This window comes from Miscanthus floridulus, chromosome 2 (genome assembly GCF_019320115.1).
Source record: "Miscanthus floridulus cultivar M001 chromosome 2, ASM1932011v1, whole genome shotgun sequence".
Classification (NCBI taxonomy): domain Eukaryota; kingdom Viridiplantae; phylum Streptophyta; class Magnoliopsida; order Poales; family Poaceae; genus Miscanthus; species Miscanthus floridulus.
Genome location: NC_089581.1, coordinates 154,471,136 through 154,543,224, shown reverse-complemented (window position 1 = coordinate 154,543,224; position 72,089 = coordinate 154,471,136). Strand labels below are relative to the sequence as shown.

At 43.9% G+C, this 72,089-nt stretch overlaps 1 protein-coding gene, 1 long non-coding RNA gene and 1 pseudogene across 3 annotated transcripts; all 3 read right to left on the bottom strand.

Annotated features, from left to right (window-relative positions):
- Positions 1–19,172: 19,172 nt before the first annotated feature.
- Positions 19,173–22,612, bottom strand: LOC136540187 (tropinone reductase homolog At5g06060-like). 2 transcript variants are annotated; one of them, XM_066532193.1, is made up of 6 exons: positions 22,512–22,608; positions 22,304–22,466; positions 22,005–22,212; positions 19,990–20,206; positions 19,777–19,883; positions 19,173–19,521 (listed from the first exon to the last, which is right to left on the bottom strand). In XM_066532193.1, exons 2-6 carry the CDS (start codon positions 22,402–22,404, stop codon positions 19,333–19,335), a joined length of 822 nt encoding a protein of 273 aa, XP_066388290.1. In that variant the 5' UTR covers positions 22,405–22,466; positions 22,512–22,608; the 3' UTR covers positions 19,173–19,332. The 2 variants fall into 2 exon arrangements, with proteins under 2 accessions (XP_066388290.1, XP_066388289.1); XM_066532192.1 differs by having other exon boundaries at positions 22,304–22,612.
- Positions 22,613–24,607: 1,995 nt separating this feature from the next.
- Positions 24,608–45,193, bottom strand: LOC136540186 (proline-rich receptor-like protein kinase PERK15; annotated as a pseudogene).
- A 12,248-nt stretch (positions 45,194–57,441) lies between these two features.
- On the bottom strand, positions 57,442–59,793 carry LOC136540185 (uncharacterized). The gene is made up of 3 exons (XR_010779896.1): positions 59,143–59,793; positions 58,174–58,349; positions 57,442–57,684 (listed from the first exon to the last, which is right to left on the bottom strand). It is a non-coding gene; the product is annotated as an uncharacterized lncRNA (long non-coding RNA).
- Between the last annotated feature and the right edge of the window lie 12,296 nt (positions 59,794–72,089).

Genomic DNA, 72,089 nt, shown 5'->3' with positions numbered 1-72,089 from the left:
CTATGAGAACATATATCTAGAGACGATGAGCCAGGGCTTCACACCCAGTTACTCTGATGCCGAGCTAGAGGACATCGAGAAGGAGATGGCCCCTCTAGCACAGGACTTATCTACCAAGATGGAGGATGAGATCATCCTCCCGAAAAAATAGTTAGTTTGGCCAAATAGTGACCTTTTAATAAATGGACAAATTTTAATTTCGGCTATGGTTGGACAATCTTTTGGTCATTCGTCCTTTTTTATAAAAAGGTTAATGTGTTCTGACCCTTTGCATGGTTAAGACTATAAAGCTTGGGATGTGGGCGAAACAACTCTGATCATGCTGGTGAGCAAAAATGCCATAGCCGCTGGAGCATAGGTTTCTTGCAGTCCGACCAATTTTACTCAGGGTTGGTTTCCGTGGCCCTTACTTTGATATCTTAACATAAGAGAGAGTCAGGTGCAGAGAATGTCTCTGAGTGGATATACTCTTACCATTGCCAAGGTCGGGTGTCACTAAAGATAGAGGGAACGATAGCGAAATTGATAAGAGAGAACATTTTTGTATTTCAGAAACATCATTCTTAAGCATATGCATTGGCTAGGTGTAAAAGCGACATAGCTAATTGGTGTTTCATGCGTTGGCATAGAATTTCCATCAATGATCTTGAGCTTGTAGGTGCCTGGTCGGAGCACCTCTACGACGGTGTACGGTCCCTCCCACGGCAGGGAGAGCTTGTGATGGTTTTTGTTGCTTTAGACGAGGCAGAGTACTAGGGCTGCAACCCCGTACTAGACCCCGCACCCAACGGCTATGGTACCGGCACAGTGCCTGCTGGTACTTGGCTGAGTGAAGAAGGGCAACATCGCATGCATCATCGAGCTGATCCATGGCATCCTCAAGGGATGCCTTGGTTCCCTGCTCGTTGTATGCCCTGACCCTCGGCACCCCATAGTTGAGGTCGGTTAGGAGGATAGCCATGAAACCATAGACCATGAAGAAGGGTGTGAAGCTAATGGCCCGACTAGGGGTCATCCTCAAGCTCTAGAGGACCACGGGGAGCTCCATGACCCAACGCCCGCCAAACTTGTTCAATCGGTTGAAAATCCTAGGCTTGAGACCCTGTAAGACCATGCCGTTTGCATGCTCGACCTACCTATTCATGCGAGGGTGCACCATGGCAGCCCAATCAATGCGGATGTGGAACTCATCGCATAATCAAAGGAACTTCTTTCCAATGAACTATGTGTTGTTGTCTGTGATAATAGAGTTTAGGACTCCAAAGCGATGGATGATGTCGAGGAAGAATAACATGGCCTGCTCGGACTTGATCACGGAGATTAGCCGAGCCTCTATCCACTTTGTAAACTTATCTACGGCGACAAGCAAGTGCGTGTAGCCCCCGTGCGCTCTATTGAGAGGTCCGACCATATCGAGCCCCTAGACTGTGAACAACCATGTGATAGGGATCGTTTGGAGTGCTTGGGTGGCAGGTGGGTCTGCCGAACATAATATTGATACCCTTCGTAGGTGCACACAATCTGCTCAGTGTCGACCACTGTGGTCGGCCAGTAGAAGCCCTATCGGAAAGCGTTTCTAACCAGGGTTCTAGATGCGGCATGATGTTCGTAGACCCCACCATGAATGTCCCTCAGTAGTTGCCTCCCTTGTTCGACGGGAATGTAGCGCTGAAGGATCCTAGTGTGGCTTCGCTTGTAGAGCTCCTCCTAAACAATGATGAAAGACTTGGCTTGGCATGCTAAAAGTCCAATCAAGTCCTAATTGTGGGTTTTAGTGATAATGACCATGCAATTAGAGAACTAATGAGATTTATCGAGATGACAAGTAAGGAATTTATATTCGAGGATGCTACATAAAACAGAGGAGCCCCCAATTACAAATGTAGATGGCTTCAAACTCAAAGAAGGTTTAAATTCTTTTATATTTTGAATTTGAGTATAGGAAAAGTCATACTACAAAGGGGGACACAATGCTTAAGCTAATATATGCTACCAAGTGCTCAAACAACCACATGCATCCTCAGATTTATCTAAGATAGTCTACACTTCACTATTACCCTTGCTGTCTTGCATGGTGCAGCACTGCTGCACTTGAAGAGGGCACTGCCACACTTGAGTCATGACACAAGGAACTTAGCGCCCACGCTGACTTCTTCGGATTGCTCAACACATATTAAAAGGTCTCACTCGACCCTAAGGTCGTGGGATCCGTCTCACCCGACCCCTTGGGTGCGGGGTCCGTCTTGCCCAACCCCAAAGTCATGGGTTTTATCTCACCCAACCTCGAGGCCACGAGCTCTGTCTCGCCTGACCCCTTAGGTGCGGTGACCGTTGGGGGCTGAGGGGTATATATACCTTTACCCTTCCTCCCTAATGGCTATCTGCCTCTTCTTCCTTACTACAGCATGCTCAAAATAGAGCAAAAGCTCTTTCTATCCCTCCATTGTTGACCTCAATCTCCAAGCAAATTCATTGATTTCTCCATCAATCCTTGAGGGAAAAGGGTCCAAAACTCGATTAAAGAGCAGCTCCATTGATTCCCCCAACTCTAAAGAGCACTTGGTTCATGTTTTAGCCAGTGGTTGTGTTTGTTACTCTTGGAGCTTGGCTCCTAGCTGGCTAGAGCGTCACCCGTAGAGCTTGTCAACTTGTGTGGTAGCCCTAGGAGGTTTGTAACCATCTCTTGAAGTTAGTAAACTCACCCCTCATCTCAAGAGTTGTCTCTTGATTTGAGAATGAGAAAGGGTTAGAAAGCCCTAAGCCTTAGTGGCTAACCTCAACAACGTAGAGGTAGGCAAGGCTTGGTGGCGAGCCAAACCACAAGATAAATCATTGTGTCACTTGTGCTTGATTTATATTACTTGCATAATATATTATGGTTGAGGTGATTTCTAGGGTTTCTAGTCAATCTACTTGTGTGTGATATTCCTACCACTTCTAGCTCTAGATCAGTGATTGTCATACCTACAGTAAGCTAGGAAATTTCTCTGATCTAAGTTTTTGTTCATAGATTTTGAACTGTGATTCGAAGTTGTCTGCAGATGCGGTAGTGCCGCTATTCTAGCCCGGCAGTGCCATAGTCCAACAGTGCCACTCTCTAGAGCGGCAGTGTCGCTGGGTGAATATGATAAAAGTTTGAGTGTTTGTTTTGATAGGCCTATTCACCCCTTTCTAGGCCAACCAGAGATCCTACACGTGTGATCCGCCTCTACGTACACAAGAAGTTGAAGAAAACTTCATATGAGCTTCTAATCGGTAACAAGCCTAAGGTGTCTTACTTTATAGTGTTTAGGTGCAAATGTTTCATACTTAACAAGAAACCCAAAACCTCTAAGTTTGCACCTAAAGTTAATGAAGATTTTCTTCTTGGTTATGGATCAAATGTGCATACCTACCGTGTCTTCAACAAAACCTCCGGGAGAGTTAAGATTGCGGTAGATGTGACATTTAATGAATCTAATGGCTCTCAAGTAGAGCAAGTTGATTCAAGTGTTCTAGGAAAGGAGGATCCACCATGTGAAGCAATCAAGCAATTGGCTATTGGTGATATCAGACCACAAGAAGAAGAAGTCATTTAAGTGGAGGTTTCTCAAGTTGCTGCTGCACCTATTTCCGCTAACGTACCTGATGCTACACTACAGCAAACACCTGTTGCAACTCCAGAGTGTGGTAGTGCAGCACTTGAGGGTGGCAGTGCCACACCTACACAGTCAATAGCAGCTAATTCGACTCCAGCTCGTGGACAAAACCTACAACCCATATTTGAGCAAGATGATGATAAAGATCTAAAAGATAAACAAGAGGCCATTGAGCATCCAAGGCTAAGGTAAACAATACAATGGGATCATCCCAATGATAACATCCTTGGGAGTCTTCAAAAAGGGGTAATAACTCATTCACATTTAGCAAACTTTTGTCAATATTACTCGTTTGTTTCCTTTTTGGAGCCTCTTAAGGTAGAACAAGCACTTGGAGACCCAGATTAGGTGATGGCCATGCAAGAAGAGCTCAATAACTTTGAAAGAAACCAAGTGTGGACTTTGGAGGAACAACCCAATACCAATGTCATTGGCACCAAGTGGGTCTTCCGCAGCAAGCAAGATGAGAATGGAGTGGTGACAAGGAACAATACAAGATTGGTTGCTCAAGGTTTCACTCAAGTAGAGGGCTTGGACTTTGAAGAAACATATGCACCGGTGGTAAGACTTGAAGCAATTCGAATGCTTCTACCCTATGCCGCTCATCACAACTTCAAGCTATATCAAATGGATGTGAAGAGTGCATTTCTCAACGGCCCTATTCAAGAACTTGTCTATGTTGAGCAACCACCGGGCTTTGAAGATCACAAGTTTTCCAACCATGTCTACAAACTTCAAAAGGCGCTCTATGGGCTTAAGCAAGCACCAAGAGCATGGTATGAATGCCTTAAGGAATTCTTGCTTAAATAAGGCTTTAAAATAGGCAAAGCCAATCCTAACCTTTTCACTCACAAAGTTAGCAAAGATATATTTGTGTGCCAAATATATGTCGATGACATAATATTTGGTAGTACTAATCATTCTTTTTGTGAGAAATTTAGTAGGATCATGACCAAGAGATTTGAGATGTCCATGATGGGTGAATTGAAGTTCTTCCTTGGATTTCAAATCAAGCAAGTGAAGGATAGAACTTTCATTAACCAAACGAAGTACACCCATGATATGCTCAAGAAGTTTGACATGGTGATTACCAAGCCTATCAAAACTCCCATGCCAACCAATGGACATCTAGATCTCAATGATGAAGAGAAAGTCATGGATACTAAGGTATATCACTCTATGATTGGCTCTCTACTTTATTTGTGCATATCTAGGCCTGATATTATGCTTAGTGTGTGCATGTGTGCTAGATTTTAAGCTAATCCGAAAGAGTGTCATGTAGTGGCCGTTAAGAGAATCTTGAGATATTTAGTACACACTCCTAACCTTGGCTTGTGGTATCCTAAGGGCTCTAGGTTTGATCTACTTGGGTATTCGGATTCCGATTATGCCGGTTGTAAAGTAGATCGAAAAAGCACTTCGGGGACATGTCAATTCTTTAGACGGTCCCTAGTGTCTTGGAGTTCTAAAAAGCAAAATTGTGTAGCCCTTTCCACCGTCGAGGCCGAGTATGTTGCAGCCGGTGCATGTTGTGCTCAACTACTTTGGATGAGGCAAACCCTTCAAGATTTTGGATGTCACTTCACTAAAATCCCACTCTTGTGTGACAACAAAAGTGCCATAAAGTTAGCCAACAACCCCATAAGCCACTCAAAAACTAAGAACATAGACATCCGCCATCATTTCTTGAGAGACCACGAACCAAAGGAGATATCGAAATTCATCATGTGAGCACTGAAAAACAACTAGCAGATATCTTCACTAAGCCTCTTGATGAGTCAAGGTTTTGTGCTTTGCGTAGTGAGCTAAATATTCTTAATTCTCATAACATGGTTTGAACTATAGCACACCTTGATTGATGAACTAGCATGGATAGGTGAAATGAATTAGAAAAGTTCAAATATTGTGCTTAAAATGTTTATCATAAGAAACAAGTACATTATGATCATTGTTTGTATTGATTATTTCTTGCTGATTATAGTGCGCTTGAGATATGTGTCCATATCCTATATATATAGAGAAGTATTTAGTTAGTAGCTAAATTTGCTGTACTGGGGAGTACGACAGTACCACGCCTGCCCTACGGTAGTGCCACACTGCGGCAGTGCCGCGTGTGGACTGCGGCAGTGCCACACTTTAAATTTCAACTAGAAATTCAGCCCATATCAGCTGTTACCATGGTGTCCATCTTTTCTACCTATTTTACCTAGCCCCAGGTAACCCTCTCCTCTCCTATCTCCCAGCCATCGTCTCTCTTCTCATCCACACGCACACAGGCGACGCTATCGCTCTGTCTAGCTACGCTACCACCTCCGGCATTATTGTGGCCTGCTGCTGTTCTTCTACGTCATCATCATCAGTAGACCTGGCTCATGGATGGACCCAATTCATCTCTTTTCTCCTCAATCCATGAAAACTAAGATGGCCTCCAGAGGTGATGATGACCAGATGGGGGAAGAGGAAGATGACAGAGCCTCGGGATAAGCAAATGCCTCATCGTGGTCATGGTAGGACTACAGGGGGCAACAGCAGTGCAGTAGGCAGAGATGTTGCTAGAGATAGGGGGAGGAGAGATCAGATAATCCATGATGAGGAGAACTTGGAGAGGCTGGCCACACTATTCCTTTAGGTGCTTACCCAGATACTCCACCTCATCTTGAGGAGTTTGACAGGAGCTACATCAGAAAGTATTCTGAGGATGTAGTCATGAGGCGTCCTATTGATACACGTGCTCATCCCGTGCTCAACTATGCAGGAAAGATGAAGATTGTGGAGGAAGCACATGAGAACAATCCCCATGAGCAGCCAAAGGATTTAGAGATAGACTATAGGTTTTGGAATGAGTTTCATTCCAACTTCTATGCATCCGTGAACTTCAACTCCAAGAAATCCAAAGTTGTCAACATGCAGTATGTTGATTGGGAGGAGATGAAGGCAAAGAATGAGGCAGAATTCAATAAGGTTATCAAGGCTTGTGAGTTGTTTGGCCTCACTGATATTATGAGTTTCAGATATAATTGGAATGAGAAACTGCTAGCCTAGTTCCATGCCGCTTTCTTCTATAGTATCTACACAGATGAGATTCACTGGATGACTGAGGGATGGCATTATAGAGTTGATTTTGTGACTTTCAGCCGGATCCTTGGTTTTGGAGAGGAGGAGCGGGGCTTCACTTATATTCATGATGAGGCTAGAGCTGAGATATGTGATATTACCTATATGTGGATTGACAGAAGAAGTGTAGATGGGAAAGTCAGTGGCCTAAAGAGCTATTATTACATTTTGAATAATTTGATCAGGCACACTATCAATCCCAAGGATGAGCAACCTCTGATCTTAATGGCTATGTCAGGAATGTGCTTGCTAGATTTGTTCCTAGAGGTGACAGATTTAATGTCCCTCGCTTCATGTGGTGTGAGCGGAGGAACGCCATAGAGGATGGGAGAAAGGGGATACCATATGCCCCATATCTCATGTTTATGATTGAGAGGGTCACTGGCCACATATTTGAGAAAGATGGTCTTCACACCGTCTACAAAATTGAGAAGACCTGAGAGACAGGTGCTAGCAGGGCAGTGAGATGCTCTCCATTAGTCGAGGACATGCCTGAGTCATCTCGATCTAGGCCTCCCAAGCAAAAGAAGATGGAAAAAATTGGGAAGTGGATCATGGCCATCTTCACCACATGCACCTATGCAGTGAGGACTGCATATCAGGACCAGTTGGAGAACCGTGAAGCCAACCAGGAGGCTAGAGAGTGTGTAGGACTGCCACCTCTTTCTCCAATTCAGTCACTGCTGAAGTTTGATGACCTCCCTAGCCTATCTAGCATAGATTCAGAGGAGGAGGAGGAGGAGGAGGAGGAGCAGCAGTAGCCAGAGCTTGATCCTCACACTAGTTTTAGGACCACCTTGCAGTCGATGAGGAGGAGCACCAGGCGTGAGTGCCAAACAAGACCAACCCATTCCACTCATGTCACGGGGTCTAGGTCCCCGTCCAAACTTGGACTCTAAGCCCCCACACTTGAGACCCGGTCTCAGTATGGTGCTTAGACCTCCACCTTTCCCCACCTCCAATCAGTCGGTCCGAAAAGAGCCAAAACCCATGATAAGAGCGTAACGAGCCTTACCGCTCCCATAAGCAAGTATGTTCTTAGGATAATAAGTCTGTGACCTGACTACTATCCACAACAACGGCCGGACCTCAATCGACACGGACTGGGAAAATAGTGTAACCAAGCTAAGCCCCGTGACCACAGGACATAACTCATCACACCCACCATAACCCATATAATATCCCTGCCCGGTCTCCATTTTCCTTTCATCATTTTTATCATGAGAGTAATTATAATAATCATCTATTGTGAGTAACGGTAAGTTACTCACACTACCGAAAACCTAAGCATAGCAGCTACTCGAACTTGCACTAGTAAGACTCATAGGACAGATATATCTATGCATGTGGTTTTTATAAAATTCCTATAACGTAAATGCACATCACATATATATACGCTGATTATAAAAAATAAGGGTTATGCACCGAGGCTTGCCTTAGGTAGGTGCGGTATCAGCTGAGTCAGTCATCGGTGGCGCCGGGACCTCCTCCTACATGAGAATCTCCTCCTCATGCTCCTCGACGATCTCCTCAAACTTATGATCATCGGCGGTCACTATCTCCGCCGACTCGTTCTCTACATGCATGCGATAATAATGATGCAACAATTCAGTATTTAGGCAACAACAACTCTTAAAATTAGAATACACATGTTAAGGTACTAAGCTAGCTCTAATGACCTAGGTACTAAGATAACTATCATCTTCCTCAAGCAAAGTGTTGGGTTCAACTAACAAACCCTTAGCTTGGCAATTTAAGGATATATCTTTATTTCTACTAGTGATTTAATGTATATTGACACAAGGAGCATTTAACTACCCTAATGCTTAGTCTATTCTAAGGCTACAAAAATTACAGTGAGCACATAATAATACAATAAAGCTACTATAAAAAATTCAGGACTAAAGCTATCACCAATTTACCACAAAAATTTCTACAATGATTAACTTAATAATATGAAGTGTTCTCAAATGATTTAATAGCTCCTAGTATTAACATGTATATGTATAAACTAATTATACCGGCAGATAGATCATAAGTTTAGGAAACTAACAAAATTTGTTTCACAATCTTTGGACACCTACACGATTTTATATTAATTGACAAAGATCAGCTCAGAAATTAAATTAGAAAACCATCACTAATTTCCTAGAAAAAGAAAAGCGAATATCCCACGCGGCCCGCTGGCGCGGCCCACACGAGGCTGGCCCACGGTGGGGGAGTCCCAAAAGAGGCCTCGCACTTCTCCCAAATCACAACTAAGTGCTAACACTATTTCTCTCTCTCTCAGACCTTCTCGCTTAACCCCCCGTCTTTTCCCAAATTCACCCGCGCGCACCCCCGGCAACTCAGTGCACGGCGACGCGGCGGACGGCAACACAGCATGGGCAGTCATAGCCAGACACGCATGACAGCATGTGTGCGTGCGCAGAGCAAGTAGGCATGGCGACGTCATGCCCCCGAGACATGGTGACCGCGCTCACCCGGTGCACTAGCCCAAAATCATGTCTTGCACGAATTTTAAAGCACCTATAAAAACTAAACGGTTGCTCTAGAACCTAAATCATCTTTACCATGCTCCAGAGAGGATATGAGGCTACCAACTCGAGCTAAAACACGACACCACCTCCAAACTCGATTTCACAAAATAAATCGCCAAACATTGCATTGCCTTGCTGTTTATAAACTTCAAAATATTCTAAGTCTTTGAGCTGAACTTGATTCCAAGTTGCCTTTCTAGGCGTTTAGAAATGTTGGCTAGAAATGTTATTTTTCCACGGCAAGTATTTCATTGTCATATACAAAGTTCATATTCCAAACTTTATTTAAGCACCACATATATGTTCTATAGCATTTTTGTTCAACAAAAATTAGTTTTGAACCCTGCTTGATACATACGAGTTATGGAATAACTTATCATTTAACATTTTTATTGATTATCTAAAGTTACAAAAATGTTATCTACACACTTTGTCACATGTATTATCACAAAAACATGATGCTCATGACATGGTTTAGTAATTTGTTTAGGGCATAACACCGAGGGTGTTACATGATGATGATAACCCCACATGGGCCCAGCATCTTGTGCTTTAGGTAGGTGTAGTTGGGGACGGCTATGAACTTCACGTATCATGGTCGTCCTAGGATGACATGGTAGGTCCCATGGAATCCAACTACCTCAAAGATGAGGGTCTTCATCCTTTAGTTGGTCGGATCCCCAAAGGTTACGGGCAGATCGATCTACCCGAGCGTTACGGCTTGCTTCCCTAGCACGATGCCGTGGAAAGGCGCTCTAGTCGATCGGACGTGTGATCGGTCGATGCCCATGGCATCAAGTGTCTTAGTATACATGACATTGAGGCCACTGCCTCCATACATCAGCACCTTGGTGAGGAGCTTCATGCCAATGATTGGGTCGACCATGAGCGGATACCTCCCCCGAATGTGTGATGCTATCCGGGTGGTTAGATCGGTCGAAGGTGATGGTGGACTCCGACCACTGGAGGAAAGATGGCGTGGCCGGTTTAGTCACGTAGACCTCGCGGCATGTGATCTTTTGGCGGCGCTTGGAGTCATAGGCCGCCATCCCACCAAAGATCATGAGGCAGCCGACTGGGGTCAGAAAGCCACCATCCCTCCCCTTGGCGTCGTCTACCGTCGGCTCAGGCTTCTTTCTTTGGTTCCCCTTGCCAGAGTCACCGGACAAGAACCGCTTCATGAGGGTGCAGTCCTTGTATAGGTGCTTAACGGGGAAGGCGTGGTTTGAGAATGACCCCTCGAGCAGCTTCTTGAAGTGGTCGAGAGCATTCTCGGTGGGCGCCTAGCCACCTTTCTACTCAGTAGCGGCCATGAGCGAGCCCCGTGCTGCTGCTTGTTTTCTTCTTGTTCGAGCGGTTAGAGGGGCCCTCGCTGGCGTGCTCGTTCCACCTCGCTTTTCCTTTGGAGCGATCAAAAATCGCTCCGACTGCCTCCTCGCCTGAGGCATGGCTGGTCGTGATGTCGAGGAGCTCCTTGGTGGTCCGAGGGCCCTTACATCCTAGCTTGTGGACCAGGGACTCGTAGGTGTTCCCGGACATGAAGGCTCCGATGATGTCAGCGTTGGCGACATCAGGCAACTCATTGCATTGCCTAGAGAAGCATTGGATATACTCACGGAGAGTCTCTCTAGACCTCTATTGATAATTTTTCAGATCCTAGGGGTCCCCAGGGCATGTGTACGTGCCCTAGAAGTTTCCCACAAAGATCTTCTTCAAGTCCACCCAACTTTGAATCTAGTTAGACAGAAGGTGCTCCAGCCATGTTCACGCCGAATTAGCCAGGAACAAGGGGAGGTTGCGGATAATGAAGTAATCAAAATCCACGCCGCCGGCTTAACAAGCAAGCCGGTAGTCCTTGAGCCACAAGCCAAGGCTTGCCTGCCCATAATACTTCGGGACGTTGTTCGGCGGACAATACCATGGCGGGAAAGCCGCATCGAGGATGTGCTGGCCAAAAGCCTGGGGCCCTAGTAGGTTGGGGCTCGGGCTATGGTCTTCACCATTGTCGTAGCATCCGCCGCAATGAGAATGATAGCCACGGCTGGCTTCATCTCTCTTGTCATGCCTTCCTCACCTACGGGTGTCCAAGGTGCTGCGTGCATCACGGTTGGGCCCGAGACGCTCATGCGCTAGGACCATGGCAAGTCCCCCACCGTCGCGCGGCATCTGGTAGATGGACATGTCTCGGCCATGTCGTCCTGAAGACACGCGCTGACTGGCATCGAGCTTGCGTCACCGAGACAACGAGCTTTCCACCTGTTGCACTGCTGCTCGCTCGAGCAGTGTGTGGATCTCACGGTGGGCCCAACGATCTTTAGGTGTCGTGGGCTCTAGGAGCCTTTGGAGTAGGGCCACCGTGACAGCTATGTTCTGACTTGCCCGAGAAAAATACGAGAGGCCTCCATCGTCCTCGACTATCCTCCGGTTTACATCGCGGGCGATGGCACGTGCACGGCCACCATCCCCACGATGCTCGATCTCGTGTTCGAGCTCCATGCGTTCCTGCTCTAGCTGGAGGCACGCATCTTCGAGCTCCCGACGTGATGCCCATAGTTGTTCCACCCGCATGCGGGAAAGGGCCTCCGTGTCTTCTTTGACTTCGTCGTCGAAGTTGTTCGGTGGGGTAACCCCTCCCTCATGGACGCTTTTGACACGTCCTTTGGGTGTACCTACCATAAAACATTCTCATGAGGAATGATGGCTCCTTCTACTAGAGTTAGAGTTAGAGATCAACTCTGAATCTCCTGCGAGAAGATCGTGGAAAGACTCCACGATGTTATTGGCCATTCCCATGAATTCGTCATCCGTGGGACACGGGCACATGCGCTGTACCATGAGGTGACCAATGGTCCTCGCGGCATTGCGCAGACCGAATAGAAAAGCTGTCGGGGCGTTTCGGGTGAGATATTCTAGGGAGAGCGGCTCCCCTCCGGCAAGCTACATCATGACGTTGGCGAGGGGGAAGGTGAGGCAGCGCACATCCTCCCAGGACGGTTGGGGTCCTAGGAAGGCATCGAGCTAAACCTCTAGCCTCCCTTAATCAAAGCTAAGGAGTTGGTCGCTCCTGGGGACATGGGCCTCCAATGTGCGTAGCTACAGCTTCTCGAGTGCCTCGACCATCGCTTCGAGGCTAGTGTAGCGAAGAAGTTGGACGGGGGCAGGTGCCCGCGCTAGCTCTCCCTTTGTGGTGATGATGAAGTCTAGGCTCTCGAAGTGCACGTGTGTGCCTAGGACCCAGCTAACGTCGTGGCAAGCCATCCATGGCTTGTTGTGGATGACGAGACGCGCAAAAGTGTCAGTGTTTTGAATCATCGGCTAGTAAATTTCTAGTTTGCGCGTCTGACCCAGACGGCTGTGCTCAGAGGACACAAGGATTTATACTGATTCGGGCGGAACGTCCCTACGTCCAATCTGCTGCTGCTCGTGTTACCGGCACTTGGTTTGTAGTATGGGTTACAAATAGGTGGGAGAGGGAGAAGGTCCAAGTCTCTGGTGAAAAGAGTGGGTCGGGTTGAGTTCCATGTCTACTGCCGAGCGCCTAAGCCTTTCGCCGCTCAGACATGTTAGATGTGTCTTGGAATTGCTCCCCTCCGTGGGGTGCCCTGCTTCCTCTTTTATAGATGAAGAGGAAGATGCAGGTTATATCGGAGAGAGAGAAAGAGAAAGAGACGAGGAGAGGAAGGCTTCCGGGATCGCAACGTCTTCCATCTCCTTCACATGGGTCCCACCGACCCTGTGGATGACGACGGGGATGGCTCCACGTCGCGGCCCTGTTCGTCACTGACGTCGTACGCGGGTGTCGTCAGCCGGTCGTGGCGCTTCATCCCGTCCTAGCGGACGGTATGGCTCGTTGATGTCTCCACCCGAGGCCGTACGGGGAGTAGGTAGTACAGCGTCGGCACGCCCGATGATATTGGCGACGTGCGTCCTCAAATGTGACCTGTTGTGGCCGCAGGTCACGTCAAGACGCGCCTACTCCCCTTCTGGCGTCATAAGTTTGACCCCGGACTCGTACTTTTTAGACCCGTGGACCGTGGTGATTGGGGGCGGTACGGACCTCCGTCGGACGAGGGGGAGCCCGCGCCCTCGGGGGTCGGGCGAGGCGGAGTCCGCGCCCTTAGGGTCGGATGAGACAGAGCCCGCGCTCTCGGGGTCGAACGAGGCGGAGTCTACGACCTCGGGGTCGGACGCGCCCTCGGGGTTGGGCGTGACGGGGCTCTCGCTCGAGCGGTCAGGCGAGACGGAGCCCGTGCCCTTGGGGTCGGGTGACCCGGATCTCGTATCCTTGAGGTTGGGCGAGATGGAGCCCGTGCCCTCGGGGCCGGGCGAGACCAAGATACGCTCTTGACCATTCGAGGGAGTTAGCGTTTGTGGCCATTAGCTTCCTTCTTCCGGGTATCCCTGATACTGATACCGGACAGTCATTATTCAAATTCGGATACCTTCCATCACAAGATTTTTATTAGTTTTGCGATAGAGGGAGTATTAAAGAGAGAAGTGATTATTCCAATCGTTTTTTTACTTTCCACGATAACCTCACGGCCTCCTCACCCCATGTGATTCGGACTTAACACACGTACTCATATGAGTTACAATAGTGTGCGTCTAATGAAGGTACAGAAATTCAATTCCAAGATATATTGGAACAGATAACACGATTTTCGTTTGATAAATCTCCAAGTTGCAAATCGTTCATGTGATCGCCTAATAAGATGTACATTCTGTTACAATACAAGAGCATGTTTGCATGTTAAAATTAATATGATAAGCTATAAAAAATAACTCGTAAATAGTTTCACCAGGTGTTTTGTTCCTCACGCCCCGCCCAAATCGAGAGCTTATACTGTTGCACTTATTAGGCTGAAGCCGGCCGATGAGCCATCTGGATACACGCATGCTAGGAGCTGTTTCAAGTTTATATATATATATATATATATATATATATATATATATATATATATATATATATATATATATATATATATATATATATATATATATATATATATATATAGAGTATATTAAGTAGCCAGCTAAAAAATAAGTTATTCTGTAGCCACCTCCATTTACGATAATTTTATATATTAATTTACGATAATATCAATACATATTTACGATAGTTGGGTTACTATAACACATGGGGATATTTACCATAACGTTATAGTAAACCACTTAGTAAGAAGTTACTATAATCTCGTAAATTAATATAGTAATTATCGTAACTCAAAGTGGCTACAGAATAAGTTATTTTATAGCCAGCTACAGGGTAGTAGTTCTAGCTGGTTACAAAATAATTTATTCTGTAGCCACTTTGAGTTACGATAATTACTATATATATATATATATATATATATATATATATATATATATATATATATATATATATATATATATATATATATATATATATAGAACTACTACTCTGTAGCTGGCTACAAAATAACTTATTCTGTAGCCACTTTGAGTTACGATAATTACTACGTTAATTTACAATATTATAGTAACTCATTACTAAGTGGTTTACTATAACGTTATGTTAAATATCTCCATGTATTATAGTAACCTAATTATCGTAAATATGTATTGATATTATCGTAAATTATTATATAAAATTATCGTAAATAGAGGAGACTACAGAATAACTTATTTTATAGCTGACTACTAAATATACTCTCCCTCTATATATATATATATATATATACACACGCGCGACGGCGTTCTTTGCCATATGTGGGTGTTGTACGGACACGGCGACCCGTCTGCGACAAACAGCGGTACGGCAGCGCTCGATCATCCCGCACAGTCCTATGAGCCTGTTTAGTTCTAAAAAGTTTTTCTAAAAAATGCTACAGTAATCATCACATCGAATCTTGCGATACGTGCATGAAGCATTAAATGTAGACGAAAAAAAATTAATTGTACAGTTTGGTTAGAAATCGCGAGACGAACGTTTTGAGCCTAATTAGTCCATGATTAAATACTAATTGTCAAATAAAAACGAAAATACTACAGTAGCCAAATTTCTAAATTTCAGCCAACTAAACACAGCCCGAACTACTTATGGGTGGGTAAGTGCACTGCACGTCTGCACTGTAAAGGATCCGATGGTGCGCGATCTGTCGAATGAGCGCTGTACTTTCGCTCCAGGTCACGGTTTCCATACGCACTGACCCGAGCCACGTTTCTGTACGCTAGCTAGCTGAAGGCTTGCTTGAGTCCGGACCTTCCTTGGAGAGCTCTTGCCCCGCTCTCGCCGGATGCAGGAGCACGCCAGCACGTCAGAGAGAGTTAGGTCGCGCCTCGCAGGTTCAATGGCTCGGCGCAGCGACGGATCCAGAAAATATTTCAGGAGAGCTGAACAACACTGTTATTCGATCTTAAGTCTTAGCTTCTCCTATACTATAGAATTTTATCTAAAAATTCATAAGGGCTCCACAAAAAATTCTACTCCTACGATATGAGCAGGGCTTGAGCCCTCCCCGCCCCACCGCTGTGTCCGCCTCTGGCTCGGCGCCTCGTGCAAATGGGCCTGGAGCAGCGTTGCAAGTTGCAACGCCAGCCAGCCATCTGCTCCGTTTCGCATGTTCTCGAGAAAAAAAAATGTGGTCCGTTTCGTCGGAGAGATATTTTCCTCGTGTGTGATTGGCCGCGATGCAAGCTTACACACGGCTATCAATCTTCACGCTTCTTGTCTGTATAATAATGCATTGTTTACTTGCCAAGGTTGAAATGAGCACCACCTAGCTGACACGGCGACTTGATAACTGGCTGACACGAGGCAGGGAGCCCTGTAGAGTAATGGACGGTACTTCCCCTGTCCCATATTATCTGTCGTTTTCGGTTTTCGTACCATAAGTTTGATTCGATTTGTAGAAAATACGTACAATATTTATATCTTTAAATAAATTTATTAAAAAACTAGATCCAAAGATCTTTCTAATGATACTAATTATGTATCATAAATATTAATATTTTTATAATATATATTTTATCAAAGTTGTTTCTCGGAAAACGAAAGCGACAGATAATTTAGAACGGAGGGAGTACTGAGATATTCTAGGTTGCCTTGTCCTGTCTCTATGGTAAGGTATGGGGTTTCAATCTGTTGGCATCACTCGTGTCGCCAACTTTTCTGCGCTAAGATCTGTGGGATCGGGTTCGTGAACTCTGCGGATCCTCATCAATCACCCGTTTGACGGGGCTGAAAAAATCAGACGAATATGACTAAGGCCTTGTTTAGATTGAAGAAAATTTCAACCCGATGAATAGTAGCACTTTTGTCTTATTTGGTAAATATTGTCCAATTGTGGATCAACTAAGTTCAAAAGATTCATCTCGTGATTTCCAACTAAACTGTGCAATTAGTTTTTTTTTACCTACATTTAATGCTCCATGCAAGTGGCTAAAAATTGATGTGATGGAGAGAGAGTGAAAAAACTTGGAATTTTGGGGTAATCTAAACAAGGCCTAATAGGTTGTTACGGTTGCCCTCCTAAATTTTAGTCGCTGTCCTATCAAATGTTTAACACATGTATAGAGTATTAAATATAGACTAATTACGAAACTAATTATATAGTTTGCGACTAATTTGCGAGACGAATCTTTTAATCCTAATTAGTCTATGATTTGACAATGTTTTGCTACAGTAAACATATGCTAATACTGGATTAATTAGTCTTAAAAATTCGTCTCGTGGAGTACTGACGAATTATGTAATTTATTTTTTTATTAGTATCCAAATACATCATGCAATATCCTTTTGATATACCTTCTAAATTTTAGTCACTCGATCCAAATACACCTGGTACGAGTGCCATTCCCTTCGTACAAGGAAAGTAAAACCCTTCGATAACGACGGGTCAAGATAGAACTCATCAGCAGACAGAACGAAAAACAGGCTGCATTGGTCGTAGAACCTCGACATTTTTGCTGTTGTGATCGTCAGGAGCCTCAGCATTTCACGTATTGAAACATGGCTCTCTCATAGGGACTCCCTCTCATAGCACCAATACGACAAAGATATCTTCAGATGCGTCTATGGAATCACGCGAGCAATCACAGAGAGCAGTCTCTTTTCTTTTTCATCTTTTCGCGTCGTACAAGGCGCCAAGCAAAGTGCCTGTTTAGGTCTCAAAATTTTGTAAAATTTTTCAAGATTTTCTGTCACATCGAATCTTTAGATACATGCATGAAGCATTAAATATAAATAAAAAATAAAACTAATTACACAGTTTAGATGAAATTCACAAGACGAATCTTTTAAACCTAATTAGACTATGATTGGACACTAATTATCAAATAACAATGAAAGTGTTACAGTACCGTTTCACAGAAAAATTCGCCAACTAAACAAGGGAGAAATGTTCATGCCGCAACTCGTTCCATCTGTCAGCGTCCGCGCACAACTGACAGCCGGCACACAGACCTGGCTGGCTTCTCTTGCTTCGGCAAGTTTTTTCACTTTCTCTTCATCAGATTAAATCTTTGATAAATATATGGAGTATTAAATATAGATAAAAAAATAACTAATTACACAGTTTAATTGTAAATTACGAGACGAATCTTTTGAGCCTAGTTAGACTATAATTAGATAATAATTGTCAAATACAAACAAAAGTGCTACAGTATCAAATACTGATTCCTAACCCCAGTCTAAACGAAGCCTTACTTTGGGACCACGACACGACACCGCGGGTGCCCGACGCGCGGCCGCTCGCCACGTAAAGCCGGCACGACGGCGACACCACGCAACGCAATAACGTATCGCGTCCCCGCCCTGATCGCGCGTCTCGGGACTCGGGATCCGCGCGGCAATCGCACGGAGGGAGGTGTCGCGGACTCGCGCGCCGGGGCCCGGGGTGCCGCGCGACGTGTTCGGCGGCCCGGGACGGGACCTCGCTGTCACGGAGATCGCGCTGCTGGGTCCTCGGATTCGCGCACAAGATTTTCTTTCTTTCCCTCGGTACTTCTCTCTCTCGCACAATGCTTTTTGACGAGCTTGGGCGTCAATTTGTGCCAATTCGCTTTCCCGGATGCGATCGGGGCGGACGGACAGTGGGGCGTGGGGGTAACCGCAGCATCTCGCCGTTCATGCTGTGTGGTCGGGCTCGGGCGGCACCATTTTGCAAGCTTCTGTTCAGAACCAGCTGTATCAGGCATGAGAAGCGTTAGGGTGCCAAGCGTTCGCCGCTGCGTTCAGGCTCCTCACCTGCCGTTGTTCTCAAGGGCTCCGGACTCCGGACAGCTCGTAAAGCTTGTTTCAGCTTATTCTCTCTCACAGAACACTATTGAATTAGCCTACAAAAGCGGTGACACTAAACGCTGAACGACAGCTGGAGACGAAATTAACTCGCAGAACAGGATGGTGTCTTCGCAGATTTGCAGAGTGCCAGCACTAATCATATGTAAACCAAAACATTCTGCACCTGGTTCCGGTAGAACTGTACATTTGACCACGATCGTGGATGGATAACGGAACACAACCAAGAATAATTTTCTAATATGTAGTATATAGTAGTGATGTGTAATTAAAAGGCGCAACGTGATTGGTAGATGATATAAGAGAAGACATTTAGTTAGACAAAATTTAATTTTGAAAAAAAAAACTGTCCATTAAAAATGTGGTTTCTATGTAATATCTACTCCAGAGTGCACCGCGTCAGGAAACAATCGGATAAGCGGACGGAAAACACAACAGCCCACAAACGAATTTGGCCCATGAGAAAATTGGCACGCGCATGTACCCTTGGTCAGAGGTCGACTACAGTTCGACCAGGTGGAGCGTAACACTTCCTGCAGCATTGCTAGAAAAAAAAATCGCGGATGAAATTAAACTGTCAAAACAAGCTGGCGTCATTGCAGAATTGCAGAACGCTGGTCAGATCTAAACACATCACATGGCTCTGACAGAATTATGTAAAGATGTAATGAACAATATCCAACATAAGCTCACCTTACATTTTATTGGCCTTTTCCCCCCAACTTCCAAGAACACCCGTTATTGCAGTTTCCTCACCACAAAGAAACATGGCAGTTTCCGCCTAGGGCTTGGTTGGGTAAAACCCATTCACAGTCATACCTCCATCAATGGCAATCGTCTGGCCGGTAATATAAGTGGAACCCGGCATGCAAAGAAAAGCAACTAGTGCCGATATTTCTTCAGGTTCTCCAACACGTCCAAGCGGAGTCCGACTCACAACTTGTTCCTCGAAATCCTTATTTGCCAAAAGCTGCACAAAAGAAAGCAGTAATAAGAGGAAAGGACGGTTTAGGGTTTCAATTTAGGAAATCCTCCCTCCATTTCAGATTGTAAGTCATTCTGGCTTTTCTAGACAATAGTTTTTACTATGTATATAGACATAATGTATATTCATGTGCATAGCAAAAGGTATGTATGTAGAAAAGCTACAACAACTTGTATTTTGGAATGGAGGGAGTATGATACAAACTTAATTCGTTAATATGAAACAATAGAAGATTCTTACTCTTTCCGTAAGTGAAGTGGTGATGTACCATGGAGCAACAGAGTTGGCTCTTATGTTGTCCTTTGCCCATTCACATGCTAAGTTCTTGGTTAGTTGGTTAATGGCACCTAAACAAGAATTTTAGCTGGTTATACATGCCACATGTCAACAACGCCTTGTATTCATATATGACCAAGAGATAGAAGGTTGTTTAGTATTGGGTACAACTGTTACCTTTAGTCATAGCATATATAGTTCCACTAAAGACGGCCACCGCTCCACAAACAGATGATATGAATATAATGCTGCCTGACCCAGATAATTTCAAAAGAGGATGTGCAATTTGGCACAAGTGATATGCAGATTCAAGATTAGTAGCCATCAAAAACGAGTATTCCTCTGCAGTAAATTCGGTAGTTGGTTTCCTTATGTTTGTTCCTACATTGTTTACCTAAAAGATCAAATGAAGAAATCCAGCATAAATCAACATGAAACAGATTCAGAAGCAAATTGCAGGGTTAACAAGTAACTTGTAGATAAAAATGTAGACACATTTTGCCATCAGTCAACATAGTTCCTGCCACCATTAAGAACTTCCAACCTCTCTGATCATGAATTCAACAATGTTCTGCACATGAACACAAAACAGAACATCTCCACTGGGAATTTCTTCATGGAGTTTGATATCCTTTTGTATTGATAAAGAAGTAAGGCGATCATTTCATGTCTTGGCATAATATTGCACTGCCAAGATGTAAAGATTAAATTGAAAAGAACCGCCTGTCCCAAAATTTCTAAAGTTTGTATCATTTGGGTTGGGTATCTAAACTTGTAAAGGGCATTTAAGAAACTTACCTATTTAAAAACATAATTTAATCAGCAACTAGAGATAACATGGCACTTTTCAATAATCTAAATGGCAATTTGATCATGTGATCATCATGTGAAATCTATAAAAACCTATTTTCCTATTATTTGATTGTGGTTCAGTCGTCCTCGGCCAAATTCTAGATGCGAATAGAGCCAATACCTAGACCTCTTTTCAGGAAAAAGAATACTAAACATCTTGTAGGCGCATGATCAACGTTGCGTAACTTGAATAGGGTCAAACTTACAGGACACTTATCTAATGAAATGATATGCAGGCATGCAGCTCCTGTGTGTCCAAGAAAAAAAGTTACAGGACACGCTAGCAACTCGCTAAATCGGATTGGACCTGCATAGCTGCATCCATTCACTTAAAAGGGACCCAAGGATTTTGTTCTTTTCAATAGAAAAGGGAGCCAAGGGTCAAGACTAACAGCTTCCTGCAAAACAGTTCATTTCAATACTCCAAAGTTGATGTGCACAAGCACCAAAATAAAACCTCCATTCTAGTACTTGTTTTTGACATAGACAGTCTTCAAAAAGAAATCCTATAAATCTTATTTGTAGGTACATGGTCAGTGTTGTTTAACTTGAATAGGATAAAAGTTAAATGACATCACTAATAGCCCATCAAATCAGGTTTGGAACTGCATCTATTCGCTTGAAAAAGCTTATAGGTGCAGGGACCCAAAAGGTTATCTTCAAAAGATAAAAAAGAAAAGAAAAAGGAGCCAATGGTCAAGACTATTGACTTCCTACAATGCACTTCACTCAACTCCAAATTTGGTGTGCACAAACTGCAAGAGCCTATTGCTGTTCATGTCATTGGTAATCAGTGTAGACAGTCTCCATTATACATCTGTGTCTAAAATAACTCTTATGAGGAATCCACTAGTATCATTACCATGTAAGTATGTGATAAATACTTGTTTGGTTAGATGAATCTGGTGCAAATGAATGTGAATTAGGGATTTAGGCTTTGAAGTCAATAGGAATTGAGGTGGGATGAGGAATGAGAAATCGATGGTCTAAGTCCCACTTTTGTAATCACACTGAGGGGCACCATTAATGCTCTTTATCTTTACAGTCAGATGGACACCATCTCAACCATTCATTGTGATTTGCTTTAGCATGGCATACAATAACACCTTCCCACCTCTTTGCCAAATCGATACTGGAACCGAACCCTAATCCTACCAGGAACTCGGCCCCCCTAAACTCAACATTTCTATTCCTAGGTCCTAACCGTTGCCAATTGCCGAATTGAGAAACATACTTTCAATTGTAGTGCGGTCAAAGTTTTATACAGGCTATAAATCCACATTAGACATCGTAAATAAATAGGAACAAAAGGACGGGAGCAAGTGATCTTTTTGACTCACGAGGATGTTGAGCTTGCCGCCGAAGCGGTCGGCGACCTCGCGGAGCAGCCGCTCCCGCTGGTCCCTCTCAGAGAGGTCGCAGACGGAGCCGGTAACGCGGAATCCCCTGGCCTCCCACTCCTTGATGCGCTCGCCGAGCTCCTCCGCCTTCCGGGAGCATGTGTGCACGGTCGCCCCCAGCGCCGCCAGCTCCTCCACTACCGCACGCCTACACGACACGAACGCGAGCTCGATTGAATCTCCGTAGCAGGTTTGGAAGTGCCGGAAGAAACTAGATAGGCGTTTGAGGAAAGCCGTACCCGATGCCGCGGGTGCCGCCGGTGACGAGGGCTGTCTTGCCGTGGAGTGCCCATCTCCCCGAGGACCCTATCGCCGTGCCCGAGGTCTCCGCAGCGGCCATCTTGCTCCCAGTCCAAGCGTGCTAGCCGGCGGATGGAGGTCCGAGGTGGGGGGCAGTCGGCGGCGGGTTGGGGTTGGCTGCGGGCCGGAACCGGCCAGTCGACGGCGCCGGAGTTGCCACACGCGGGCGGCGGCGTCGGGTGTCGCGGGCGCAACGTCGCGACCCCGCGCAACCGAGTTACAGGGCGAACAGAGGAGCACTATAGTCTTTTCTCGTGCCCTGAATAGTGAGAAGGAAATATTGGAAATAAGAAAGGTGAGGAAAAAAAGAAATATCTCGGATTGAAAGAATTCAGGTGGGTAGGGTTATATTTTCAAAAACATGTGAATTGAATGTCAAAGCTGGTGAGACGCATGAGCTGAGGTCAAATATTAAAATTTCTACTTGCCTCGACGTGGATTGTGGAACTGATTGACGGGGAACGTGAGAATACTGCTCCCTCTATTTAAAATCACAAGTCATTCTAATTTTCCTTTGAGAGAAGCCTCTCAAATTTAATCATAATTATAGAAAAAATACAAATATTTATGACGTCAAATAGATATTACTATAATACTATAAAAATATAAGTAATGAAGAAACCTAATGATATTTATTTAGTATCATAATTATTATTATTTTATTATATAAATTTAGTTAAGCTTGAGATGTTTTAACTCTCTAAGAACGTTGACGCCTACAACACGTACGCATACTCGCTCCTATGAACACACGTACACAAACGCTACCCCTATGAGCATCTCTAGAGGACTGAGCCGATAGCTCTCGAAATTCACGAAGTCACCACATGCGCCTCGCAGTCGATGTAGACGACGTCTGCGCCCACAACACGCATGCATACTCACTCCTATGAACACATATACACAAACCGTACCTCTATGAGTATCTCCAAAGGACTGAGCTGGTAGATGTCGAGACTCATCAAGTCACCACATGCGTCTCGCAGTCGATGGGGACATCGCCTACCACTGAAAGCATAGCATTGTTAAATTATAGAATAAATCTAGAAAAATACGGATACTCCTGCCTCAAAGACTTGAATCCAATTTGGCAGGTTCCACCATAAGAAACCCAATCAACCAATCTATAATAAGTTCACATGATAACTTAGAATTTGTAACTGAGGGAGTATCGAAAGATCCATACGTGAATTCAAATTAGCACAGAGCCATCATAGTTTAAGTAAAAAATAATTAAATGTATATTGATGTAACAGGTGTCATACAAAAAGAAAAAATCTATGGACGTGGATGAAAAACATAAAGAACAATATGATTGATAACCTTACCAAACCACATATGCACAAAGATTAAGAAATATGTTAACACAGAGAAAAACATGTAAATTAGTATAAGTCTTCCGTCCATCCTAAAACAACTAATGTTTTAGATTTGTTCTAACTCAAGGCATTTCAAGTTTGACTAAATTTATAGAAAATAGTATTGATATTTACGACACCAAATAGATATAATATAAAAATATATTTAATGAAAAAATGTAATACTCTACCAGTTCCAAATTATAAGATGTTTTGGTTTTTTTAGATACATAGCTTTTACTATGCACTAGAATATATACCATGTCTACATAGTAAAAGCAATCTTATAATTTAGAATGGAAAAAATATTAATTATTTGGTATCATAAACATTAGTACCTTTTTTAAATATTAATTTAGTCAAACTTAAAATAGTTTGACTTAGGATAAACATTAGTATTTTTTTTAATTATAGATATTAAACATTAATATTTAATGCTTATGACTCGTAAGATTGTAACCCGTGCAGAGCATGAGTTGATAGGCTAATATAAAGTAATTGGTAACTAAAGTCTGTTACAAGTTTATAATTAAACCAAGATAAAAAAATATCATATATAAATATCATGTTAGAATATGAACAAATTAGAGAGAGTGACGACAAGCAAGTATGATTGTCTATGTACTCCTAAATTTTCCATGAACTCCTGACGCATAGCACGGATTTATAGGCTAGTGAAAGGAAAAAAAAAGATTATATTCTGTGATTCTGCATGGTTATCCCTAGTTGAAAGTCCACTATTTGTTGGACAAAATCCCAGAATACATGAATTCGTGAAGGCACCTTTAATTTCCATGTAACAGGTTGAGCTCCTCTAAGTTCAACATTTGTCTTCCTAATTTTACATCATCATTCATCCGGGAAAGAATATCTTCACTTCAGACTTCACCACACGCTGCCCGTGCTCCAGTTTGGTTTGTCTCCCGGAGCCTGTTCGCTGTTGTAGTCGTTGCTAGTGTTCACCTGACTCCGCTGCGTTCTTCTTGGCCTCGGTCCAACGGATTCACCGGATTCCATGCTGGAGCTGTAAGAGTCTTCTACTGTTGCAATTTTGAAAACGCCACCTAGATCATCTGCTCGTGCTTCCCCCTGCAGGTATTTAAGGATCTGCGGAGCACATCAACATCATGTCAAATTTCTGAAGCAAACCACAAGAGTTGGAATTGAAACTCAGCGGCGCGTGGTCATAGAACGAACCTGAACCATGGATGGACGCTGCAGCGCTGATTGGCGCACAGCAGCTGCAGCGCACTCGACCATCCGCATCATTATGGATGGATCGTAATCACTTCCCAGTCGTGGATCGATAAGGCTTTGAAGGCTGCCATCCTCTGCAACCTGCTGAATCAAGGGTCTAGCCTGCAGAAGTAACCGCATATAAGAATGAGCTTTCAGGCTTTGACCTAAAAATACCATCTGATAACAGCAGTTGTTGTAAATTCAGGAACTTGTTTCTGATGGGCTGACCCAAACAACTAATGTGTCATCCATGTAGGAGTAGGACTGAGATGACTGAACCGGTAGCCTTCCAGTAATCAGCTCCAGGAGAACGACGCCAAAAGAGAAAACATCAGCTTTGTCAGTTAGTTTTCCACTAGATAAAAACTCTGGAGCTATGTACCTGCAGCAGGAAAGAAGTAAAGAGGGGTGGTTAGACGCTCATCCGCTGAAGAAGTTTATGTTGCAAACAAAGAGATAGAAATTTTCTTTAATGATGGTGCTGTAGAATGGCAACGATAGAAGGACTGACCCGAAAGTTCCCATTATTCTTGTGGAAACATGAGTGTGATCTCCTGGTTGATACTTTGCTAACCCAAAATCTGCAACCTGCAAAGAATTAGGACATACTAATAAACAAAGGTTTATGTCACTGCACATTGTTGAAGACCATCTATGCTTGATGAACTTAACAGCGTACTCCTAAAGTTCAATTAGAACCAATATTTTGTTCAAGTGCAGCATTAGGTTACACCAAAGGTTACACTTGAAATGCTGTGCACTCGGTTTAGAAAACACAGAACTCATAGCACAGCTGCTGTTTTGCATGGCATGTACTGCAATATTTTCTCCATATCGGTCAAAAATGATACCTTGGGCTCAAAATTATGATCAAGAAGAATGTTGGACGCCTTGACATCACGATGTATGATTTTAGGATAACCTGGCAATAAGTAGCTCGTCAGAGTTCAGTATTGCTCTTCTAGACGCGAAACTGAAGGCAACAAGAAATGTGCAGAAGTATATATTGACTAACAGTCGTCATGAAGATAGGCCAGGCCCCTTGCTGATCTCACAGCTATTTTCCATCTTTGATGCCAGTCAAGCGGTGGACCATTGTGCCCTATGTAAAGGCAATAACATTCATCGAACATGCAAACATACAGGACTGGAGGACCAAGAACTTCCAGTTACTTACCGTGCAAATGGGAGTCTAGTGTCTTATTGGGGACAAACTAGTAGACCAGCAACCTTTCGTCGGAGTAGATACAGTACCCGATCAGCGTGACAAGGTTCCGGTGGTGCACGCGGCTGATGATCTCGACCTCGCCCCGGAACTCGCGGTCTCCCTGCCGGCTCTCCGTCTTGAGCTTCTTGATCGCCACCTCGGCGCCGTCGAGCCTCCCCCTGTACACGCACCCGAAGCCGCCCTGCCCGATGATGTTGCCGGGGGCGAACCCGTCCGTCGCGGCGGCGAGCTGCTCGTACGAGTGCGAGCATCCGGTCGGCAGCTCGGTGACGATGTCCACGGAGTGCAGGCGGTTCTCGGATCGCGCGTCCGAGAACGTGCCGCTCGTCTGGGGAGGTGTGGGCCGCTGCTGCTGCGCGAAGTAGTGCTCGGACGGCGCTTGCTGACGTACTGGCCATGTCGGGCCATCTGAAACACCACGCGTACGCATGCACGCAAGTACTGAGCTGTTAGCGACTGTGTCCGACAAGGAGTATGCCTGAGCACCTTGTTGGCTTGTTCTACGTACCTTTGTGGTAAACCATCGGTGCTGGCAGTGGCAGCTGAGGTGGTCCCAGTACCACCGGCCGGCGCCGGCGCCGTCTCCTCCTCCGCCGGACGAAGCAGGCCACCACGCACAAAACCAGAAGCACCGCGGCCACCACGGCCCCCATCATGATCCAGTGCACGGCGCGCGAACTCAAGGTCCACGAGTCACTTTTTGTGGCCACTGGGGCCGCGTCTGAGGCTGGGGCCGTCAACTCTGCCGCGGCACGGCGTGCGCTCGACGTGTAGAAGATGGCATCGAGACCCGCCGGTCCGCCGGTGGCGTCCAGCACGGTCTTGCGCGGTCGAGGAAATCACTGTTGAGAAGAACGGGACATTAGTCATACACATCTTGCTATAAACATGATGAACACATCCTAGAACTTTAAACTACTAGATCTAGGGGGAGAGGAAAAGATGAAAAGGGCTGACCGTCTGTGCTCTTAGAGCAGGATCCGCTCGTGTCCGCCATAGAATCGGTGAAGTCGGAGGGCGTCGGTGTAGTGGTCGTAGGTGACACTGTCCGGTGGCGGTAGGTCGGCGAAGGCAGTGGAATCCGGTGACGCAGTCTGGTGGCGTAGTTCGGTGGCGGCAAAGCAGGGGACCTTCCCGTCACTGGCTGCGCACTCTCTAGATCAGATTAGGGTTTATCGGTGAGGAGCTCGGCTCAGGCGAACCTCGTACACAGAGTCGTCGACCCCCATCTCTATTTATTACGCAGTATGACATGGGTCCTCCAGCCATAGTGGGCTGGACGCCCCCGATCAAGGCGTGGATCGAAGGCCCAACTGGACCGCTGGACCCAGTTTAGGATTAGAGATCAATCTAACAATCTTCCCTTGATCTCCTACCATTTTTTAATTTCATATCATTTACTTTTGTTCATTCCGTTATAAATTAGCGCATAGAGCATGTTTTATCGTCACGGTCAATTATCGATAGATTTAACAACTACAACGCACTACGGCACCACTCTGTTATGAAATAGATACTTAACTTTGGGTTTTTTTTGTCAAGAAATTATAGGCTTTCCCTTAAACCCATGCCGACTACATGTTCTCTGAACATGTTGGGTGGTAAGCCTTTTGTAAGCGGATTCGCGAGCATCTTTTCGGTACTTATATGCTCAAGACTTATGATATGATCCTGGACTTTATCTTTCACAATATAATACTTTATGTCAATGTGTTTGGCAGCACCACTTGACTTATTGTTGTGAGCATACTGTACTGTCGGATTATTATCGCAGTATAACTTAAGTGGTCTATAGATGTCGTCAATCACCTTCAAACCGGGTATAAACTTCTTTAGTCAGTTCACCTACCCCGTTGCCTCATAACACGCTACAAACTCGGCATACATTGTGGACGATGTAGTGACAGTTTACTTTGAGCTTTTCCATGAAATAGCTCCTCCTGCAAGAGTGAATACATATCCAGACATGGATTTTCTATCATCTCCCGTATAATCAGAATCTGAATATCTCACTATATGGAGTGAATCTGATCTTCTATATGTCATTATGAGACTTTTTGTTCCTTACAAATAACGTAAGATTTTCTTTACTAATTTCTAGAGTTCTGTTCTAGGATTGCTCTAGAATCTGTCAAGTAACTCGGTAACAAATGCCAAGTCAGGACGCGTACATACTTGAGCATATTGCAAGCTTCCGACAGCTGAAGCATATGGAACCATTTTTATTTGATCGATCTCATACTGATTTCTAGGGCATTGAAAATCCCCATATCTGTCGTCCTTGACTATAGGAGCAGGTGAGGGACTACATTTGTGCATACTGAATTTCTTTAAGGTCTTTTCTATGTATGTCTTTTGTGACAGTCCTAATACCCCTTTACTTCTATCTCGGTGAATCTCGATCCCTATAACGAACGAAGCTTTACCAAGATCTTTCATATTAAATTTTGAGGACAAAAACTTCTTTGTCTCCAATAGTAGACTGACATCACTACTAGCAAGTAAGATATTATCCACATACAGGACAAGAAAGATAAACTTCCCATTCTTAAACTTTGCATAGACACAATTGTCCTCTACATTCTCTTTAAACCCAAAATTCCTTATTGCCTGATAAAACTTCAAGTACCACTGTCTTGAAGCTTGTTTTAATTCATAAATGGATTTCTTTAGGCGGCATCCTATTCGTTCTTTTTCATCCATGACAAAACCTTTCGGTTGTGCCATGTAAATATTTTCCTCCAAGTCTCTATTGAGAAATGTCGTCTTTACATCCATCTGATGTAATTCTAAATCGTAATGTGCCACTAATGCCATTATGATTCTAAAGGAATCCTTACATGAGACTGAAAAAAAATGTCTTATTGTAATCAATCCCTTCTCTTTGCGTAAAGTCTTTTTGCCACAAGTCACACTTTATATCTCTCTATATTTCATTGAGAGTCAAGTTTTATTTTATAGACCCATTTACAGCCTACTGTTTTGGTTCTTTTAGGAATTATTTTCAAGTCCTAAACTTTATTGGCATTCATAGATTTCATTTCATCTTCCATGGCCTCAAGCCACTTTGATGAATGATCACTTCTCATGGCTTCTTTAAATTAGGTGGGATCATCCTCTATTTGAAATTTCTCAGTGTTGTATACTTCATAGTGAAAGTGCATCTAGCCTTTGAGTGGGTTTTGGATGATTGAATGACAACGTGATTAAAAATCTAACTCGTTTGCTAAGTGTGGACAGGTTATAGGTTATCTCACAGGTACTTAATGAAAGCCAAAATGATGCGTTGTTGTATAAAACAATCTAGTTCAAGCGCAAGACAACAATACAAATAGAATTCATGTAAAGGCTTATTTGTTGTGGTATTTCCATGTTCTATGTGAAAAGCAAGCTCGTAAGAATTAATTAATGAGACATAAGGGATTGCATATGGAATGGTCTCATATTTGAAGCTTGCTAAATTAAAATGAAAAAGATAATAATATAAATGAATGGTTGATTCAACACAAGATGTGACTTGATGATTTGAGATGGTGAAGATAGCAAGGAAATGCTTCGAGATACTAAGCAAGGATGAAGGGCAAGCGATGGCTTGGCGGCTGAAGAACCTAGCTAGGGTGAAGAAGGAAGTACTTGTATTTAGTTGAGGTACTAATCAAGCTACGATGGTCATATTGATATGGAGAATCAAATCTATATTGGATAAAGTGTTTGAAGTGACTTGATGCATTTGGAGTTACTCATATTTGATGAATGGAATCAAGTCATGTGTTCAAGATAGCTATGCTCAAGTGACAAGATCAATATCAACATGTTGGCACCCTTACTTGATGAAGATTGAAAGAGACGGCATTAATTCAATAGAGGTCAACTCAAGCGGTATAAATTTGTTTTTCCTTTAATCTTGAGTTTAATAGGTATGTTGTACTATTAAGAGGGATGCATCATGTTGATAGATAATGTTTCATAAGTGCTCAAGCCAACCCATGTGAGTTTTGAGTATTTGAGAGACAAAAGAGCTAACTGGTTTCTTGCTGGTCTGGCAATACTGGACGTGTCCGGTATTTGCCCAGCAATGGTAAAATTGTTGTTCTCGGGTTGGTTCGTCGGGAGTTCCGGTAATGGTCGGGAGTTCCGACGTCTCGCGCTTTAACTGACTTGGAGAGTTCATTGTGGTATTTATACCGGACGTGTCTGGTATGGACGACCAGAGGCCAACTGCTAGTTTTTAAATGCCTTGAGAGTCGGGAGTTCCGACAACTCACAAACTTCAACTCAGTTACTTAGTTTTCAAATATGCTGAGGGTCGGGAGTTCCGACGTGAGTCGGGAGTTCTGACTGTCGAGAGTTCCAGCATTCATCAGGTGTTCCGACACCTCACATTGACACTGTAACTTAGTTACCATTGGCGCAGTGTAAGTCATACCGGACGTGTCCGGACGGTATAGCAATGGCTATAAAACGACTAGTTTTTCCAAGGGTGCTATAAATACCCCCAAGCCTTCACCTTTGGAGGCTGCTGATTCTGCTGGTTTCTATACACGTTTTGAACCTTGCCAACTCTCCCAAACCCTCTCTTAGTGAGTGTGTGATCCAAATAGCAAAATTCATTTGTGGGTTAAGAGAGAATTTGAAAAAAGAGCAAACCACCACTTGAGCACTTGTGCATATTATCTATTTCATGATTCACATTTGTTACTCTTAGACTCTTCGGTCCTAAACGGTTAGGCGTCACCGGAGAGCACCCGAGAGATTGTGGTGTGCCTCGGAAAGTTTGTAACGGTTAATTCTGCCGTCTCGGAATCAACTAGTGGAAGGAGGAAAAAGAGTTGGAAAAGGCTCCGACTAGAGTGACCTTCGTGGAATCCTCTAGTGCTAACCTTTGCTGGGTCACCCGCAGCCCCCTCAACGGAGAGTAGGACTCGAACGAGTCCGAACTTCGGTAAAACAAATATCGTGTCTCAATTCGCATTTCATTCGATATTTGTGTTGCTCTTGCTCTTGTGCAGGTTATCTATGTATATTGTCATATCTAGTAGGTGCCTGCAATTTGATTTGAAGTTAGAAATCGAAAGAAGCAAGTGTAGGGCTGTTCCACTGAACCATGTATACCGGACACGTCCGGTATAACTACCGGAAACGTCCGGTATTGATCACTATGACATGCTATTCTACGGAACACGTGCATACCGGACACGTCCGATATTTCCTACCTGTGCTGAATATATTCATTCTCTATTCTAACTTTGTATTGCAGGGTTGTAACTTCTATATATATTCTTTATACCTTGTTTACTCTGTGGCTAACTTGTGAGGGGTGGTACTACACTTAATTTGGAGTTTCCATTTTGAAAACTCTCTTTACGAATTGTTTCCACATTTAAAGGTGTTAATTTTTAGAAACACCTATTCACCCCCCCTCTAGACAATATCTTAGGTCCTTTCAATTGGTATCAGAGCAAGGTTCTCACCTAAAGCTTCACCGCCATGAGAAAATGATGTTGACGCCTATCGAGTTGGAGTCGGTGCTTCTCTAAAATGATGGTTCAAACTTTCTACCTTGGTCAATTCATGTACTCATTACTTTTAGGGATATTAGTCCTCTTGTTGAGCATATTGTGGATGCAAGCATAACTCTTCCTATAGTTGATTGGAGCAACTACAAAAATTTGTCAATAGAGGAAGAGATATGTGTGTAACTCAATGCTCAAGCTATTAATGTCAATTTGAGTACATTAAGTGTAGAGGTTCAAGATGAGGCAATCTTCAATGGACAACCACATCCGGAGAGTGCTCATCTCATTTGGACTAGACTTTTTAATTTATACGGAAAATCCAAATGTGATGATACATTTGAGATCGAGTCAATGGAAAGTATGTCCATTATGTCTTCATGCAGCGAAGAAGCCTCACAAGACCTCAAGAGCGCCGAGCCGAAGCAAGAAGTGCAAGCAGCGCATGACTTGCTGTCTGCCTGCACATACCGGACGTGCCTACCGGACGTGTCTGGTATGGCCGAGGCAGCAAAATAGCAAACAGCTATTTGCAATGATGCTCAAGCCCGGTGACGACCAAGTGATGAGTCAACCTCAGTATCTCATGATACTCATCACTTGTGTCTCATGGCCAAGAAAAGCAAGAAAAAGAGTAATAAGAAAGATCAAGAAATGGAGAAAGCACAAGTAGATGATCAAGATGAGAGTGATGTTGAAGTTGAAGGTAACTACAACCTTGATCAACCTTGATCATCTCAATCGCAAAGACAAGTTCATCATCATGAAGATAGTTGAAAAGAATGATGAGCTTGAAGGAGAGATTGAGAAGCAAGAGCAATCACTTCAAAAGCAAGAATTGTTTCTCATCTCCAAGATGGAAGAACTAAAGGCTCTAAGTGAAAGGTATGAAAAATTGTCAATTGAGCATGCTTTAGTTACTAACTCCTCTTCTAGTGTTTCACAACTAGAGAAGGAAAACTTTGAGCTCAAGACAAGGCTAGATGAACTATCAAGCAAGTATAATGTGCTACAAGCAAACTATGTTCATCTAAAGTGCTCTCATGATGAAGTAGTAGAATCAACCATCATGCTTGAGGTAGCTCATGAGGTTGTGATCACATCGGTAAAATTTTCTCAACCTCTCACACATTCACTCACTAGTACACCATCTCAATTAAATATTTCTTGTATCAATGAGTGTGCTCCTTAAGCAAGCCAATCTTCGATTGAGCTAAATCTTATAGAAAACATAGAGCTCAAAGAAGAGGTGAAAAGGTTAAAGAAAGATGTGATTCGATTGAAGGGTAGGGAGAAAGCACAACCTTCTCAAGATAACCGTGATAACATGGTGAAGAAGCTTGAGAAGGGTTCAAACCTTACTTCCTCCAAAGCCCAACAAAAGAATCACATTTCAAGTAAGGCCAACACAACCAAGAGCAAGAAACATGGAAAAAGGTTATGCTATGGTTGTGGATTATATGGACATGAGTGGGCAATGTGTCCACATAAGAGTTGGTCCGACAAGTGTGAAGTGACCGAACAAAAGGCCTCAAACAAGTTGGCCAACCAAAAGAAAAGTGATGGACAAAGCGCTTGTCTCATGAGCAAGAAATTGGGGGCATCCTACCAAGAAATGCCAATGTACAAAGAGGTAAGAAAGGAAGCCCAAGTTGCAACAAGAAGATGCTATGGATGCAATAAGATGGGCCACAAGGTTGATAGATGTCCATACAAGCAAAACAAGCATAGAGCAAACAAATGTCGTATATGCTATGCTTGTAGAAGAAAGGGGCATCTAAGCCCAAATGGTAACGCTCCTAAGCCGAACACATTTGTTTATAATGATAAGCTTAGGAAGACCACAAATGGAGTTAGCACTAGCAAGGTGATGTGTTCACCACAAACTAGTGCTAAAGCCATTTGGGTGCCTAAGCACTTGTTGACTAACCGAAAAGGACCCAACAAGAGTTGGGTACCAAAGTGTGCTTAGGTTAATGATGTAGGTACTTGGTGATGAGATGAAGGCTTCAGGGTCATTGAGCAAGCAAATTGATAATACTCACTCAATCTATCAACCAAATTCTTATCATAATCTCTTATATGGTTGACCCAAAGATAATTTAATGAATATATCATTTACTTCATCTTCACCATTGGTAACAAGTACCTAAACCATTATAGGATAGCCACTTTGCTTGTTTTGTGCTCAATGACTCACAAATAGGCATTTTTGTGAAAAATGGAAAGTGGCTAATTAGTTTTACTTGATAATTATCATGTTTGCCATATGATGCTTTTAATAGCTCTCTAGTAGAGCAATTCATTTGTTGAGTTGTAGGTATACAATAAATAATAGAGCCAAACAAAGAATCACAAGTAGTGAATTAATTATTTTTGTCCTACACCTATCGGACGTGTCCGGTATTACCATCGGACGTGTCCGGTATGACCAGGGACCGAAAGAAAGTGTTTCTATTCTGCGTATTCCGGATGTGTCCGGTATACCTATCGGACGTGTTTGGTATTATAGGAACCAGAACACTAATAGGATTACAACTGAGTCTTTGATCCATATATTTTCATATATCCTCAATTTACGCAGAAGCTTGTGGTTTACCAAATCTAAGTGGATTGTGAGCATCTCTTGAACTCAAATTTAAATATGGCAAATTATTTGTTTATGGTTCAAAATAGAAAATTGTCTTCCATATTCTTAATAGAATAAAGTGCTAGTTGAAAGTCATTCAAATTACTTAAAGCACTTATTTAGGGGGAGCTCAGTTTCTATTTTGCTCCCTTGTGGACTAACACATTTATCTAGCATTATTTGTAGTCCTTTGAATGAAAATGTATCTAGCATGATTATTTGGCAATTAAGGTCAACATAAAGATTAGCATGCTATGTATCTTCTTAGTGGTATTCTTGTGGGCTCAAGGCAAAGGTATGTCTTTACATACATGTATTGTAAGTGCATCTAAGGCCCTTTATATGTTAGAATATGCATTTATGTGACATAGGAGATGTTTTTTAAAAACTCATTACTAGCATGTGTAGGTGGTGTGAATTTGAAAAACTATTTGAATCTTGGTCTTTGTGAACTAGCCTTATCATGTGATAATTATAGCTCTCCTTGATTGTTTGATTGGCTAATTACACATGACATGGCTTTCTTAAGTCCACAATCTACTATGTCTCACAATATCTCTCTCAAGTAATCAAAATCTATATATGCCAAATATTTGGAAAAGAGAAGTGATACTCATGGCATTTGGATAAGAAAAGTAATTACACCTTATTTGGATCAAGGACATACATGTTTTTGGATCAAGAAATGATAGAGAAGGAGATTAAAATTAAGTGAATGAAATTTGGAAAAAGATTAGCCAACCCGCAAATACTGGACGTGTCTGGTATGAGCGGGGTTATCAAACGGCCGGTACCCCTTCGGCCAAGATAGTTTCTCCTCCTTCCAGCCAGCCTAGCCGCCTCTCCTTGACCTTCATTGGTGATTTCAAGTTTCCACCATGAAAAGGAAGAGAGGGAGATTGAATCGGAGGAGATTTGCATCAAAATCAAAGACTCCGGGACTTGGATTTCCAATCGTATCTTCATTCACTCTCACAAGGTACCCTAATCCCAGACCTCATCCGATCTAAGCAGTTAGGGCATGATTTTGAAATCCCTTCGGTAGAGATGCTACATTACCTATCTAGAAGCAATGCCCAGAGTTTGGATTGGATTGGTTGAAGATTGAGCAAAGGACCCTGGCTAGGGTTGCTGTCCACTCATACCGGACGTGTCTGGTCCGGTATGGGACAGCAGAGCAGATTTTACTCCCTTGTTTCAATCCTCTCAGTGGTTGATTCTTAGGACTAAGTCTAATTGTCTATTGTGTTTTGTGAACCTTTTAACCTAGGTTGGTTAAGGTGATTACAAAGCATAGGATAATTATTCTTATTTCTATATTTCAACTAAAATAAGCTATCGTTTGGGCATGTATCTAAAATTCCTTGTAAATCTTTAGATATAGGACAACAGCTATGAGTGGAAGACAGGAGCCTAGGTCCAAGCATAGGCATGATCCAACACTAGAAAAACACAAGAAGGCAAGACAAGAAATGCATCCTAGATATAGTCAGCAGGAGCAGGGCAGCAGCAGAGGACTCTCCAGGGCTACTAGAGGTGCTCCATAATACAAAGAGGGAGACAACAGTTCTTCCTCTGACACAGATACTGAGGAGTATAGAGTGGAGCCTAGTACCAGAAAGAGAAAGAGCACTGACAGAGATTCAGATGGTGGCAGCTCAAATGATGAGCAAGAGATTGAGGAGGAGCAGGCTGTACCTCCAGCTCAGCACCATCCAGGTCAGGGTATGCACTATGGTTTACTTAAGCCACATCCACCTAGTGTACCCTCTTATGTTGCCAGAGTTGACTATCGAGGGAAAGGCATGACCAGAAGGGCCAGAGATGAAAGAAGGATTGATCCAAGAGGCTTGTCTAGGATTTAGTTTGATCATCGATTTTAAACAGCCTTTCATATGGACTTCTACGCCAGTGTGATTCTCGCCAGGAACCCAGTGATTGCCAGGTCTCAGCGGATTGACTGGTAGTACATCAGAGATTTGCAGAATGCCTCCATTGATCACGCTATTGCCATTTGTGAGCATACAGGGGTTTATGAGATTATGGAGTTTCAGCATGACTGAAACACAGAGGTGGTAGCTTAGTTCTATGCCACCCTGTATGTTGAGGAGGATGAGAGGCGTATGCACTGGATACTTGAGGGCCAGTGGTACAGTGTTGACTATGATGCTTTTGTAGCTCTACTTGGCTTCTCAGATGATGATCTTCAGAAAGATAGGATCCACATAGAGCAGGTGTTGCCTCCAGAGCAGCTTGCCTACATGTACCCACCAAGAGGTGAGAGAGGAGTAGTGGGGAAGGTTCTAGGTCTTCACCCTACTTATAAATACCTGGACATGATGTTCAGGAAGACCATTGATTGTAAGGGTGGAGATAAGGGAAACATTGCAGATTACTCTTGGAACCTGCTCCACAGGATGACACCTGATGCATGACCTTTTAGCGTCTTTGATTTCATATGATGCGAGATCAGGAGTGTCGGTGAGAGGCCCCTCAGGGGTTGTGGTTTTGCTCCCTACATCATGCACATGATTGAGCAGGTCACATGGCATACCTTTGAGTATGATAAGGTACATAATGCCCTGAAGATTGTTGCAGACTTGCCTAAGGTTGGGGTACCTCTAGTAGGTCCAGGAGGAGGAGCAGCAGCACCAGAGGCAGATGCACCTGTAGGTGGTGTAGCAGCAGGACGAGCTTCCCCTCTACCACATGCTCCTTCACGTTCTTCTCCACATCACTATAGTCCTCCTCCTATTCGCAAGATGTTTAGTGCTATCTTTGGGATGTGCAAGGACATACAGATCTATCAGCAGAAGGAGAGGGAGGCTAGGAGAAAGGATACTCAGACTTTGAAGCAGATTGCATCTAGACTTGAGCTTGATCCTCCTAGGTCTCCACTATCAGATGAGGCAGCTAGTGAGCCTGAGACTAAGGAGCAACAGCAGGGTAGGTACGACGTAGAGTTTGCTGAGTTCCTTCAGCGATAGTAGTAGCAGCAGCAGGCACCAGAGCACCCTGACACTTTACCACTATAGGCTCGTGTGCCTACTCACTCTTAGCCACATCCTAGTGCAGCAGACGAGTATGCTTTAGACTAGTGGAGTGACCTCATAGGTAGTTTCTATGACCCATCTGGTGTGGGTGGTTCTCATCCAGTCGGTGCTACATGCTCAGATGAAGAGGATATTGGTAGAGATGAAGATGATGATGAGTGATGACAGCTGTCAGAGACAGCTTGTAGCCCTTTTGTCCTTAGTATGTCATTGTTGGACCTTTGTGGTAATAGATGACAAAGGGGGAGAGAGACTGATTAAAGCTTTAGGATATTTGTCTTTTTTTTGGCTTTTCTTTACACCTGAAAGATATGTACTGCAGGCTGTAGTTTGTGAGCTTCATTGATGTATATCTTGAGTTTGAAATAGATTGTATCATGTGAGAGATAAGAGACTGATTAAAGCTTTAGGATATTTGTCTTTTTTTTGGCTTTTCTTTGCACCTAAAGATATGTACTGCAGGCTGTAGTTTGTGAGCTTCATTGATGTATATCTTGAGTTTGAAATAGATTGTATCATGTGAGAGATAAGACTTACTTATGTTTTATCTTTGTATCTCTTGAGACATGATCTTTATTTATATTATATTAGTGGCTTGTGGACTTGAGAAAATGTGTAATGAGTGATGTGTAACATACATGTGTTATATTTATTTTCATAAGAACTATGCATGCTAGAATGAAAATATTTGATGTGATGTCTTTATATTTATTCTTGTGTGATATATCTTGACATATGCATCACTGTTTTACTTTGTCACACACACATGCACTCTACGGATGCAATGATTTAGAGGGAGTCTCCTATATGTTTTAGTATGTGCAATTGACATTTGAGGTCATTTCATGAATTCTAATCACAAGCACATATTAAGGGGGGCCTCTCATACATCATTGAACCCAAAAGCTTAAATGTTTATATTCTTTTGTAAGTTTTAATCAAGTTGTCATCAATCACCAAAAAGGGGGAGATTGAAAGTGCATCTAGCCCTTGAGTGGGTTTTGGATGATTGAATGACAACGTGATTAAAAGTCTAACCCGTTTGCTAAGTGTGGACATATAATATGTTATCTCACAGGTACTTAATGAAAGCCAAAATGATGTGTTGTTGTATAAAACAATCTAGTTCAAGCATAAGACAACAATGCAAATAGAATTCATGCAAAGGCTTATTTGTTGTGGGATTTACATGTTCTATGTGAAAGCAAGCTCGTAAGAATTAATTAATGAGATATAAGGGATTGCATATGGAATGGTCTCATATTTGAAGCTTGCTAAATTGAAATGAAAAAGATAACAATACAAATGAATGGTTGATTCAACACAAGATATAACTTGATGGCTTGAGATGATGAAGATAGCAAGGAAAGGCTTCGAGGTACTAAGCAAGGGTGAAGGGCAAGCGATGGCTTGGCGGCCGAGAACCTAGCTAGGGTGAAGAAGGAAGTACTTGCATTTAGTTGAGGTACTAATCAAGCTACGATGGTCATATTGATGTGGAGGATCAAATCTATATTGGACAAAGTGTTTGAAGTGACTTGATGCATTTGGAGTTACTCATATTTGATGAATGGAATCAAGTCATGTGCTCAAGATGGCTATGCTCAAGTGACAAGATCAATATCAACATGTTGGTACCCTTACTTGATGAAGATTGAAAGAGATGGCATTAATTCAAAAGAGGTCAACTCAAGCGGTATAAATTCGTTTTTCCTTTAATTTTGAGTTTAATAGGTATGCCGTACTATTAAGAGAGATGCATCATGTTGATAGATAATATTTCATAAGTGCTCAAGCCAACCCATGTGAGTTTTAAATATTTGAGAGACAAAAGAGCTAACTAATTTCTTGCTGGTCTGGCAATACCAGACATGTCCGGTATTTGCCTAGAAATGGTAAAATTGTTGTTCTCGGGTTGGTTCGTCGGGAGTTCCGACATAAGTCGGGAGTTTCAACGGTCGAGAGTTCCAGCAATGGTCGGGAGTTCCGACGTCTCGCACTTTAACTAACTTGGAGAGTTCACTGTGGTATTCATACTGGACGTGTCCGCTATGGACGACCAGAGGCCAACGGCTAGTTTTCAAATGCCTTGAGAGTCGGGAGTTCCGACGGTCAGAAGTTCCGGCATGAGTCGGGACTTCCGACAACTCACAAACTTCAACTCAGTTACTTAGTTTTCAAATATGCTAAGGGTCGGGAGTTCCGACGCCATTGTAACTTAGTTACCATTGGCGCAGTGTAAGTCATACCGGACGTGTCCGGTATGCAGTCCGGTATGGCAATGGCTACAAAACGACTAGTTTTTCCAAGGGGGCTATAAATACCCCCAAGCCTCCACCTTTGGAGGCTACTGATTCTGTCGGTTTCTATATATGTTTTGAGCCTTGCCAACTCTCCCAAACCCTCTCTTAGAGAGTGTGTGATCCAAATAGCAAAATCCATTTGTGGGTTAAGAGAGAATTTGAAAAGGAGAGCAAGCCACCACTTGAGCACTTGTGCATATTGTCTATTTCGTGATTCACATTTGTCACACTTGGACTCTTCGGTCCTAGATGGTTAGGTGTCGCCAGAGAGCACCCGAGAGATTGTGGTGTGCCTCAGAAAGTTTGTAACGGTCAATTTTGCTTCCTCGGAATCAACTAGTGGAAGGAGGAAAAGGAGTTGTAAAAGACTCCGGCTAGAGTGACCTTCGTGGTATCCTCTAGGGCTGGCCTTCGCTGGGTCGCCCGCAGCCCCCTCAACGGAGAGTAGGACTTGAACGAGTCCAAACTTTGGTAAAACAAATATCGTGTCTCAATCGTATTTCATTTGATATTTATGTTGCTCTTACTCTTGTGCAGATTATCTATGTATATTGTCATATCTAGTAGGTACCTGCAATTTGATTTGAAGTTAGAAATCGAAAGAAGCAAGTTTAGGGCTGTTCCACTGAACTGTGTATACCGGACACGTCTAGTATAGCTACCGGACATGTCCGGTATTGATCACTGTGACAGGTTATTCTGCAGAACACGTGCATACCGGACACGTCCGGTATACCTACCGGACACGTCCGGTATTTCCTGCCTATGCTGAATATATTCATTCTCTGTTCTAACTTTGTATTGTAGGGTTGTAACTTCTATATATATTCTTTATACCTTGTTTACTCTGTGGCTAACTTGTGAGGGGTGGTACTACACTTAATTTGGAGTTTCCATTTTAGAAACTCTCTTTACTAATCGTTTCCGCTTTTAAAGGTGTTAATTTTTAGAAACGCCTATTCACCCCCCCTCTAGACAACATCCTAGGTCCTTTCACATAGTCAGCAGGAATAGCTGATTTTCTAACTCTTTGAGACCTTCTAGGGGCCTCCACATTTGGCACATCTTCTATTTGTGGCTATTGTTGCTCCCCCTCATGTGTGGCAAAAGGTTCTACAGGATCCTAAAGAATAGGTTCCTCATCGTCATTCATTGTTGCCATAGGCGGAATAACAATAGGTGTTGGTACCACAGTATCTTGCACTATCGGTGCAGCGATAGCAGGTAGTGAGAAAAATAGCCCACGAATCATCGGAGTGGGCGCATACATCCGCTTCTCTTCAAGGTCAATTTCTTGAGCTACCATGCTCCCCCCCCCCGTCATTTCATTCTCTAGGAAGACAGCGTGTCTCGTTTCCACAAACTTTGTATGTCTGTCTTGACAGTAGAAACAAAAACCTTTTGACTTTTCTGGGTAGCCAATGAAATGACAACTTACTGTTTTGGGATCTAACTTCCTAATGTCTGGGTTAAATACTTTTGCCTCAGCAGGACTCCCCCACACACGTAAGTGATTTAGTGAGGGTACTCTTCCAGTCCACAACTCATACGGTGTTTTGGGCACTGACTTACTTGGTACTCTATTGAGAATATGAATAGTGGTTTTTAACGCCTCCATCCATAGGCTCAACTGTAAGGTGGAGTAACTTATCATACTGCGTACCATATCCATCAGGGTACGATTGCGTCTTTCAACTACTCCATTCTGCTGAGGTTCACCCGGTGTAGAATACTGGGCTACTATGCCATTTTCCTGTAAGAACCTTACAAAAGGTCCAGGAACTTGGCCATATGGGGTATGCCGATCGTAGTACTCCCCCCCACGGTCGGACCTGACTATCTTAATCTTTAAATTGTGTTGGTTTTCAACTTCTTCCTTAAATATCTTAAATTTATCCAATGCTTCTGTTCTTTTTTTTATTGAAAAAATATAGCCATAACGGGAGTAATCATTTGTGAATGTTATGAACGAATCATAACCATCCACACTCTTTATAGGAAACGGACCACAAATGTCTGTATGAATAATCTGTAAAATTTCTGCGCTTCGTTTAGCATCTTTCTTAATTTTCTTTACATACTTTCCTTTTATGCATTCTCTGTATTGTTCTAAATCTGAGAACTCTAATGGAGGAAGAATATCATTCTTAACTAGTCTTTCTATTCTCCCCCCTCGAAATATGACATAAACGACAGTGCCATAATTTCGACGACGCATCATGAGCTCTCTTTCGTTTTCTGTTTACATCCGCAGACGAGGATACATTCTCATTGTCGCATGCAACGTTCCATCATCGCATACAACATTCACATCATCACGTAGTGATAACAAATAAAGCTCATTTTGTAAGATAGCAAGACCAACACATGCATTATTAAATGTTATCTTATATTTTTCTATTTTCTATTTCCAAAATGCAATCATATCCATCATTGTCCAAGCATGAAACACTAATCAAGTTTCTCTGTAAAGAGGGAACATAAAGTACATCTCTAAGTAAAAGTGTGAAGCCATCAGCAAGCTCTAGAGAAAGATCGCCAATGGCTTCAACATTTGCTCGGACTCCATTTGCAACTTTAACGTGTCTTTCTCTTCTTTGCGTAGTCCTCGTCGAATATAATCCCTATAAGGAATTAGCAACATGAACAGTTACACCTGAGTCAATCCACCAAGTAGATTTCGAATACTGTACATACATAGATTCATTTATGAACATAATAATGTTCTCATATTTCTTTGCCATGATCATCTTTAAGTAATCAGGACAATTTTTCTTATAATGTCCCGTCTTCTTGCAATAGAGACGCTGGTCTTTCTCTACTGTGAACTTGTTCTGCTGAGGCTGATGCAGCATGAGACCTTTTCTCTTTGACTTTTAGGAGGAGTTATCATTATTATTCTTTTTCTTGTTGTCTTTCACATAATTGATAGTGTCACCATTGGTAGCTTTCATTCTCTCCTCTTCTTGCACACACATAGCCATGAGCCTCTCTAAGTCCCACTTCTCGGGCTGTATATTGTAGTTAACAATAAAAGTATCAAATTCCTTTGGCAAGGAAGCAAAAATCACATGGATAATGAACTCTTCCTTGAGAGCCAGATCAATTGGTTTTAGCTTGGATGCCAAATTGCTCATCCTTAGTAAGTGCTCTCTTATGCCATCATTTCCAGAGTACCTCTCTATCACCAGCTGCTTTATCAGCTGGGTAGCATATGTCTTTGAAAAGCCAGTGAACTGACTCTTTATTCTATCGAGGTACTCGATGACCGTGTCACACTTTGGGATTGAGCCCACAATTGCAGGCTCAATCGTGTTCTTTATCACAGCCAAACATTTCTTATTGGTAGGAACCCACTTCCTATGCTCAAGGTCATAGGACATCTTTTGGGATGTAAAATCCCTCTCTCTAGTTACCCAAGCGGCATCAGCCTCGTTTGTCTCCCTCACCGGTGCCACAGGCTCAGTGCGACACGATGAGGTGACTACCTAGCCCACCTCAGCCAAGATGAAGGCCATGTTAATCTTTTTCTTTCACTCTGTGTAGTTGTCACCTTTGAGAGTGGGGATCTCTTTGATACAACCCATCAAGTTGTATCCGCCTGAAAACACAATTCATATAGAGTGAGAACATAAATAATAACAACAATGGCATGCCTTGATTCCAACGTTGGTCAAAATTAAAACATACAACAGTTTATAAATTAAATCTACATCACCGTTGGGCAGAAATAAAAATAATGCATAAAATCATCAAAATTACGATATTGTTATTAACAACATTGGTCAGAAAATAACATCATAATCATGTCAAAATCTCTTTTTCTCTAATTAAATATCACGGTGGTTCAAAATAACTGGAGAATAAATAATTTCTTTAGCAGCGGAAAAAATCTCAATTTAGTGAATTTTACCCACAGGAAAAATCACTTTTCTTATTTTCTTTAAGCCATTTATCCATTTTCCTGGAAATAATGATTTACTAGAAAAAGAAAAGGAAAAATGGACTCAAATCAACACTGTTCCTTCAGCCCGACCAAGAAATCGGCCCGGCCCAGCTCCCTTGCACGCGCGCTGCCCGCACCCAGGCCGCAACCTAGGCCAAGGCCGGCAAAGCCGCGTGGCCGCGCGCACGCCTGGGCCGGCCTTTGGTCCGGTCGTCTCGGCCGCTCATCTGCATCGGACGGCTGTCCGGCCGTTTCGGCGGAACAAAACACCAGCCGACGCCGCTCCCCCAAACCCTAATCTCATTCTTCACTCTTTGCCTCTCTCTCTTCGCTCTCTCAGCGCCGCGCCGACACCGAGCGAGAGCAAGCGATGACGGCAAGCCATGGCGCTGTCGCCGGCCCCCTCGCCGGCGTGCGCGCTCCCCAGCGGGTGAGCGCGCCGCCGTCGAGCGGCTTGGCCGTGGCGCCCTACGCCAGAGGCCTCGCAGTAGCCGCGCCGGTGGGTGTCGTGCCCTAGCGGCAGCGGCGGCTTCTTCTCACGCGCCGACGAGGCGGCAGCGTGGTGCACGGCGAGGTAGGGCTCTTCCCCCTTTCCCCTTCTTCTCCGATTTAATTTTCCTTTCTTTTCTTCTCGGATTTGTCCGATTTTGGGATTAGGGTTTGGTTAGGGTTAGGGTTTTGTTCACTGTTATTCTTTCTAGTGACTGATTCGCGGGTTAGGGTTCGGCTTTGAGATCATTTCCAAAAACCGACACCCTTTCTCTTCTCTATGCTTCACCCGATTATGGTTAGGGTTTTGTTAGGGTTAGGATTAACCCGATTCGTTTTTCGTTCACCCGATCTAGATCTAAAAGCCCTAGAAAACCTGGCTCTGCTACCATTGTTGAGAAGAATAGGACCTTGGTCGTAGATCTAGCGGGTACATCTTACTATAAATATGATAAACACATCCTAGAACTTTGAACTACTAGATCTAGGGGGAGAGGAAAAGATGGAAATGGTTGACTGTCTGTGTCCTTGGAGAAGGATCCGCTCGCGTCCGCCATGGAGTCGGTGAAGCCAGAGGGCGTCGGTGTAGTGGTCGTAGGTGACACCGTCCGGTGGCGGTAGGTCGGCGAAGGCAGTGGAATCCGGTGACGCAGTCCGGTGACGCAGTTCGGTGGCGGCGAAGCAGGGGAGCTTCCCGTCACTAGCTGCGCACCCTCTAGATCGGATTAGGGTTTATCGGTGGGGAGCTCGGCTCAGGCGAACCTCGTACACAGAGCCGTCGGCCCCCACCTCTATTTATTACGCAGTGTGACAGGACCCCTCCAGCCATAGTGGGCTGGACGCCCCCGATCAGGGCGCGGATCAACGGCCCAACTGGGCCATTGGGACAAGTTTAAGATTAGAGATCAATCTAACAATCACCAGCGAGTTCGTACAGCGACGCGAAGGATGATGGCTCAGGAAGAGGGCCGTACTTAGGCGGCGCCGGAGGAGGTGGTGGAGGTGTAAACGGTGGGTCGGTGGCGGCGGCGGTCTCTTGGCCGGCACCGAAAACCAGAAACGCGCCCACATCACGGCACCGAAAACCAGAAAAGCGGAAACAATCAGCTCAGCATGGGAGTTGGGAGCTCATGACAGCGTGCTTTTCCATTGGAACCATCTCTATGGCTATCACTATCAGACCTGTTATACGCGTAAGTGCCGGCTGCATGAACACTCAAGCATCGGATCATGTCAAATTCAGTTTTCTGGTGTCAGTGGGGTCAAATCCAGGGGATGGACTATCACCACGGTCAACCAGTCCTGCCAACAGTATGTAGAATCGAGCTGGATGCAAATATGCAGTCTACCACCTTTTAGTAAGAACGCATCTACTGCTGCTGCTGCTGCTAGTATATAGGCACTCATGTTAACTCTCACATTAAGCAAAAATTAAATCCTAAAAGTTCTCATAAAAAGAGACACGAGCATTAGAAGTCCATGATAAATACATACAACTATAAAAATTATTTATCTTTGCACTCTCTCTCTCTCTCCATTTTTGACACAACATGCTTATAACTACTATGTACGTAATCATTATCTAGTTCTGATAAATCAATTATTCTATAGGTTTTTCCATCTATATCAATAGTTTTTCTTCCTCTTCATGTGGCACATTAGTTAAAACATTAGCTTAAGTTATAGTGGTTCTTTGTTGCATGTCTCATAACGTCATGAATCTCGGTTTTGACTTTGAAATTTTGATCTTATTAGTTGCAACAACCTTTTATCCTCAGGTTAAGTTGAAACCCTTGTGCTTACTATACATTTTAGTCAAAACTCTACTTTCGTACTTAATAAAACAATAATTCTAGCTCGTAGCTTGTACCGTTTTACTATTATGATGTTGTAAACAGTCATTTAAACCTGCACAACAGCACTCAAGATTAGCTGTAGACCTTGAAGTGAGATCTAGAGGGCCAACGCCAGAGGCGGAACTGGAGGGTGGCCATGAAATAATGTTTTATATGCTATGAAATGCGTAAAGTGAGGCACAAATGAAAAAAAAACTAAGTTCTCTTGTCCTCTTTTCAAAAAGAGTTATTTTTGTGTGTTGTCACAGCAAAAAAAAATATGATTATACTACTGGAGACGTCCTCTTTGTCGAGGGCTTCTGGGTTTGCCGAGGGCTACATCTCGGACACTCGGCAAAGGGGGTCTTTGTCGAGGGCCAGCCCCAGGAGCCCTCGGCAAAGAAGCCTTTGCCGAGGGCCACAAATGGCCCTCGGCAAAATAAATCTTTACCGAGGGCCTAGCCCTCGGCAAATTGGCCCTCGGCAAATATGGCCGGATGGGTCACGGCGGCCACTGGCATCAGTCTTTACCGAGTGCCCGCCGCCAGGCACTCGGCAAAGATTTTTTATTTTTTTTAAATATTCTTTGCCGAGGGCCATTGGCCAGGCCCTCGGCAAATACCCCCTTTGCCGAGGGCCAGGCTAGACCCTCGGCAAAGAGTTTTTATTTTTATTTTTTTAACCCAGTTTTTTTGTGGTGCTATAATACATTATTTAAATCTCAATTTTAAAATTTGGACCAAATTTAACTTTTTTGATATATTTCCCTAATTTATTTCTTTTCGTTGATTTTTTCGAATATTTCAAATTTTAACTGCAGGTGGATGGAATAATGCAATTTAGTGATTCAAAAAAATGTGATATGATCACAAAAATACCATGAATAATATTTTTTGAATCACTAAATTGCATTATTCCATCCACCTGCAGTTCAAATTTGAAATATTCAAAAAAAATCAACGAAAAGAAATAAATTAGGGAAATATATCAAAAAAACTCAAATTTGGCCCAAATTTTAAAATTAAGATTTAAATAATGTATTATAACACCACAAAAAAATTGGGTTCAAAAAACCAAAAAAAACTCTTTGCCGAGGGTCTAGCCTGGCTCTCGGCAAAGGGGGTCTTTGCCGAGGGCCTGGCCAATGGCCCTCGGCAAAGAATATTTAAAAAAAATTAAAAAAATCTTTGCCGAGGGCCCTGGATCCGGGCCCTCGGCAAAGGGCCAACCCTAAATCGGCCAGCCGCCCAAATTCCCCGCCCACAGACCAAAAAAAAATATTTACTAAGGGCCTAGCCTGGTCCTCGGCAAAGGGGGTCTTTGCCGAGGGCCTGGCCAATGGCCCTCGGTAAAGAATATTTAAAAAAATAAAAAATCTTTGTCGAGGGTCCTGGATCTGGTCCCTCGACAAAGGGCCCAACCCTAAATCGGCCAGCGGCCCAAATTCCCCGCCCACAGACCAAAAAAAATCTTTGCCGAGGGCCTAGCCTGGCCCTCGGCAAAGGGGGTCTTTGCCGAGGGCCTGGCCAATGGTCCTCGGCAAAGAATATTTTAAAAAAATAAAAAATCTTTGCCGAGGGACCTGGATCTGGGCCCTCGGCAAAGGGCCCAACCGTAAATTGGCCAGCGGCCCAAATTCCCCGCCCACAAAACATCGGCTACTTGACGTCGCCGCTGCGCGCCCGGCCGCCCCGCGCCCCCCACCGTAACGCGCCCCGCCGCCCACCACCGCACCGCCCCGCGCGCCCCGCCGCCCCACCACCGCCCCGCGCCCAGCCGCCACCGCCACCCCATGCGTCCCCGGCCCCCGGCCGCCAGAGGAGGAGGGAGGAGCAGGCCACCAGAGGAGCCCCACCCCGCCGCTCGCCTCAACCCATCGGAGGTGCCCTGTCCCGGCCGCGCTGCCTGCCCACGCCCGTCGGCCGGCCCGCCCCGAGGAGGAGGAGAACCTCCACGCCATCCACCGGCCACCGAAGAAGGAGGAGGACCCCGCGCCACCCGCCAACCCCATCCACGCTGTCCGCCGTGCCCGCCCCCGTTCCGAGCAGAAGGTGGGAGAAAGAGAGGAAGAGGAGAAGGGGAACAGGAGAAGAGAGGAGGCCGAGAAGAGAGGAGGAGGAGGTGCCCTGCCCCGACCCCTTGACACCGCCCCGTCCACGACCCTCGCCCCGTCCGTGGCCTTCGATGTCCCTCCAACGTCCAGGTATGCCCTTCCCTCGCTTCATGGTGTACAATGCTGGTGAAGGAGGAGGTCTAGGTGGAGGTCGAGGTGGTGGTGGCGTGCAATCGTGGAGGTGTAGGTGGAGGTGGAGAAGGAGGGTAGTGTGTTCGTTGAGGTGGTGGTGGTGTGGTCGTTGTGGTGGATGTGGTGGTGTGGTCATGGTCGTTGTGGTGGATGTCGTGGTGTGGTCGTGGTCGTGGTGGTGGTGGTGGTGGTAGTGTGGTGGTGGTGGTGGTGTGGTCATGGTGGTGGAGGTTGTGGTGGTGTGGTCATGGTCGTGGTGGTGGTGGTAGTGTGGTGGTTGTGGTGGTGGTGGTGTGGTCGTGGTGGTGGAGGTGGTGGTGTGTTGGTGGTGGATTAATATATATCTAGCTATCGGCCATCATGCCGTATTTGTTCCCTTGATATGTGGTTGTCGGCCATCGTGCATGTTTTTTCTTGTAGGTTTTGGAAACCTCCCCGTACAGGGGAGGTTCTGCTGAAATTTTTAACTTATAGTATTGTGTTTCTTCTTTTGCAGAGAAGAGCACGTCAGAGGGGACTCGGCGACCCCGATCCTCTTCATCGGCATTGCGGGTCTGCCTACACAGCATCGCCTCATCACTGCCCCGACTCGCCACTGCCCCGCTAGCCTGACTCCACCGCCACCCTAGGTATAAATAAGCCCTCCTCTCGTATCATTGTCTTAGATCGCGTAACCCAGTTAGGCGTCTCCCGTCTGAAAGAGATACGGTCGTAGGTATGTGGATCTTTGCATATCTATGACCGTATCTATTTTGGATTGTCCACGTTTTCTGGACGGCCCGCGGATGTGTAGATGGGTTAGTTTCCATGGTCTGCTCCGGTCCGAGACCGAGTGTCAGTAGCTCTTCCCTATTGTTCTCCGGATACACACTCTCCCTGGCAGGACGTGTATCAGGAGAACAGCGGGGAGGTGCTGCCGAAATTCTGTCTCAGAGAGGAGCGAAGCCTAGAAACTGACCTCATCTACACATCCGCGGGTGGGATTAGGACCTATCCTCACCTATTAGACATTAGGAACACCACATAGATGTAATTGATAGTCACAATACTCTGTGATGTAAATGTTAAAGGATAGAGGACCGTCAGTGGATGTACATGGGATGGAGAAGCGGCAGTGACTATGACTATGAATGGGTGAAGGGGATAGATCATTTCTGGAAACATGCATTTGGCCCAGGAGCAGGAGGACATTCTCTAGTTTGGTGTCCCTGCAGCAAATGTGACAATAGGAGAAAGGTAGACGAGAAGACCATGGGTAGACATCTTGTGTTCAATGGTTATACACCTGGCTACCAGCAGTGGATCTACCATGGTGAAGCAGATCGTATAAGAGCAGAGGTGGTGAGAGCACGCCTTGAGGCTTTTGATGATGATGCCGGGTAGCAGACATGCTAGATGATGCCCACCAAGCTCACTTCGCAGAACGACATGAGAAGGAGGAGATGGAGGAATCCGCAAAGGACTTCTACAAAATGTTGCACTCGGCACAGAAACCCCTTCACGAGCGTACAACGATTTCTCAGCTGGATGCGGTTGGACGCGTAATGGGGTTGAAGGCCGAGTTAAACCTGAGTCGAGAAGGCTTCGATAAGATGTTGGCCGTGTTTGGCACCATGCTATCGGAGAAGCACACTTTGCCGACGAACTTGTACAAGGCAGAGAAACTCCTTCGTATGCTTAAGATGCCGTATGACAAGATACATGTTTGTCCAAAGGGGTGCGTCCTATTTATGAAAGAACACAAGGACGCAAATTACTGTCTGAACTGTAAATCCTCTAGGTACCTGGAGGTAGACTCTGGTGATGGTCAGAAAAAGCAGCTTTCGATCCCCGCGAGAGTGCTACGGCACCTTCCTTCCCTATCGAGGATCCAATGGCTATTCATGATCGAGGAATCCGCGAAATAGATGACATGGCACAAAGATGGCAAACGGTACAATCCTAGGAAGATGGCACATCCGTCTGATGCTGAAGCATGGACGTACTTCAATGACAAACATCATGACAAAAGCAGCTAAGGCCCATAATGTACATGTCACGCTGGCAACAGATGGGTTCAATCCTTATGGAATGATGGCTACCCCATACACATACTGGCCCATTTTTGTTATCCCCCTCAATCTCCCTCCCGGCATCTCCTTTCAACGGCATAACGTATTCTTGTCGTTGATAATTCCTGGACACCTGGGGAGCAATATGGGTGTGTTCATGGAGCCTATGATTGATGAATTGATCCACGCTTGGGAGAAGGGGGTATGGACATACGACCGAGCTACAAAGACAAGCTTCAAAATGCACGTTTGGTACCACTACTCTCTGCATGACTTCCTGGCGTATGGGTTATTTGCCACCTGGTGTGTTCACGAGAAGTTACCATGCCCAATATGCAAGGAAGCTGTGAGGTTCATTTGGTTGAAGAAGGGTGGCAAGTATTCGTCGTTCAACCAGCATCGTCAGTTCCTCCCTCTAGACCATGAATCCAGAAAAGACATCAAGAGCTTTACGAAAGGTGTCAAAGTGATAGACCCTAAACCGCACTTGAGGACTGGTGCCGAGGTTCGTGCTCAGATAGATGCTCTCGTGCCCAATGAAGAAGGTGGTTTTGTGGGATATGGTGAGGAATATATGTGGACTCATAAGTCCGGCTTGACGAGGCTCCCCTATTTCGATGACCTTCTTCTGCCACATAATATTGATGTAATGCACACTGAAAAGAATATCGCCGAGGCACTTTGGAGAACTCTCATGGACACTGACAAGTCTAAGGACAACGTTAAGGCTAGAGTGGACCTAGCAACGTTGTGCGATAGACCGAATCAAGCGATGCAGCCTCCTAGTGGCTGAAACAAGAACTAGAAAAGGCCTAAGGTCAATTTCGTCTTGCAAATCGATCAAAGGTGGGAAGTACTAAAATGGATCCAGACGTTAATGTTCCTAGATGGATATGCAGCGAATCTTAGCAGGGGAGTGAACTTAGGCACTCTGCAAGTCAACGGGATGAAGAGTCATGACTACCACATATGGATTGAGAGGCTTCTTCCAGCGATGGTCCGAGGCTATGTCCCTGAGCATGTTTGGCTAGTGCTGGCAGAGTTGAGCTTTTTCTTTCGCCAGCTTTGTGCCAAGGAGATATCTCGGACCGTCACTCAGGACTTGGAAAAGCGACACCTGTGTTGCTCTGTAAGCTGGAGAAGATCTTTCCACCCGGCTTCTTCTTGCCGATGCAGCATCTGATTGTGCACCTCCTATCCGAGGCACGTTTGGGGGGGGCCTGTGCAGGCCTGTTGGTGCTATCCAATCGAGAGATGTCTAAAGACTCTTCATAAAAAATGTACAAATAAAGCTAGAATTGATGCTTCCATTGTAGAGGCATGCCTTCGGGAGGAGGTGGCAAACTTCACAACGCAATACTACAAGCCGAACCTTCCTAGCAATCATAATCCACTCCCTCGTTACAATGCTGGCGAAAATGAATCGACCCTTAGCCTTTTCCAATGCCAACTCAGCAGCGCAAGTGGATCAACCCCGAAGCTATTGGGAAATGAAGAGTGGCGCAGTATCATGCTATATGTGTTGAATAACCTTACCGAGGTGCAGTCGTTCATCAAGTAAGTTATCAACGAACTTGTTTCAATACACCGTCACTATTCTGTATCCAACCCCATTGATTCTCGTTCGGACAGGGAATTTGTTCGTGAATTCTGGCATCAATCAAGGGATCCTACCTCGCATGAACAAGACACCCTTGTTTCGCGGGGTGCGGGAGCGAGGAGGCCTGATTTTATTTCTTGGTTCAAACAAAAGGTAATGTACAATTTAGCTCGTACGTTCGATCGTCCAAGGTGATCGTACGTTTGATTAATATAACGATCTATCATGCTTCACCTTGCAGGCCCAGACCGATTTGTCCATGAGTGACGAGTTGAAAAGGTTGCAAACGACTGTGACATTAGGGTGAAGTCATTTACTGGCTATGACGTGAACGGATATCGCTTCCACACAACAAGTTACGAGCAGATTCGGCCCAAACGAAAAACCATAAATAGCGGAGTTTGTATGCCCAGCACTGATGGCCTCGACTATCATGGTAGAGTTGAGGAAATCTATGAACTCTCATTTCATGGAGACAAACCTCTTAAACCTATCATATTCAAATGCCACTGGTTTAATCCTCGATCAACGAGACGAACCCCTCATCTTGGGCTAGTCGAGATTCGAGAAGATTCCACCTATCCTAGAAAAGATGTCTACATTGTGGCTCAACAGGGCGTGCAGGTGTATTATACTCGATACGCCAACCAAGACAAAGAGGATCTTAAGGGTAGGGCTATTGTGCACCAGGTATCTCCACACGGTAAACTACCTGCCCAAACGATGATGATTACAACTTCAACGCAAACACATATGATGGACAGTTCTATCAAGAAGATGGGCTACCAGGCACGTTTGAGATAGTCTTACCCGAAGCAATCGAAATGGAAGTAGACAACGAAATGGTTGATGGCAAGGTCGATGGAGATGTGGTGGTAAATGCCAAGGACATAGCAATGCTTGAGCGATTACTTCTAGGCAATGACTACGATGACAACATAGAACCTTCGGATAGTGTTGCCCATTTGGACAATTTTGACAGTGATGATGAGACCTATGATCTCAATCATAAAGATTATTCCTAATACATGTAATACTATGTTTTTTTTAATTTGTGTTTTGTTTATATATTTTAAATCTATTTCTAATATATGTACTAATTAGTCTTGTTCATTCTTTGTGATTGCAGGTGATTGAACAAAGATGGCGAGCAGACGTCCACGCCATGACACGCCCACGGTTTACGGGAGAGACCGCCCTCTCCTTCGAGGTGAGGGGTCGTCGTCTGGGGCAGCATCTATAGGAGGTGACGAGAGGAGGACCAGGGGCAGCAGCCGCAGGAGGCAGCGGTCTCCTCCCTCGCCATGTGACGAGGTGCTGGAGGAGGAGCACGTGACGGCCACGGCCACATCCTCGTCGGAGGATGAGAGGGGTCAGCAGATGGGCGAGGGAGGCGAGGCACTCGAGGGTGAGGGAGGCGAGGGGCTCGAGGGTGACGGAGGGGGTACCGCTACCCGGACTCCCTATGAGCGAGGTCCCGTGAGCCTCCCTCCGGTTCCGCTTCCTCACAACCGCCCAGTGATTTGGCCTATGGCAAAGAGGTAAGTAACTATAGATGTTATCACAACTACTTCATAAGATATGTTGAAATCATAAGAGAAACTAATAAATTTTCTTAATCACTTATGCAGGGCCTGGTTGGTTTTGTCAGGTACTCCAGAAAGCACCCCCACGAGCATCTTTGGTGTTTTGTGCAAGAAATGGTATCCCGGCATTGTGCAACTATCCGAAGAGCCGGTGGTGTGGGAGCCGACCTCTAACTGGGACAGGTACGCGCTGGTCACGGATGACACTTACCGCAACAAGCAGGAGCGTGTATTGGCGGAGTTTTGGGTAAGTTTCTCTCGCACAACATTGCTTAATACATCTCATTCATTGGTTAAATGTTTTATTGAAATAATGAATGGATACATCGGTTTTGTATGTAGAAAATTTTCAAGGCCGAAGAAAGACTTGAGGCCCAGGCGGATCGGGCGACTGCCGTAGCTTGTAGGAAGTACGTCACTGAGATGCACCACCATGGGCGTGTCCAAGCCCACATAGACTACTACAGGTCGGTACTTAAGCAGTCCCTCCCCAAGCCTCAAGCAAGATTGATTACGCTGACCCGGGACCAGTACCTTGAGGTAGGTGAATAACATTCATAATGATTCGTTTTGATATTAAGTAGGTTCAATTTCATCTTCTTATATGTCAAATACTCAATGACTTGTAGGTGATTCCTTGGTGGTGCCGATCGTATCCCGAGTGCTGGGCCATGATCGTGGACAAGTGGTTATCATAGGACTTTGTTGGCACGCAGAGAGGCAGCGGGAACAACGTCTGATGAGGCAAGGTCCAACTCACCATCAAGGCAGCCGCAGCCTCCCCGGATACAAACAAGCATACGTAAGTGATTTCTTTCATTTATTTTGATGCTCAATTCTGCTTGATTTCTCACCATCTTCCCATCTTTCTCGCAGGAGGCTGCGCGCCCGGGCGAGGAGGTCTCGGAGTTCTCTGTGTGGGCTATGTCCCACATGGGCAGGGCATCGTTCTCTGTCTCCTTCGACCCGGCTGCCCTGCCCCAGGTGTACTCTGACCTGAACGTATACACTAAAGTCTAAGAGTACACGTCCTCGGTAAAGGAGATCTATGGGGAAGATTACAATGTGCGCACTGAGCCCATTGATGCAGAGACGATCATAAGGCTCGAAGGAGGCAAGAAGCACGGGCGGCTGTGGATTGTAGACGGCGCCATCGACTCCACCACTGTTCCCTCCCTCGACGCTATCAGAGCACGGAGCACGAGCTCCAGCCAGCCCATACGCTCACGGCCTTCTCCAGCACTGCAGCAGGTCCAGGCACTCTAGGTAATTCCTGTTTTACTCGTCGTACGTTGATATTTACACACCTAAATTAGATTTGCATTACTGATACATTGGAGTGAAATATTGCAGGCCGAGCTGCAAGAAACAAAAAGGCAAAGTCAAGAGCAGAACGCGGAACTGACCGCACTGCTGCAGGCCCAGCAGGTCGCGTTCGAGGCCGCGTAGAAGCAGATGGCGGAGATGATGGTGATCATGCAAAGTCTTGGGCAAGCATCGGGTGTACCTGTGCAGTTTTCAGCTCCACCTCCTACTCCTGCAGCTACTCCTGTAAGTATGAAAGTTCACTTTTCGCTTGTGCTTTGCATGTATGTCGGCCTTCGTGCCGTTGTGGATGTCGTCGTTCGTGCCGTTGTGGATGTCGGCGTTCGTGCCGTTGTTTCTTGCAGGTTTTGGAAATCTCCCCATGCAGGGGAGGTGCTGCTGAAATTTTCAATTGAGTCTAATCTTTTTGTATTCCTAGATTACTAGATGCAATCTCTAAGTTTCAAAACTGTTTTCCCGGATTACTCACATATGCAATCTCTGCTCCTTTGTGCAGCCTCCGTCCGTGGGTTCCAATCAATTTGGTAGTGCGTCACCGGGTGATCCCGCCTTTCCTTCACCACCGTCTCATAGGCTATCTTGATGAGGACTAGTGCTAGGTGATGTGGTTGGACTTTATTATAATATTTGTGGTTTATGGTTCTGACTTGTGCTTGGATTTCATGAACTTGTCGTAATAAATATGTGAATGATGATGAACATGTGACTTGTCATTGTAATATATTGTGATTTGTGGTTCACAATTATGGTTGTGATATATTGTGAGAAAATGAGTTATGTGTGATATATATATATGTGATGGTTGATATATATATGTATATATATGAAATGCTTGTGTCGATGGAATGTAAAAAACAAAAAAAAATTAAATTTTTGCCTCTTTGCCGAGGGCAATGACCAAGGCCCTCGGCAAAGAAGGGTCCTTTGCTGAGGGCCGTCTCATTGCCCTCGGCAAAGATTTTTTTTTAAAAAAATAAAATTTCTGCAACATTTCTTTGCCGAGGGCCATGGTTAGAGGCCCACGGCAAAGACTTTTTTAAAAAAAATAAAATTTCTTTGCCGAGGGCCTGCGTGGAAGCCCTCGGCAAAGATTTTTCAAAAAAAAAAGAATAATTCTTTGCCGAGGGCCGTCCTATTGCCCTCGGCAAATATTTTTTGGAAAAATTCTGCACATTTCTTTGCCGAGGGCCATGGTTGGAGGCCCTCGGCAAAGATTTTTTTTTTAAAAAAAGAATAATTCTTTGCCGAGGGCTCCCGGAGACGGCCCTTGGCAAAGACTCCGTCCCAGGCGCCGGCGCCGTGACGGCTGCTTTTCTTTGCCGAGTGCCGCTCCAGCCCTCGGCAGAGGCTTTGCCGAGTGCCCGATAAAGGGCCCTCGACAAAGACTATCTTCGCCGACTCAAAATTCCCCGAGAACTATTTGCCGAGGGCCATCCTCGGCAAAGCCTTTGCCGAGGGTTAATGGGCCTTTGCCGAGGGCCTCAGGCCCTCGGCAAAGAGGCCGTCTCCAGTAGTGTATATGAATACTTATATTATTACCTGTACATCAAAATAAGGCTATGTTACTCAAATTTGTCAGGCCCTCCTTTTATTAACCAGTGGATATGCACGTGCATCATGCACGTGTCTTAAAAAAATTCTTTCATAGAAAAAATAATTAATTTTATAGAAGTAAATTCATGTAACATATATATATATAAAAAAATCACGGTTCACATGTATGGTTTACGATGTTGAAAAAATTAATCAATGTTATGTATTGCTTTTATTTATCATAAATATCGATAATTATTTAGGCATAATATAATGCTGTGCAAGTTCATAATTCTCTTATACATTTATTTATATATATATTTAATTTACATTTGTCTCCAATTCAAACCCTAAAGTTCATAATAAAATAATATGGACTATCATCTAATTTATATACCTAAAATGTATCTTGGATTGTTAATAAACATTCAGCCAACACTACATTTTATTTTATTACACGAAATATTCACATCAGTCATCGCTCTAATAAATTTATATCATCCTACTACCATAAATTGAAACTTAATGCAAATAAGAATGAATTCTAAACTCCATTGCTCTTGAGCTTTGCAAACATTTTAAACCAGTCAAATCAAAGAATTGTTTTATTAAAAAAATCATACATGTCATCATGTTAGAGAAAAAAACATGAGTCATATTTATGAGCCCACATGTCCTGTTCAAATTAGCTAAATCCACTCTCCACTCGAATAGATCAATGTCCCAACAATTTCCGCTCCAAGACCAAGGCCCCCAGCACTGCTGGTTCACCTGGCCACCCGAAAGGGAATTGCCCTGAGAAAGGGAAGCCGTTTCAAGAGAATCATGAAAAAAGACATAAATCAAGGGCAGTGGACTGCTGTCACATTTTTAGAGAATAGAAGCCGCCTTACACCAATCACTGGAACAAAAGTTGCCATCTTACAGTTTGAAACTCATTTATCAATCAATTATTTAGATAGAGAAAAGAAGGAAGATACTCCCTTTGAAGATTATTGAGACTTTTAAAACAAGTAGCCTGACTAAAATGTACAACTGCATACAATATCACTATCTCTGCTTAAATGCACATATTAAATTTTGGACATACAATCCAGTATTAACTTACTGCCATTGCAGAGTATCCATGCATTAGAGAAAATATGCCATAGGGATATACAACAAGAAGCACATGTCTCTGATACGTAGAATGTATGCGCATTCAGTACAGCATATTAGTTTTCAACTACCAATTTTACCCAGGATAACAAGATGACTGGAGGATCTTACAATGATAAGAGATTGGTAAGATTTCCAAGTTCCTTTGGACTGGTCAGATAGTGCATTGATGCCCACAGTCCTTGTGATTTTCAAGGAAAAGAATGTAAGATTGCTTGAACGCAGGAACTGCAGCACAGTTTTGAGTTTAGAATATTACATTGATTCCAGAGCAACGGGTTAACACACTTAAAAAAGCAGTTGTCAAATGAAAGTCATCTTGATGACTGAATTGTGTTTTGTTCTATGCATGCAAATATTTCAAGGCACAATTCAACAAACTCTTGAACATGTCGTCAATCTAGCAATCATAATTTTTGCAAAACTAAATTGATGATCAACAGTGGAGCTATATCAAGAAACTCATAGCTTCCAATGCATCTGTTGGTACAAGCACTGAAAAAAGAAATAATTTCACCCTGAGACACCAAGTAAAAGTAACATAAAGAAGCTAGTAAACAGCTTGATTTTTAAAGACTAATGTAAGAATAAGCATACTACAGCAACCATACGAACTGAGCAAGCAACTAAGGGTTAAGGGAAAATAAAAAGAAAGAAAAGAGTAACAGACAAACTAACAAAAAACACCGAAACAATTCCAATAGAGTTCCGAGGTACCTCCATCCTGCGAGCGACAACATCGGGGCCAGGGGCGGGGCATCGCCATTGCTACCGGGGAGCCGGTCGGCTCCGGCAGTCCTCCGTATGGGTGCCGCCGCGAACAAATGGTAAATTCTTCAAGAGGGAGCCCGATATCTGTTCTTGTAAGTTGTAAGTGACCCACCCACCCAAAACTACACACGGTCAAGAAAAACATACTTTAATAGAAAGGAAGAAATAATGCTTTAAGCTTATTACAATACCACCCAAAGTAAACCAAACTGAGACATATCAGTTTCATTACATTTTTCGAGTCACCATCAGTTGAGCCACATTCTGTTTTAGTGGGTCAATACTCAATATAGAATCCAAAAAGAGTGAGATTTGGGAGGGAGAGGGCCGTCATGTAGGGCGAGCGGAGGGAGGCGAGCGTGCAACTGCGGTGGGGAACGCACGTGGGGAAGAAGGGGCGGGCTAAGCGTCGGGAAGAGGAGGGGAGTGGACGATGGTTTATAGAGCATTAAATCATACCATCTATCTTCCAACGATAATCAAACAAACCTTTTCAAGATACTGAGAAGCTTGATTTACTCACATCTGCCCTAGTATAAAAAAAACAAAACCTAGCAAGCTAACCAAAGGCTTGTAGTTTGGACACATACACCCAACTTGAAGAGTTGTTGATGGTGCCAAGAGTTTTGGTTACAAACCCATCAAAGAAAAGGGGTAAACATATCAGGTTGGTCACAAATCCATCAAAGAAAAGGGGTAAACATATCAGGTGGTGCCATTGTTTGTGCCAGAAAATTTAAGTCACCATATTAACTGCCATTCAGGTAGCAACAGTCAATGCACAGTTCATAAAAAAATATAAATTTAAAATTGATCTGTAGCCAAGTAATTTCAGCCACACTCAAAGATAGTTCAAAAGGAATTAACAAGTTAATTCGTCTGAAAATTAAGAGGATCACAGCTGTTGAAAATTACCTGCAACATGGTAACAAAATTTGCTTGAATTTTTTAACCACTATCAGCGGCAAATTTGTTCACATCATCCCACAGAACATGATAATGACAGGTACTGCTTGTTCCCAGCAAAGACTCTGAATCATGAATCAGACATTTCCATCATATAGTGTAGTAAACATAAATAAATGGATTTCAACAATTATGTAGGGACACCATCCTGAATGCCGGCATAGCTATACAAGTATATAAATTAAACTCAGTATCTTGACTAACATGTGAATCCACCATGTTGCCTATATCTAGGATGAAAATAAAACAGATTACTGTCATTCTCTGTACTATCGGAAAAGAAAAGGAAGCTAATAAACTCACAAGCTTTTTACCAGAATACAGGAACACCAGAAAGAAGCTAATGAACGATCAATCACCGTAGTAATGATCTTGAAGAAGAGAGAGGAAACAAGAGGCATAGAGGCGGCAGTGCATTCACGAGAGATGGGAGAGGAGATGGTAATTGCGTGAGGGGCTCCACCTCTGGGCCCTGTGACGTTGCTAGGGTTTGCGCCTCTGCCATTGCCGTCGCGGCTGCAGCCGTTCACTATTTGAAGGTGTGAAGGATGGAGGCCGGATGGGATCCGGTTGCTGCCATGGAGGATGGTGAGGGGGGAGGATGACTATAACAGAACCGACCAAATTATAAGAACGTAAGTACAAAAACAATCACCGAAGTGGTTAGATTCCTGTACTTAAGCTCCCATAATCCCAGTAGTCCGGAAATCACGAAGGATTTCAAACAACTCCCGACATACAAACCAAGACCGTAGTGATTCAACACAACACATCATTCGTTACAACATTTCACAAATGGCATTCGGATTACATCCATCAGAGTTCAAATAAAATATTACAAACCAAGTTCAAATTTGCGGAAGCAACATAGTTTAGTACATAACTTAATAGTTTCAAATACATTGCCAGATCTTAGTCATGTCCCACAAAACATCTTCAGGTACGAGAACTAGGAGAGACCGCACCCAACGGTCTAGTCTTCATCCCCAGTCGGAAGAAGGCAATACTTGCAGCAACCAAAGTAGAACTGGTCATCTGCAACAGGTGGGAGATAAACCCTGAGTATGAGAAGGTACTCAGCTAGACTTACCCGTCAAAACCAGAAATAAAGGACACCAAGGGTCATGCAAGGCTTATGAGGTGGGCTAGCTTGACACAGTTGCATAAAAGAGCTTATGAATATAGTGACCAATTTAAACTTAGCATCAAGTTTATCATCATTTACCTGTCCACTAGATTAGCACCTGTACTAGAGCACTCACTTATTAGGAGTAAACAATATTAACCATAGCAGGTATAATAAGGCTGTCATCATCATATCATCATTCCTGAACCATTATATTATTTAGTGTATCTACTTTGGAGATAAGCCCGTCAAGTTCTCAATAACCGGTGAGAGACGGCGACTCGAATCGAATTACAACTCAGCTGAGGGGGTATTCCTAACTCTTACCCTGGCATACTTTGTAAGGGTAGCCGTGGGTCACCTTTGGTACAACTCAGGAACCAAATTCGCGGGTTCGATCAACGCCAGCACTCTCAGGGATTACCCTTCTGCCAGGACGATCAGGACTTTTAAATTACCTACCCTTGGACTCACGCCTACGGCTCCCTTCCGAGGCATACTTTATACTTATCGACTCCCGGCCTGAGGTGAGCTACTCGGCTTCGTGGTCGGTCTCTAGACCGGCCAACTAAGAGAGAGTCATGCGTTCAACACGAACAAGAAAGGCTCCAAGTTTCAGTCCTTAAACGACACAGACGGAGTCACAACAAACCGGCAAGCCTCCGCCCGGTCTTCAATTCAAATTAAGACAGGTTCTTTTCCACGATAGCAAATATAGTCAACCGTGCCATATGTATGTCCCTATAGCTCGCAAGTGACAGGAAATCACCTGACTTCTACCGCGTTTAAGCAGGGCTAAGCACTACACGAGCCTGAGCTACATAGGATTTAGGGTATCAATATCTGGACAAGGATTGGATAACCAATGCAGCAAGTGTTTGCATCCAACACCTAAACTTAATGCAACAATATATATAACAATAACACTTTAATTGCATTTCAAAAGTTATGAGGCTTAATATGCTCCGGGGCTTGCCTTTCACAAAGTTGCACGGACGGTGATCCGGGCACTCAACGACGACCTCATCTGGCACTTCTCCTAAGGGCAACACCTCCTGAACCTCCGGTGTTGGCTGCTGCTGCTCCTCGCTCGGTTCCTCGAATTCCAGCAGTGTCACCCCTTTCGGTACACCTATTGCATGCAGATGCACAAGATAAATATCATGGATGCATAAGGAATGATATGATGCTCATGATGAATGGATAACAGTATGTATTTAACGAAAACATCACTGGACACTCGTTTACCGATTAAGAATAGCTCTATTCAAATCACTTTAAAACATGTATCTAACTTAACTCAAAGAACAAGATCAACTTACCTAACTTGCATAACCTAAGATAAAGATGCTCATCTTCAGTTAAAGGCCTAACACCTAGGAACATTACCACAAGCTTAGGAATAGTAAAGGCATACTTAAATCAACAGTTAAGGTTTCATATGCAAATGAGCAGTTCCTTAATTCAATCACAACAAGAGTTCTACAAATTCAAATGACTTGCAAGAGGACATTCTGGAAAGCTTATGAAATTATCTACAAATCATTTATAAACATCAACGTATGATTCTTACGTTAACCAAATTGAATTCAAGTAAACATAGAATCTGTCCAGAAATGGCATGTTTACTAAATTAAATATTTAGTGATGATGCAAAAGCATAATTGGACCAAACCAAGTTTACCAACTTGTTGTGCATACCAGAGGAATATCAGAAAGTATAGTGCCAACTTCTAAATAAATTATTTAATGTCCTTTTCTAATTTATTTAGTTAATTAGGTGATTAAAGCAACATATAGTAAAACTATACAGAAAAATCTACAAAATTATAGTAGCTACCTCATGCTTCACATAGACTACCATAAAAATTTCAAAGCAATTGGACAAGCAGAACTTGTTGTATCAAAATAACAGATGGTAGGTCTATTTCTAGCATAATTAGGAAACCCTATTGAAAAGTGTCAAGCAACAGATTTCACATTTTTCCTAGTATCATTCTAGCATAAGAATAGCACTCACCAAATTTTACCTTTACTGGATCTATAGAAAAATTATGAAAATTCACACAATATCCATCCATGCAAACAAGAGAATTACCTAACTCTTACATACAGTGTCCAAAGTGTATGAAAATTTAACTACAAGCTATTCATGATATGAGCAGTACACCATAAAAATTTCATGCCATTTGGAGCTACACAGAAAAAGATATAATTACCCCTATTTCCCACATGATTAACAGAGATAATTAGCAACTCCATTTTTCATAACAGAACATGGCATAAATTATATTTTTAATATAAACTAGACATTACCAGGAACTCAACAAAATTGGAACCATATCATTTGGATCTACCAACCTAGAGATATACATTTTTGAATCTGTACCCAAATCTGTGAAAAAGAATAAAACAAAACAAAAATGGAAACCCTATCCACTACTGGGCCGGCCCGGAAAGACACTGCGGCCCGCGACGCGCGCGCCAGCATGGCCTAGAAGCATGGTGCGGCCCACGGTTGGCTCCTGCCTGCGTGCGGCTGCTGACAAGCGGGCCCCGCTAGACAGAGAGACAGACAGAGGAGGGAAGAAGAGCGACGGCGGTAGCTCGTCACCGGTGGCAGCTTCGGCGAGGCCACGGGTTCCAGTGTGTTCACCTCACCCATGCGCACCTAGGGGTACCATCAATTGCAGTAATTTCAGTGGCTAGGGGAAATGGCGACGACCATGGTGGCGCACGGCCGCAGGTTGGCCAGCTCCGGTGAGCCGACGGCGTCACGGCCCTAATGGTCTACCCTACGAGCATCAGCATCACTAACTGGACCTAAAGTAAGGGAAAGAGGGAGTAGCAAGAGGCTCGAGTGGCACAGCCATGTGCGAGCTCGGCCGGCGGCGGTCATGGCAACCCGGTGGAGCCGCCTTCACGGTGAGCCCTACCTGAGGCAAAAACGAGGTTACGGTGAGGTCGAGGACGTGGAGGGGCTCACGGTGGTGCCGTGGTTCAAAGGAATCGGACAATGGCACTCGGTTTTGGGTGATTTGGCTCACGGTGGCCACGGCTTCCCGGTCACCGCGCTCGCGTGGAAGAGGATGGCAGAGAGGAAATGGCGAGATGAAGAGGGAGTGAGCGAGGCGCTGGCTTTCATCTAGGAGCACAGACGCACGACGTGGAGGTGCTGGCTGGGCTTGAACGCCACGCGGTGGCCAGCCTCTGAACCGGTCGGCCACGGCGAACACTGAAGGTTTTCTGAAACGCCTGATTCCGGGTCCGGTGGCACGACTGACAGTGAGGCTTGACGATGTGTGATCTCTTAAACCGTGACGAGTTAGTGGAAGAAACGTACATGAAAGTTGTAGAGTTAAGATAGGGCTCCAACAATGCTTGAGACACCATCCACTAATTCTCCATGGATCATGAGTTGTATCAAGCCAAAGTTGGCTCAATCAAACTGAAACTGCATTAGGACTTAGAAAATTTTTCTAAGTCTGAAATCAGTAGGGAAACCTGATTTGTGGGCCCTGTTTGAGCATGTTCTAACCATTTTCATGAGATGGTCATATTGAGACTTTTGTTCCTTGATAAATTGGCTACAACTTTGGTAAAGGGTGCACATCCATGCAAGGTCTCTAGATTGGACTTTTTAATCAGTCAAACAGAGTCACTCTATGGGTCATCCTAAGTCAAACCTCCACCTAGAGGGCAATTTAGTCATTTTGGTCCACATGAACAATGTCCCATCAATTACCCTAAGTGTAGTTAAGGTGTATTAGACCATAATTAACCACTCTACACAAGTGCTACACCAACTTCTAAGTATCACATGTGATGAAACAACAAAACACTCAATTTACCCTAATGTTGCAATTCCATGTTTCACATGTTTCATGACTTTGTTGTAATTTTAAACTTATCATATTACTACCATGTTTCTATGTTTCAAGGTATGAGAAAATCATGTTGCATTCACATGTTGCACTAACTACCATTCACAAGAAATCAAGTATGAAACAAACATAATTGAGAATGTTGCATATACATGTTTCAGTAACAATGGCATGATGAGGTAGATGATGCACATGTTTATGAAATGAGATGCAATTTTGTGGGAGCCAAACACCTAGGGTGTTACAGCCCTCCTCCCTTAGAAAAATCTCGTCCCGAGATTTGGAAAGCGTACCATTTAGTATAGAAAGTTGGATGATTTTCCTTTAGATAATCTTCTCGCTCCCATGTTGCATCCTGATCACTTTGATTACTCCAAACTACCTTGTATAATTTAACTACTCGCCTACGAGTCACCCTTTCTTGAGTATCCAGAACATGTATGGGCTTCTCCTCATAAGAAAGATCAGATTTCAATTCGATTCTCCTCGTTGCTACTCTTTCCTCGGGAATACGGAGACACTTCTTCAGCTGAGACACATGGAATACCAGGAATATAGCTCCCATTTCATGTGGTAGATCGAGTTTATAGGCTACTCTTCCACTTTTCTCGATAATTGGTAAGGTCCAACATATCGAGGCTCGAGCTTCCTTTTGATTCCAAAATGTTTTACTCCTCTCGTAGGGGATACCTTCAGATAAACATGGTCACCTATGTCAAACTCAATAGGTTTTCTTCTCTTATCAGCATAGCTCTTTTGTCTAGCCTGAACGGCAGTCATATTCTTCTGTATAGTTCAGACTTGCTCTTCGGCTTCTTTTACAAAATCAATACCATAGAATCTTCTTTCTCCGGGTTCTACCCAGTTTAAAGGAGTCCTACACTTGCGGCCATATAGCGCTTCAAAAGGAGCCATCTTGATACTCTCTTGATAACTATTGTTATAAGAGAATTCAGTGAGAGGCAACCATTTCTCCCAAGAGCCTTTGCAAGAGATAAGACAAGCTCTAAGCATGTCTTCAAGAATTTGATTAACACGCTCAGTCTGTCCCGATGTTTGCGAATGATAGGCAGAACTGCAGATTAGATGAGTGCCAAGATTCTGATGTAAGCATTCCCAAAAGCGAGCCATGAATTGCGGTCATCTATCTAAAACAATGGATTTGGGTACACCATGGAGACGTACCACTTGTTGAAAATAAATATCAGCATAATTGTGAGGGTGATAGGTTGACTTGACTAGAATAAAGTGAGCGGATTTGGTTAGACGATCTATGATAACCCAGATGGAATCACAACCCTTTTTGGTAGTGGGTAACCCAACAATGAAATCCATAACAATTTCTTCCCACTTCCAGCCAGGAATAGAGAGTGGCTGCAATAACCTGGGCTTCATGTGAATAGCCTTGACTCTGCAACAGTTATCACACCTTGCCACGTAGGCTGCGATTTCTTTCTTCATCTTGGTCCACCAATAATACAGCTTGAGATCTTGATACATTTTACTGCTACCAGGATGGATGGATAATCTAGAAGAATGGGCTTCAACCATAATTTGATTTCTAAGTTCTTTGTCTTTGCGTACTACAAGCCTATCATCAAACCAGAGAATTCCTTTGTCATCGACCCTAAAGTGCTTGGTCTCCTGCTCTTTCATCTTCCGCTTGATGTGAAACACACCCACATCAGTCTTCTAGAGTTCGATAATTCGACTTCTAAGAGAGCAATCTACAGTGATATTGTGGAGTACTACAGGATGAAGGAGGTGTGCCAGATGAAAGTCTTCACTAACTAAGGAATTGTAATGAGCCTTTCTGCTTAAGGCATCATCAACCACATTTGCCTTGCCAGGATGGTAGTGCACTTGAAGGTTGTAGTCTTTGATTAATTCTAACCATCGTCGTTGACGCATGTTCAACTCAGGTTGAGTAAAGATGTACTTGAGACTTTTATGGTCAGTATAGATGTTGCACACATTACCTAGCAAGTAATGTCTCCAAATCTTCAGGGCATGAACAACCGCGGCTAGCTCTAAGTCATGGGTAGGATAATTGATTTCATGCTTTCGAAGCTGGCGCGAAGCATAAGCAATGACTCGGCCCTCCTGTATAAGAACACACCCCAAACCGATGCCACATGCATCACAATAGACATCAAAAGGCTTCTCGATGTCAGGTTGTGCCAATACAGGAGCAGAAGTTAGTAAGGTCCGCAAAGTGTGGAAAGCATCTTCACACTTTGGAGTCCACACAAACTTCTCATCCTTTTGAAGTAGTCGAGTCATGGGCTTGGCGATTTTTGAGAAATCTGGGATAAAGCGATGATAGTAGCCAGCCAAACCCAGGAAACTTTGGACTTCTGTGACCGTAGTAGATGCCTTCCAATCTAGGACTTCTTGCACCTTAGTAGGGTCAACCAAAATTCCATCTCCAGATAACACATGACCTAGAAAAGGTACCTTGTTCAACCAGAATTCGCACTTGCTGAACTTAGCATAAAGCTGGTTGTCATGTAATCGAGTTAAAATAATTCTTAGATGTTCAGCATGCTCTTCTTCATTCTGAGAATATACAAGGATATCATCAATGAACACGACGACGAACTTGTCCAATTCCAGCATGAATACCGAATTCATCAGGTACATAAAGTGTTCTAGAGCATTTGTCAACCCAAAGGACATGATAAGATATTCGAACAAGCCATAATGAGTAGAGAAAACTGTCTTAGGTATATCTTCAGGACGAATTTTGATCTGATGGTAGCCAGACCTCAAATCGATCTTGGATAATACCTTAGCTTTGGAGAGTTGATCAAATAGAATATCGATGCGAGGAAGAGGGTATTTGTTCTTGATAGTAACAGCATTAAGGGGGCGATAATCCATGCACATGCATAGAGACTCGTCCTTCTTCTTCACAAAGATAGTCGAACAACCCCAAGGAGAAGAACTAGGCCGAATCAAACCTTTCTTTAATAGCTCATTCAACTGAATCTTCAGCTCAGCCAACTCATTGGGTGGTATTCTATAGGGCCTTCAAGAAATAGGAGCCATACCCGGAATGAGTTCTATCTTGAATTCTACTTCACGGTCCGGAGGTAATCTAGGCAAGTCATTAGGGAAGACATCTAGAAACTCACAGACAACCGGTATATCCTTAATGGCTTTGGCTAGGGTAGCATTGGTTGTATTGTGGATAGCGATATCACGAGGCAGCTGCACTAGAAAACCCTTCTTATCCATAGGATCTCTCAACATTACCACACGGGTTGATGTATCGATCAACACTCTATTCCCGCTCATCCACTTCATCCCTAGGATTACATCGATTCCTACCCCCGGCAGAACTACAAGATCCGCAAGGAACTCTCAATCCCCAATCTCAATCTTTACATCTTTAACTACTTGGTTAGTCATGATATTATTTCCAGCAGCACTAATACAATATCCCCCCTTGACAATTGTAATTATATTCATCTTACGCTTAGATGCAAAAGTAGAACTCACAAAGGAATGTGAAGCACCCAAATCAAAGAGCACAACTGTAGGGTGATCATTAATAAGAAACTTACCAGCGGTGACCACTTCACCAGCAGGAATGTCCTCCACAGTAGTGTAGTGAACACGCCCCTGACGAACATTTCCCTAAGCATTCTACTTGGGAGGATAGGGACAATTACTAGCCTAGTGACCAGGCTTGTTCCAGTTCCAGCATGGCCTGTTAGCTGGTGGGACATTGGAGCTGCCCTGCCTAGAGGTATTCTTTGGCAAGGAAACTGTGTACCCCTTGCGGAAACCAGTTTTAGCTTGATTTCTCTTCTGAGGTGGGCGGTACCGGATATCAGCATTGGGTGGATGATATTGGGTTTTGGATACCACTTGTGCCTTAGATTGAGAAGCATCTGCCTCAAAGTTTCTTTTACGGATCTTGGAAGCAGCATATACCTTATCATTATTCTCCTGAGTTAGGGTGTCACTGATAAACTCATTGAAGGTGACACACTTACAGTTGCCCATAGACTTCATCAGTTTAGGGGAAAGTCCCCTCTTGAAACTAGCTATCTTTTTGGCATCAGTATCAACGAACTCAGGAGCATACCTCGCCAAGTTGTTAAATGCCTGGAGGTATTCATTAAGACTCTTGTTGCCTTGAGTTAGCTTCATAAACTCGGTATGCTTAATTGCCATGAGACCAGGAGGGATAAAATGTCCCCTGAAAGCTTCCTAGAACTAGTCCCAAACCACCTCGATGTTTGCAGGGAAGGTGGTCCTGTGATGGTTCCACCAGATACCTACAGGGCCTTGGAGCTAGTGTCCTGCATACGAGGCCTTCATACCTTCTGTCAATCGGAGCAATCCAAACCTTTGCTCTATCGTACTCAACCATTCATCAGCTTGTAATGGTTCTTCTGTCTCTCTAAAGATAGGAGGCTTTGTGTCCATGAAGTCCTTAAAGCTACTATACTGGTTTGGCTCTAGTCCTTGGCGGACATGTCGATCATCACGGTTAGCCAGTTGGCGCATAGCCTCAGCTAGCATGCGCTGACTTTCAATGACTGTCTATATTAGCTTAGCTGGTGTGGGCGGTGGTGGAGGAGGTGGTTGTTCCTCATCTCCAAGGCTACGACCGCGACGAAGATTATAAGCCATCTACAAAATGTATAGCCAATGAGCACTGACGATGTGGAAATTTTTGTAGATGAATTGTATAATTATTCCAAACTGACTCCAATGGAGAAAATGAATTTATACTATCAACAGAGGCACAATCATCCATCACCATCACACAACTCATCAAGCGCATCGATTGGCACATTAATGCGATGAACTTAACCAACAATGAGATCTATAGACCGCATAGACGGAATTTATCAAAGGCTCACATACGTGGAGCATAACACGTTTGATAGGTTACATCCAAGCTATAGAGGTTCCAAACTTACATCAAAGATAACATAGGGTTTGATATTACATCCCAACGATTAACTTATTACAAAGCTACTCGTTCATGCATGAGGATCAACAAAAGATTAGCTCTAGCGCATTAGCTAAGTAGTAAGCTAACTACGCATCGTCCTTGGAGTCAGTGTCGAAGATCTCTTCTCCATCTTCATCACTAGCAGGTTCTAACTCCTCATCTTCCTCTTCTTCAGATGGAACGTCCTCAGGTCCATTAACCTCAATGTCATCATCATCTTCAGCCATGATGACACCAGAGCCCATCTCATCCTCATCATCAGGGGGCAGGAGAGGGTGAAGCTGATTGTGTAATAGGTGAACCTCCTCATGGAGATGGTCATTGTACTCTTCTGTAGCTGCCAACTACTGCTCCAGCTCAACCTGTCGCGCTCTCAACGCATTCTCTTCGTTCCAGGCTTCATTCCGCTAGTTCAGCACGTGAATCAACACACGTTCACAGTTGCGGTGAGCAACTGTCAACTTCTGAACCTCCAAGGTCTCTTGATCCTGTTCCTACGTTACTTGCTCCAAACGCTACTAAACCGCACTCCTCTCAGCAGTCACTCGGGCCAGCTCTGCCCTCAGCCTTTCCTCCTTAGTAGGCTCCGGACGGGGCTCATGAGGAGCTAACTGGTGATGAGGCGCCCTGCCTCCAGTGGACTTGCGAGCAGTGCATTTCGTGCGCGCCATCTGTAGCAAAAAGTTGCAACGTAAGAGGAGAATCATTTAAGGGATACGAAATTTAATTAGTCGAGACCATCAAATTTTAAAGGAGGGAGTAATGCAAGAAATGCCATGTATGCATGAACATGATGCATGCACGATCTGTACGTCCTCACAAACCTAAAAAATTTAAAGGCTAGCGAAATATATGGTGGCATACATACGTTCTCTTATATACGGTAGCTAGTCGATCTACAGCGATACGTTGTTAGTGTACCTACAGCAAATTTCATTTCAGCCCAATAATTTCTCAAAAAGGCATGTAAAGTAAGCAGTAAACTAAATACTTTCATACATACATCCCCCGATGTATATACTCTAGTATCACAGCTACCCGACAGAGATACCCACACTTAAGTACTCTCATAGATACATGATCGAACATGTAAGTATGCGAGCAACCACAACTACTCTCCCCTAGACCGACGGTTGGGCGGTCATGCTCTCACAACTCTCACTTACCAGAGCGTAGAGGTATTTTAATCCATACATTACCACCCAAGCGGATGGCATCCATACAATAGCACGCCGTATGGACAACGAAACAGAAACAAGTAGGAACCCCTAAGTTAGTACTTTAATAAGCCACCTAAGAGTCCTTATATGGGCATAAAGGATATGACCACTGGCAACACTTAGTATTTAATTTAGAATTTTCACAAATACTATTGTTTTAAATACACAAATGACATGTTTAGTGTCGAATCTTGCTCTGATGCCAGCTGTAACAGAACCGACCAAATTATAAGAATGTAAGTACAAAAACAATCACTGAAGTGGTTAGATTCCTGTACTTAAGCTCCTATAATCCCGGTAGTCCGGAAATCATGAAGGATTTCAAACAACTCCCGACATACAAACCAAGACCGTAGTGATTCAACACAACACATCATTCGTTACAACATTTCACAAATGGCATTCGGATTACATCCATCAGAGTTCAAATAAAATATTACAAACCAAGTTCAAATTTGCGGAAGCAACATAGTTTAGTACATAACTTAATAGTTTCAAATACATTGCCAGATCTTAGTCATGTCCCACAAAACATCTTCAGGTACGAGAACTAGGAGAGACCGCACCCAACGGTCTAGTCTTCATCCCCAGTCGGAAGAAGGCAATACTTGCAGCAACCAAAGTAGAACTGGTCATCTGCAACAGGTGGGAGATAAACCCTGAGTATGAGAAGGTACTCAGCTAGACTTACCCGTCAAAACCAGAAATAAAGGACACCAAGGGTCATGCAAGGCTTATGAGGTGGGCTAGCTTGACACAGTTGCATAAAAGAGCTTATGAATATAGTGACCAATTTAAACTTAGCATCAAGTTTATCATCATTTACCTGTCCACTAGATTAGCACCTGTACTAGAGCACTCACTTATTAGGAGTAAACAATATTAACCATAGCAGGTATAATAAGGCTGTCATCATCATATCATCATTCCTGAACCATTATATTATTTAGTGTATCTACTTTGGAGATAAGCCCGTCAAGTTCTCAATAACCGGTGAGAGACGGCGACTCGAATCGAATTACAACTCAGCTGAGGGGGTATTCCTAACTCTTACCCTGGCATACTTTGTAAGGGTAGCCATGGGTCACCTTTGGTACAACTCAGGAACCAAATTCGCGGGTTCGATCAACGCCAGCACTCTCAGGGACTACCCTTCTGCCAGGACGATCAGGACTTTTAAATTACCTACCCTTGGACTCACGCCTATGGCTCCCTTCCGAGGCATACTTTATACTTATCAACTCCCGGCCTGAGGTGAGCTACTCGGCTTCGTGGTCGGTCTCTAGACCGGCCAACTAAGAGAGAGTCATGCGTTCAACACGAACAAGAAAGGCTCCAAGTTTCAGTCCTTAAACGACACAGACGGAGTCACAACAAACCGGCAAGCCTCCGCCCGGTCTTCAATTCAAATTAAGACAGGTTCTTTTCCACGATAGCAAATATAGTCAACCGTGCCATATGTATGTCCCTATAGCTCGCAAGTGACAGGAAATCACCTGACTTCTACCGCGTTTAAGCAGGGCTAAGCACTACACGAGCCTGAGCTACATAGGATTTAGGGTATCAATATCTGGACAAGGATTGGATAACCAATGCAGCAAGTGTTTGCATCCAACACCTAAACTTAATGCAACAATATATATATAACAATAACACTTTAATTGCATTTCAGAAGTTATGAGGCTTAATAT

Excerpts from the sequence above, each read along its gene's own strand:
- LOC136540187 (XM_066532192.1), bottom strand. The coding sequence starts at position 22,404 with ATGGCCGCTGCGGAGACCTCGGGCACGGCGATAGGGTCCTCGGGGAGA. Across the intron at positions 19,884-19,989 it reads TATATATGCTATGACTAAAG|GTGCCATTAACCAACTAACC; the intron begins GTAACAGTTGTA and ends ATTCTTGTTTAG. Across the intron at positions 19,522-19,776 it reads CCACTTCACTTACGGAAAGA|CTTTTGGCAAATAAGGATTT; the intron begins GTAAGAATCTTC and ends TCTTTTGTGCAG.